Genomic DNA, 70,810 nt, shown 5'->3' with positions numbered 1-70,810 from the left:
GGGATGGCACAGCCAGGCAAGGCTCTGATGATGAGGAGAAGATCTGTGCCCTGAGGAGGAGGGTCTGTGCTAAGGGTGTGCAGACACAGGCTCAGCCACGTGCCAGGCAGGCAGGATGTGGGCAGGAGACCTCAGCCTCCTGTCACCTGCTCGGAGGGAACTTACTGGCACATGTGACACTTGTGCTGGCACTCTTACTCAGTCACTGGAGATCCCTTACAGTATCAGATCAAGGCAGGGCTTCATGGGAAGCTTGACCTGCTCCTGGTTTTGGGTGAACTGAAGCAGCAGCCTGACTGCTGCCCACATAACCCACAGGCTGGCATGGCTGCATGGCAGGGGCCTGGTGCCACTCTCACTGTCAGAGGGAGGTCAGTTTATCCTGGTGTGTCTGTGAACTTGTAATCTCCATTTGGGAGTCAGTGCTTGCTCTGGGAGAGCCAGTAAATGAAGCACAAGGAAGAGAAATGTGATTCTTCTTAATGAACAGTAAATAATTTATGTTGGCAGATGCCAAACAAGAGCATTCTGTGCAGGATTCAGAAGGACATAGCAGTGGGGTTTGCCACGGGGCCTGGGGCATGCCAGAGAGGCAATAGCACATTCAGAGATGGAAACCAAGTGCCAGGTTCCCATCTGTAAGCCAGATGGAAAAGAAGGATACTTGTTTTGTTTCAAAATTGTCATGGACATTTGGAAAAAATGCAGAATTTGGTTTCAAAACAAGGAAAACAGGCATTGATTAAATGCTGGAAAGAGGCAGTTTAGACAAATTTGAGATGCTTATTTTTGTACCCAACATTTTTCTCTGTATTAGGAAAGACAAGCCAGGACATGCCATCAGAAGAGCTGAGTGAAGAAACAGCTTCAGTTCAAGAACTCAACTGAAGAACAGAACTTGATCGTACAGGATTAAGCGCTGGAGACTTAATTTGATTCGTTCAGTTGCATTAAATCCTGTTATTAGTGCTGCTTGAAGGGAAGTGGGACATACCATCTCAGCACCTGTGTTACATGTCTGTGAGGACGTGTTAAACACTGGCAATGGAAAATCCCAGACTGAGTCGTTTTCATGGTCTTAAAAAGGAGATGATGGGGGAAAGTGATGGTGTCCACAGCTGATCTTTGGACCAGGATGATGTAAGAAAGGGACTGTAAGTGTAATAGTGAGCACGTGGAAATGTGAGTCATTGTGGGGATCAAGAGTGATCCCTTTGCTGAGATGAAAGGGCTGCAGGGTTTCCTTTTCCTATTGGCAGGCTCCTGGGGTGTATTACTTTGGTATTCTTTTCTGGAACTTAATCTACTTTTCTTTTACTTCCAGAAAATGATGCTCAGATCAAACATGAATTAGAGGCTCAAGGACAAGCACTGATTTTGCTCTTAGGAGTAGGCATTACAATCCAGTTAGTTACTTTAAGCCAGGCTGCCACCCAGCACTGCTCCCTGGGGACACACTGAGCTGCTCTCCACTCTGGGGCATGGCATGTACCCCAGACACCACTTTGAGGCCCCTGCAAAGAGCAGAGTGAATGCCAGAGGCTCTACTGGGGCTACTGGTCTGTCACCTGTGTCATCCTGCTCGGTCCCTGTCCCAGTGAAGTGAAGCGAAGGCAGAAACCAGAAGCTTTTGGGACTGGCAGAGGCAAGAGACTGGATAGGAATTGCTGTGGTTTGAAGGCATCTGAAGGTTTTTTCTATTCTGTTGTGGCCTTTTCCATCAGTGGAGAGCAGCCCTGCCCAACCCTGGAAGCCCACCCTGTGCACAGGCATGGAGGTGCTTGTGCTTGTCACTTGGGCACCGAGCAGAGCTGGTGTCATTGCTGGACCTGGTTCCCAGGAAACAGGATGGGGCCATCTGTGAATAATTAACACTTCTTGAGTTATTCATCTTCAGCTTTACTCTTGGAAACAAGCTCAAATTTTCCCTGGTTTGCAGCCCCACCCATTTACACAAGGCTCCACAAGTGTTTTCTCCTCTGATGTGAATGGGTTGTACTCAGGATATTAATTAGTGATTTCTGATTGCCAGGGGGGCACTTTGGGGAGTCAGGGCACCTTTTCCAATTTCAGTTTTTCAGAAAGCTCATCCATCTATAGTGTTCCTACCAGCAGCACTTAGCAGAATGGGCTCTTCCGGTAGCTGGGAGCTTGTCAGAAAGGGTTGTAGGGATCTGAGGGGAATAAAGTGATTTAATAACAGTGTTCTTGAGCAGCTCCTGCATTCAGAGGCCTTGCTTGGAATCTTACATGAACTTTGCTCCCCAGTTTGCTTTGCCAGGGACATTACAGAATTACTTATTTTCTGGTTAATGTGTAATTAGCCCAGTAGAGACAGTCTGGAAGTTCCAGCTGTAGGCAGTTCAGCTGTGGCTGAGCTGTAGCTCCTGTATCCATGGTGTCCTTAGTGCTGTCTGTGATGGATGCAGCCTCTGAGGAAGGGGTCAAACAAGCTACATTTCACTTTTCCCTATACACTGCAGCACTAGAGAAACCTTACCATGTTGATATGTTGTTAATCATTGTGCAGTGCCATGGCATGAGCCTCAGTCAGAGTGAGTTGCTGTTTACACATCCCCCAGTTCTGAAAGACTTGACCCTGTACAGTGAATTTTTGCTGTGTGTGCAGTATGTCATGGGAAAAGGGGGAGCAAACACCTTGATAGGAGGCATTTAGCACCAAGGAGGTAATGCAGTTTCATGTGCAAGTTACTATTTAGCTGGGTTTATTTTACAACCAAAGTGCCTTTGGCACGATGGACACATTTTGAAAACACTGATCCTTAACCTTGAGCAACTCAAGTCTGAAGGTCTGGGAGCAGGTGCTGTGCTGGTGGCCACAGACCAAGGTGCTCAGTACCCAGATAATTAACAGTTTTTATGAGCTGCAAATTCTGCTACATTGTTAGTCATCATCTTTCCCTTAGTTGAGAAAGAAAGGTGCAGCAGGATGTGGTGAAAGACTTCTGCAGTGTCCTTTGAATGCCAAGTCTTTTGTAGATGAATTTTGCTTTGTTTTAAATATTGGACTTGATTTCTACCAATCCTCTTTACAGAAATGTGTTTTCTTTCACAGGTGAAGCAGATCCCTGCATCTGTTTTTCACAACTAGCATCCTTGAACGTACCAGAGTCCCACTGACCCACATGCTAACTTCCACCTTCTCAAAACACAGTGCAGATAAGTGCAGGTGTGTGCCCAGATGAGCCCACACTTCACCACCTCTCCCTTCCCAGCAGGGACAGGAAAATACCTTACAGAAAATTCTGCCATAGGGTTATTTTTGTTCTTAATCAGATTTAAGTCTTGGAGGCACATTTTAGTCCACAAGTCTCCTTGTTCCTCTGTGTGTGTGTTCCTCAGGAAGAGGCATGGGCTGTGTTTTTAACCTCAACTTCTTTTTTTGTCATGTAGCTGGTGTTACTTTGCAGGCTGGGCAAAGGGCAGAGGTACTTGACTCCCCTCTGCTGGCAGTGAACTTCTGTCTGAAAATAGGCATTAATTGCATCTCTTTCCTAAATTACAGTCCAAAGCAAACCGCATCAAACCACACCAATTTCCCCCTTGTTTTGGGGTTTGCCTGCCTGTTCTGCAGCAGCAATGAAGTTCATCCACCAATCCACTGTCGGTTTGCTTTTGGCAGGGCTTGTGGTGCCATCAGACACCACCTGGGTGTCTCTGTAAGACAAGAGTTGCTCCTTGTTGACTGCAGGTGAGTGAGGAGCTTGAGCAGCTCTGCTGGCAGGTTTCTGCTCCATCACCAAGCCTTTGCCTGTGCTTGGCCCATCCATTCTCCAAGCAGAGGGTGACTGTTGGTGCGGGCGATGGCCCCGCTCTCTGATAACATGGCTAATTATTAAAATTATGCCCTACTTTAATCTGTGATCTAACTAGCTTACCATTGTGGTAGAATTATCTGATCTGAGAGTGACATGTTTGAAGCCTCTCCCTAAATACTCCTGGCAGGCATGCCTTAGCTAGGAGATTAGTCACCAGGAAAGGAGCAAGCCTTGGCAGAGACATGCTCAGCTGTAACTTCAGTGGACAGAGGCTCATGATGCCATTTTTTTTTTTTTAACTTGTCTGAGGTTATGAGTAGTTTTAGGTGGAAGTTTCCATCCTGGCTCCTGTCCTAAGTCTGCAGCCCCAGCCAGCTGCAGTCATGAGGCTATGAGTGATGGCTGGCAAGTCAGTGATGCAGGTTGTGGGGTGGAACAGACAGAATTTGGTAACACATCAGTGCAAGAAAGGAGATTTCATTCTGTGTATCTTGCATATGTTTTATCAGCCCCAGAAGTTACAGAGATGCAGCAGGTTTTGTGCTGACAGAGGTGGACTGGAAGCTGTCCTTAGCTAGGATGGTTCTTTACCCTTCTCCATTGCACTGGTGGAAGCATCTTGGACCATGGAAAGCCAGGTCCGGGGATCTTGTGGGTACATGATGGGAGGATTGTACTGGAAACACGCCCAGGGCAGCCCCTGAGCTGCACACATGGGCTCCCATCAGGTTTGGCATTGTTGGCTGCTCATTCCCTTCAGAAGCACGGGGGATGTGTCAGCTGCTAGTGTTTTGACCTCATGGAGTTGCTGGGGAGGCAACCACTTTCCCTTCTTTTTCCTGTGCTTTAAGCAGGGTGTTCCAGTAGTGACCTTGACCAAGAAAACAGTGCCAGTGATGGGTAAAAATGTGGATATGGGGAAACAGAATTCCATGGAAATGTGTGTGTCTCCAACCAGCAGCCACTGTGCTGGATGAGGCTCTGTGCAGCACTGGGGGTGTGTCTAAATTCAGGCCTTTCTCTTGCAGTGGAACCTGGTGTGTGAGGACGACTGGAAAGCCCCACTGACCACCTCCCTCTTCTTTGTGGGGGTCCTCATCGGCTCCTTCATCTCGGGGCAGCTCTCAGACAGGTAATGCTGTGGGCAGAGCAGGGCAGACCTGGGGCATTTGTTTTTAACAGACAAAAAGAGTGAAATGTCCAGTACTCTTGAGTTCTGATCAAAATTAGGTAACTGGCCTGGCTTCTTCAAAAATTCCATCCTGGTCTACCTCAGGTGAAGGAGTTCTCTCTCTTGGGCACTTCAGAGCCTAGGGACTGATCTCCACAAGGAACTTGTGTGACTGCTTTGCAGATTGATGCAGTGGGTTTCCATTCATAACCCACTTCCCATTTGTTTTTTTTTCATCCAACCTTCTTAGCAGTTTAAAAGATGCTGGGTTTTGTTGCATATTAACTGATAATCCCTTGTCAGAGCTGCAAGATAGAAACTTGCCCTTTCAATGGAATCTCTGCATTGGAGAGATGGTTTGGTGGAAATAGAGTAAGGACATATTAGAAGAAGGAAAAAAGATAACCTGAAAATGATAGCAATTGTCACAGCATCTCACTGAGTAGATATAAATGTAAAAAAAAAAAATCATTACAGGCATTTGATAATTGTCTCAGCAGTATTGAGGTTTTTGTCTTACAAGTGTTGAATGCAGAATATATGTTCCCTCTGCAAATCTCTGCTCCTCCCTCCATACAGCCCTCAGCCCTGTGTCCCTACTCATATGGTGAGATCACTGACCCTGCTTTGACTGCTGTCTGGGAATGAGGATGACATAAGGTAGCAGAGTTCCTCTGGGTGCTTAGCAGAGGGGTTTCAAAACTCACTGTGAGTCTTAATCCCAAAGCCTCCAGCAGTAAATTCCATGTGATCTGAATTTAATCGCCTGACTCCTGCCCAGTGCAGAAGTCAGTTGGTGTTACTGTTTGAAAGGGAGATGAGATAATCACTAAATCCCGGTGGTGCCATTTGCCCAGTGGGAGCATTTGAGGAAGTGTGTGTGCCCTGGTGGCAGCACAGCCACATGAGCCTGGCTCATGCCTTCCCACATGAGATTCCTTGAATTATTTAGGGGTTTTGTCAGTAAAGGGTTATGATCTGAGTCTGTACCTAAACAATTTCCCCATGACTGCTACAGAAGCCTTTCCCAAGTGAAGGGTTTCTGCAGACAGCAGGCAAGGCAGCCTGTGCAGCATCTGTGCCCACGGGTATGAAAACCTGTATGTGAGCTTGTCCTGCCTCTCCAGGACAACATGCCACAAAATCCTAATGCAGAGAAACAAATGCAAGAAAGGGTGCAGTGTGTCTGGCAACTCAGACTGAAACCAGTTGACAGAGCTATTTAGCACACTCAAAGCATCACGGTGTTGCAAAGTATAGATGCCAGTAGCCTAAAAGCCATCATTTCCTAACTTTCAGAGATGCAGTCTGCATGTGTCTTCCTATTGTACTGTTGCCTAGTCTCCTTTATCTCTGTCTGGTGGCTCTCTGAAGTTTCTGCTTATAGCTTTTCTTCTCTGTTTGTCTTGCGGGTCTTGGAAATTTTAATACTTTATAGTGCATATGAAAATAATAAAATTCTTTAAGATGAACAGAACTTCAGGTTGTGCTAAGATACATCACTTGAGATTGGATGTTTGTTCTCCCTTGTGCCCTCTTACATAACCCCCCACTATAAATACATGCTGTTTCAGTAATAATCTTTTTCTTTCCCAAAGGTTTGGCAGGAAGAATATCCTTTTTTTGACAATGGCTGTGCAGACTGGCTTCAGCTTCTTGCAGATCTTTTCCACCAACTGGGAGATGTTCACAGTGCTCTTTCTCATTGTGGGGATGGGACAGATCTCTAACTATGTGGTGGCCTTCATTTTGGGTATGAATATCTTTGCATTAGATTAAATGTTTGCTTAATGTACTGTTATTTTTCCCCCCCTCTAAACCTGCATTGTTTAATTAGACAGTGGTAAATCTTCACTGGTAAAATTACTACTTTATGCCAGTATGGGTTTTTTTTGCTCCACGATTCTTCAAGCCCATATTTTCTTTAGAGAAAAATAAGAGAGCAGGAAGAGTCTAAATAAACATCCATTTCATTCCTCTTTGCAGAAGACATTCAAGGCAGCATTCAGGGTTTAACAGCAGCAGCAGGTCTGAGATAGAGAAGGCATTTGGGTTGGTCCCTGCCTCCCTCTGCAGAGAGGTCAGTGCATACCTGAGTGCAAAGCCCTGGCGCAATTTCCAGGCATAGTGAGTGTCAGGGGGACCAAAGCAGAGGAGCTGGGTGGGTGCCAGAGCCCCATTAGCCATAAAGTCATTGCTCTCAGTGTTGAGATCAGTGATAAAGTCTGAAGTTTTGGAAGCTAAGGTTTGCTTTCTTTTTCATGGGGAGTGTAGGAAGAAAGACCCAGCAGCTGCATGGCTACAGTTGCTGCCTGGGGACCCTGCAGGGAACAAGGGACCCCATGGGGAAGGGGACCCCACAGAGGGTCCCACTGGACACTGGGGTTTCAAAAAAGGCAATTGCAGGGCAGATTATGGGGATGAGTGATGCAGGTCTCAGGGAGGAAACTGAAATTTGCAAGCACTGTCTTTAAGGGGTGTATAAATATATATTTATGGACATTTTTAAACTCCTGGTGTCAACATTACAATTTGTATATCATAATGTGAGCTAGATTAAAATTGTACATTACTAGTTAATGCTGGTCTTTCCTACCCTATGAGGTTTAATGGGGAAAAAATAGTTCAGAAGAGCATAATATGAAGTCAACGCTATGAAGAGGATACAGCATTGTGTCCCCAAGCAGCCATGAGTCACTGCTGCCTGTGGCACAGGAAGGGTTAAGGTCAGGCTGTCAGCAGGGAGATCCCTTGTTGCCATCACCATTGTAACTGTTCCTGCCATTGCTGTCACCATTGCCATTGCTTCCAGTGTCCTGGTAGTTTAATTCTTGTGTAGAGCTGATGGAGCAGGAGCAAATGCCTGCCATGGGAAGGCTGGGAGGTACAGCACTGGGTAAAGCTGAAAATCTTGTGGAAATACATGGGTTGTGTAGCACAGAGGTGCAGGTTCTGACCAGGCAGGAATTTACCTCCCAGCTCCCTGGGAATGTGGGGCACAGCTGGATGTGGATCGGGATGCTGTCTCAGTGCTCATCAGAAGCAAAGCTGGAAGGAAGGGCCAGGAAGACCCCACTGGGCAAATGGTCCTACTGTTGAGAGAAGGGACTGAGTCTCCCCTGGTATCATTAGGCTTGTTTAGTTGGTTAGCTGTTGTTTGCTGGCCCTTGCCCCATTGTTGTCTCTTCTGCCATCCTCTCCTCTGTAGAGTGGTCACAACAGCAATGGCTTCCAGGGAGCAGAGGCAGATTGCAGGGGCACTTGCCAGCAGTGCTGGCCATCCCCCAGCAGCCTTAAGGCTGGTTCTGAGGGCAGGATTAGTCTAAACTAACTTAGACCTTAGCTTCCTCATTTAAGTGAGTCATCAGCTGACCATCGTGGGTGAGGAGGGAGCTACTTCCACAGGGTGGTCCTTCCTGTCCTACTCCATAGCCAGCATGTCCCCATAAGTACTGTGACTTCTGCCTGTGGCAGGGCAAACCCAGGAGCTTCCAGGAAGCTGCACATGACAGAGGTACTGAATAGGAGAATATACCCATAAAAAGAAAAGTAACTCCCTAAGAAAGCCCATCCTGATTACAGGATGTGCTGGAGGTGCTCCCCTTGTTTGATCCAAGAGCAGGCAGGGCTGACCTGTGCTTGGGAGGGGAGCAGTGACACCAGCACCTGTAAAGGCCCCCTTTACCCTACTGCAGCCCTGGCACCCTCTATCCCCAAGTGCAGTGGGGTTTTTTTCCAAGTTCAGTGCAGGTTTCTCTTGTTATTCAAACTTTCAACATCCAAACCTCTGTTGCCTCTCCATGTGTACCTCAGACCTTGTTTCAGCATCCTTAGGCACCCAGGCTCATGCTGCCCTTTGCACTGTTGCCCACCTTCATGGAAATAGTTCCCCCCTGAGCTGTTGGTGAACTTCTGTAGTCAATGTTAGGGTTTTTTTCAACCACATGCTGTGAAATTTGTCTCTTAGCTTTAGGTCTCAGTTGTTCTCTCTGCTCAAAACTGTTGTGTTCAGGTTCTGTGCCTGTAAAACACTACAGAGATTTGTGAAGGCATGTTGGTATTGTCCAAGAACTGTTACACCATGGTTAGGAGAATGAGGGAAGAGGAACAACAGGACAGATGTCATACTGGTTTTGAATTGACACAAATTATAATGTAACATTTAACAGGCTTAAACCAATATTTCAAGTATCAGACCTCTCCCAAGAAAGTCTCTCTAAACAAGAGCAAGTCAAGAGGAAGATAGTATAATTTATCCCCACACACTCATTTTAGCCCAGCAAATTCTTATTTTCAGTGTTTTTACTGTGACTTTATTCACTTACTCCAGGTTTCTGAAATGAGAATTCATGTAACTATCAAATAAGAGGGTTTTCCTGTCTTGGGTATTTTTTTCCATCTTCTCTGCAATAATAAATATTGCAGTTCTTGCCATGACACACAACCCCAGTACACTCTCCATACTTCGTGACCCTCCTGTCACAGTCACTGAATGTCATTTGGATTTAAATTGAGTCCAGATCAAACTGTGGAGTTATGGCCCTTCTAGTGCTCCTAATGTGAAGCAGAGCTCTGTAGACCAGGGGCTGAGAGCTGAAGGAGAAGTGAGGTGGACCTGAGGGATTCACTGGATTCTATTAAGCAAGGACTGGGTGTTTTATTGTAAAAGAATTTAGGTGCTGTTGAAGGTTTAGAACTGTCTCAGTTTCTATTACTCAATATTAGGTTGCTGCATGGTGCAATGGCTGTAGGATGCTTTCCCTGATTCCTGCCTGGCTACTGGAACAGTAACATTACTAGAGGCATCTTCCCTGGTTCTGTCCTTCAGCCTGTGCTGTGCTGATCCAACATTCCAACCTTTCTTCCATTCCACAAAATAGGTGGGAAATTTGTTTCCACCTCACCTCACTGTAAATTCACATCTTTCCATTCCATGTCAGTCTGCTGTGCTCAGACCTCTGCTCTTCCAAAGTGCCCAGCAGTGACCTGCATCTTAAATCTGGATGGGTTAAGTGGGGGAGCAGGATGTGTCCTAGGTCAGCATGTGGGGAAGGCTCCTGGAAGTCTGCCTGCCATCCCCCATGCCTGTCCTTATCTGTGTCTGCCAATGCATTAATCAAAGCAAACAGAAGTAGCTTCTTTATCAGAAGGTTCCCAATACTCCCAGCAGCTTTTCTGTACAGGCCTGTGCTGCTCTTTTCTAAGATTGTTTAGCTTATTATTTTGTTTGTAAATGCAATAAAGTATTTAGTCATGCTTAAAAACAAAAGAGTTAAAATGCTAATCCAACCTCCCTTGTTTTAAACAGGCACAGAAATTCTTGGCAAATCAGTTCGTATTCTATTCTCTACATTAGGAGTTTGCATATTTTTTGCAATTGGCTACATGTTGCTGCCACTGTTTGCTTACTTCATCAGAGACTGGCGGATGCTGCTGCTGGCGCTCACTGTCCCGGGGCTGTTCTGCATCCCGCTCTGGTGGTGAGTCCATGCCCAGGCCACTTCCCACCCCCCCCTCCTGCCCGATGCTCTTTGTGCTGGGTGCTGGGTTATGGCAGAGGTTCAGGGAGGAGGGGCACTCTGCTATTCACCGTGTGAGAAGGCTTTACCTTATTTTTGCTTGGGTTTTTCTTGAAAATTTTAAGTCAAGTGACTCCCTAGAGAGCCTTGTTGGTGCTGTGTACTTTAAGCTCTGCTCTTTTTAGCTGGACAGAAGCAGTGAAGGAGGGCAGATAGCCCTATTTGGTTGCTGCCCTGGGCATCTGGTCTTTTCTGAAGGGACAGGTGTTTCAAAGTAGGAAAGGAAAAGCAAGGTACCACTCACACTCTTAAAATAAGGATAATTCACAACCGGAAAAGTACTTGCATATTATTCAGGGAACTCCTTTCTTTTTTTGCTGTCTGTTATATCTGTTATATCTGAAAGTGAGCAATTAGTGTCTTTATAACAGTTAAGTGATTTAGACACACTCTTCTATAATCTAAAAGACCTCCTGCATGTCCCAGTCTCGTTAGAAGTATCTGCTAGTGATTTGTTGGTTAGTTGGGGTTTTTTTTAACCTCAGTCTTCAAACCAAACCTTTAAAATGTTTTTTAGTTCTGCCTGTGCTGTCACTGGGTTTTATAGATAGTCTGATTCTGTTTAAGGGTCAGTTTGCTTATTTCACTTGAAGTGTTTCAAATTCCTTCATCACAGCAGCATTTTCTTCTGCACCAAGCAGCTGTTCTCTGGGGAGGCTGGTTTTGGGTGGGAGCCTCTCAGATGTCTGCTATAAAACAGGCACTGTGAGGCACAGGAAATTTGTCCCCAAGGCATGGCTTCAGAGTCCTGCTTTGAAATCTATGGGATGGGAATTCCAGGCCTTTTAAAAACTTACACTTAAAATTGCCAAAAACTTCCTCTGGCAGCACTTTGTCTAGGGCCTATGGTAGATGGTGATCAAGGTGCACTGGCAAAGCTCTGCCAAGGCATGGTGGTGTTAGCTGGCATTTTGGCATGTGGACCCACTGCTTCCACAGGCCATGTGACTTGCACATCCCTCTGCTCTGTACCATTCTTGCTCTTTTACTAATTTCCCTTCCAAATTCTCCAGAAGGTTCACTGCATTATCTCTGCAGTCCCAAGAGCCTCAGCTTTCCCAGTAAGAAGAGCAGTGGAGGCAGCTCATCTTACAGAAAGTCCCACCAGTGATTAATGAACAGATCTAAATCATCTGATGTTTGTAATTATTGACCTGGCTTCAAGTCAGTATTTAGAGTTCATCAGAAAAGGGGTGTCTGACCTGCTTTTTTCTAAGGAGAGGAAAAAGTGCTGCTGGCCAAAGGGAGCAAGATAGGATCTGTTAATACCAAAGGATTTAGTTAAGGAAAGTTAAAGTTTTCTGTCCTTTGTTTGGTGCTAATTCATTCAACATGTGCCTGTAATTGATTAGAAAATGTCATCAACTCTGCAAGGGAACACTGCCCCTGCACTCTGCCTGGGAGAATCTGCCTCAGAGCTGTGGTAACATGGTGAGGTTTGTATATAAGATTCCTATGACACAGAACCTTTAAATACACACTGTACATATTTAAAGCATTTCCACATTGTGTGCAGTTTCCTAAGAGTATTTTTGATTCACGCTGGCTAAGCTACCCCCATCCTTTCTGTCTCTCTGGTGACATCTGGTGGACATCAATTGCTCCTTAAAAAAACACCACTGAGGACAAAGCATCTACTTAAGCATGAGAATAGGTCCCATATATTTGAGTTACATTGCCCACATGCTTCTGTGCTGGCTGTCTCCTGCTGTAAGCAGTCTGTGAGATCTGAATGTAACTTACAGGCACAATAAATGTGTTATTTATAACTTGCTATTTTGGTAAAACATTGAGTCATTTATTCTGAAACTTATTACAGGATTATTCCTGAGTCTCCTCGGTGGCTGATCTCCCAGGGAAGATATAAGGAGGCAGAAGCTATTATCCGAAAGGCTGCAAAAATAAATGGCATTCCAGCCCCAGCTGTGCTTTTCGATACTGCAGAGGTATGTTCCATACATCCATCCATACTTTATTTCACTGGCACTATCCCATTTGGCTGGTTGACTTGTTGGGAAATGCCAGCAAAGAACTGGTTTGTGCCAGCAGCTCTTGGGCTGGCAGTGACTGCGGTAAGTGCTGGGTTAGTGAGATCAAAGTGAGAACCCAGAGGGAGGATTTATTTGTTTGTTTTTCACAATAAAATTCTTTTCCTCAGCAGTGGTTTATTGTGGTTTTCAAACCAAGGGTGACCCAGATTTCTTCATCCTTTGAGCACTGCAAAGAGCCAAGGAAAATGTGTTTGTGCCCATTTCAGTTTCGTGCATTATTAGCGGTTTGCAGTTTAGCAACAGCCCTTTGCAGGGGGCTGTGTGGGGGCCCTCAATAAGCACCCACATGAGCTGGGGCTGTGTGGGGCCTGAGGGACTCTAAGGATTCTACAAACCAGCCAAAGCACCCAAGTGCTACAAGGGGACTTGAAAACTCTGATGTGAGTGAAGACAGTGAAGAATATCAAGCTCTTCTTCAGAATTGTGTTTTTTCTCTATTTCATATCTGTTGGTTAAAAGACTAAAATTTAGTGCAAACCTGGCAGCCCAGCAAACCTGGCAGCACAGCCACAGTGGTTCCTGTGATCATCTCCCCCACTGCTGGCTCTGCTTCATGGAGTTCCTCACAAAGAGGCACATTTTTCTTGTGCAAAGACTCTTCCAGCCTTTCATCAGCAATGACCATGTGTCTGTAGGTCAAATCTTCCTCTACTGCCTTATACTGCCACTTGTATTTTGTCTCTTCTGATTGAGCAGAAGGCAAAGCACTGTGTGCTCCTCTGCAGTGTCTGCTGGACAAAGATGATGTGAGTTACCCCTCTCCTGGGCAGGATCCGTCACTTGACTGTCACACTTGTATTTTGGCTGAAAATCTCTTTCCCAAGTGGAAGTTTTAGTGTAAATTGAAGTGCATGTTCCAATTATGGGAAGCTCATTCTATACCAAGCATGGAAAAGCACTTCCCTTACTTCACAGCCAGGCCTCAGATGTCTTTCAAACTGGGGATTACTTTTTTGGATTGCAGCCTTTTATTATTCCTGGTTGGTTTTTTTTTTTTTTTTTTTTTTTTTAAAACAAGGAGATACTCATCTCTTCATGGAAATTTTGTGTGCCAAAGTGTCTGTCCAAAAAAGCCTACGGATGATGTCTACATGCTGAGTCTTATGTTGGATGTATTTTTCAAATATTAATAGAAAAACGCTCTTTGGAAACCATCTATTCCTAGGAAAGGGTATCTCCTGGATAGTCCTGTAGGGAGAAGCAGGGTGGATTGTTCTGTGGGCCTGGGAGAAGCCTGGCCACAAGTTCTGGCTTTGCCCTAAAAAGGGCAAAGTGTGCAGGCAGAAAGGCACCCTAATGCCACCCAGAAGATTCCTGCTTCAAGCCTCAAACTAAACCCTCCAATCTGCAGTGATGGATGCTCCTATGATGTGCCCTGGCCACCTCATCAGCCTTTCTCATCTCTTCCTCTCCCTGTCAGGGTGCTGGCAGGCAGCAAAACTGGGTGATTTCCTACGTTCATTTCACATCTCTTATGAAGGTTAAAGAGAATGGACAGTGCACAGAATGGACAAAAATGCCTCTGGTACTGAGGTTACTTCTGGAAGTACTGTGGGAGATCCTTAAGGAAACGTTAACTCATCTGTCTGGTCAGCTGATACTCCTTTCTAATTAGTCATCGTGGTGCAATGGAAACTCATCCATGAGTCCAGCTGGGTGCAGAGACAAGCTCCACCTGAGGACTGTGCTCCCTGGTGCAGAAGTGGCCCATGGGCTGACCAGTTATCCCCTGATAGTCATAACTTTGTAACTGCCCAGACTGTGGGTAGCAGAGGTTGTTATTAGGTGTGTGGGAATTTTTTTGGTTTTGTTTTCCTTTTTCCTTCAGATGCAGGATTCGAAGCCTCAGCAGCAGCAGAAGGCTATCCTTCTGGACCTATTTCGAACCCGAAACATTGCAACTATTACTATTATGTCATTACTTTTGTGGTAAGGAAATGTGTATTCCTAAAGTACCCAGGCAATAGAACACTTTCTGATTTGAGGCCACAGGTTTAGATAATAAGTCTGAGCCTCGGAGCCCAGCTCCAGTGGTCATTGGCTGGTACATGGCCCTCAGTGTCCTCACACCCACACTGCATTGATACACACGAATATGGAGACAGTAGCCTTGACTCAGATGTAAAATAGTTAGAAAACTATATGTAACAACCTGAGTATTTTGAAGTATGTTGCCTTTTTTTTTTTTTTTTTTTTTTTTTTAATGCTCCCCATCTTTGTAATCTCTATTTGAATAAAAAATGTTCTTCTTGAAGCAAAGGCAGCAACTCAGTAGCATAACAAGAGCCAGACCCATGGCCAGCATTTTTGTTCTGTTTCTGTACTGTACCCATCTCAGTGAGATCCTAGTCCCTGCCTGGGCAGCCACAAGAATGAGGATCCAATAATGCCACATAGACAAACCAGAACTCTTTTCTATCCATATTCCTTCCAGCAGAAAGGAACTGGCTAGTACATTTGGTAAGGCACTCTTGAGATTTGAAATCTGAACATCCAGCTCTCTCTGAAGATTAAGTAAGATAAAACAGAACTGGTGAGGGTGGGAGATCCTGACACTAGCTGCAAGTAGGAATGTAGTTGTCTTGGGAAGCTTGCAAGTGTTTCATTGTGTCGTTGAGTCCATTGTGGTGAAAAATCTTTGTGAACAACTTCCACAAAGCTTTTAACTTAGTGTAGTGTATGCAGGAAGGACAGAGAAATCTGATGTGTCTTCAAGCTGCTGTGGATATGATCACTGAATGGGATGACAGAATTAGAAAGAGGGGGTTGCCACTGAGACTTTTTTAAGCCACAGTGCCTGTGGTGGTGCTTTGCGATATCCTATTTTTGTAACAACATCTGAGGCAACACTGGAGGCATTCAGAGACTGCTGTTTCTGGAATAATTTGGTTTTATTGTTTTCCTCAGGTTTTTCACATCAGTTGGTTACTTTGGCCTGTCCCTCAGCACTCCAGACTGGCATGGAAATGCCTACGTCAACTGTTTCCTCTCAGCTGTTATTGAAGTCCCAGCTTATGTCATTGCCTGGCTTCTCCTCCGCTCCCTCCCACGGCGCTACTCCTTATCTGGCACCTTCTTTTTAGGGGGAAGTGTTGTCCTTTTCATTCAGCTTGTTCCTGCAGGTACAAAATTAAATAAGTATTCATATACTTAAGTATATGAAACATTCAAAATATGTTACGTTACTGTGTAATAGTTCTGCAAAATTACTGGAAACCAGGATCAAATTTAGAATTTGAGGTCAAGTTTATGCTGGTCCCTTGCAGCCTTAGGTTTGTTTGGTTTTTTTTTTTTGCATTTGTATATGCTGAGTCACACTCAACTCTCATTTATTGTGTCAAATTACTGAGCTTTATATAGTTCAGGGGGAACCAGCTTCTAAAATGAAAGCCAAAAGTGTACTGTGATTTAGCTGCTTGTGCTTCCAGGCTACAAAAACCGACATGCACATTTCACTCTGTGCAAATCTCCACAGGATTTTGTGAAAAGGGGGTGGGTTCAAGCTTATCGTTTATTTCTGTGTAATTCAGAGTTTTGTTGCATTTCAAGAATGCTGTTTTGTTTGAAGACAACCAAAATCGTAAAAATATAAAATAACCTGAGCATCTACGTTATGCTTTGTTTGGAGTAATCTAGGGATGGGATTAATACTTTGTATTAAAAAAACCCTAAAGTGCCAAACTCATGACCTTTTGGAAAAACACAGCAATACAGTCTTTTGGATGTAGAAGTAATACAGGCAATAAGCACAGGGTGTCATTTATTCACCTTGATTTTATTTTTTCTCCTCCAGAACTTTATGTCCTCTCTGTTGGACTGGTGATGCTTGGGAAGTTTGGCATCACAGCTGCGTTTTCAATGCTTTATGTCTACAATGTGGAGCTGTACCCCACACAAGTGCGGAACATGGCAGTCGGAGCCACTTCCACGGCCTCCAGGCTGGGCAGCATCATTGCTCCTTACTTTGTGTACCTGGGTGAGATAGCATTTTTCATGCCTTACACCACAAACTGCCTAGAGAAGATGTCTGAGCTTCTGCAATGCAAGCTCAGCTTTAAGTTTCTTCACTTGTGGTCTCTTCAGTTCCTTCTCTCAGCTTGGGTGTGATTTCACTGTCACACGTGGTAGAAATAAGGTGGAGCTCCCTGGGCTTCACAGAAGGATCAGGCACTTCATTCCTTTACGGACCATTCATCTATCACTGAAGTGGGTTAGAGCTGGTCCAGTACAATGATGATGTTTATAAACTATGCAAGCAAAGTGGCTGAAATGACAATCACATCTCAGTTTTCCCAGGACAGTGTGACAAGAAGTGGTCTGGCCAGTAAGGAAATGTAGCAGTAGGAAATTCATTGCATGGTACTGTCCTTGCGCATCTTGAGATGGGTCTATCAGGAGATAAACTAGGTGGGAATCCAAACATTCCCAGGATTTGTGCCCTCTAAAGTAATACATGGAAGACACACAGGTTAAGTAGCATGAAAGTATGTTTAAGTGAAGGGATTTTTTTTTTTTTTTTAATTTCTAAGCCAGTCACCTCCGCATTCGTTCATTTTGCTTTTTCTTATTGCTCAATATTTCTGTAAGCAGAATTATTGATTTCCTCATAGGCTTTTTTTGACACTAAATGCCATCACATTCTGAGTGCTGTATATGTATTAACTGACAAATATTTTTTGGTTTGGTTTGGTTTTTTTTGTTTAATACATAAAAATGTTCCTCATGCTACAGACAGGAAAAAGTGACAGAGGTTAGGGGACTAAGGGTGAAAGTATCTGTGAATAGCTACTGTTCAGTCTGGGGTGCTCAATCTCCTCTTTCTTTCATTCACACATGATTTATTTCCTTCTGCCATCACTGGACCCATGTCAAGTCTCTCTGCCCCTAATGAGTGTTGCTTCCTGCTGAGATCTTTGATACAACATGAGCATGACTTTGCTGGCTCTGACAAAACATTGCTGGTATACTGCTGAGGGGTTAGTGCTGATTCTCCATGCCAGGAAAGTGGAGAGGAGATGACTACCTGTAACTAATCAATGCTGACTCACCTCTGCATTCCAGCGTAACTGGAACACACTGTACCAAAAATGATGAAAATAACTTGTCTTAGTTTCATACTTGTAGTGTGCAAATGTAAAGTAAAAGGGTCAGCAGGATTGTGACTCTCCTCAAGGTCTTCAGTCTCCATTGCAGCGCTAAGAGAGAAATCTAGACAAAATAATATTTTTACTGATTTTTTGTGGGTTTTTTTCTCCCAGGTATCCCTGGGCTCAGTCTTTAAAAAACCTTGTTTCAGACATCAAAATAGTTTCTTAAACTCTAAGAGGTTTTAGGAGAAACTTGTCAGCTGCTGCTATTTGCTACACCTAAATTAGGACCCTGCAGTTCATCCAGTTCAAAAACACAGAGATCAGATCACAAACTTCAGCTCTGTGAGATATACCCAGCGGTCCTCTCTTTAATCTGAGTTTATTCCATAAATTATAAAGCATATTGCTCTATCCCAGCTATATAATAAACCTGTCAAGTCCAGTTTGGTACTTTCTCTATCTTCAGTACTTTAACTCCTAATCCCTTTTCTGAAAGACCTTTTCATTGCTGTGCTGTTGTGACTTGAGGATCTTGCATCCTGCCTAAACAGTTGTGTGCCATCTTGAGGCTGCTGGCAGAGGCTGCTGCCTTTAGGTCCAAAATAATTTTCTGAGTAGACTGTGTGTTTTTGGAAGTCTGATGTTGTCTCTCTTTGCAGCAAGGAAGGCATTAAAGCATTTCCCCATTAATGAACTGACCTGTTCAGCTGACTTGGTCTGTTCCCTTCTTTTGCATCAGCCCAGCAGGATACAGGATCTCAGGCAGTGATGGGTGCTTCATTGCTTACAAGCAATTTTATTCTCTCATGTTGTATTATTTAACTGAGGATTTGGTTTTTGATGACAGTGTGGTACTGAAGGCTCCAGCAGAGCTATTGCCTTGCAAAGATGTTGATTATCTCAGTTGAAAATATTTTTTAAAACCCAAACAAACAAGCAAAACCCAAACAACCAACTGAACAATCTTCAAAACTCAAACAAACAAACAAAACTACCAAACTTTTAGTTACGATGCAAACGTGGGGTTGGCATGAAATTATGGTAGATGTGGCCATCCAAGAGCACATGTTGAAGCTTTAAAATTGAAAAAGTCCTTCAACTGCTGGCAGGTAATAGATGTAATTCAGCTTTGGAGTCACCTTTGATATTGATGAATCTTTCAGCTAATTATTCCAAAATAATTTGGTATTACATCAGTGTCTGGAATATAAAATTTACATGTGGATTTGTCAGTTGTGGACATTAAGTACTGCTGGAATGTTCTGTGTTCTGCCAGGTGCCTATGACAGATTCCTGCCATATATCCTGATGGGAAGCCTGACTGTGCTGATTGGGATCATTACCCTGTTTCTCCCAGAGAGCTACGGCAATCCACTGCCCGAGAGCTTTGAGCAGATGATGAAAGTGAAATGGTAAGGCAGTTTTCATTCATCCCATGCTTCACAAGAACTCAGAACACAGTCCCTTTTCACAATCAGGAAACATGTTTCTTCAGGCCCTCTGAAAAACTTCAAAGCTTTCAAAGTGCCCTTCAGATTGTTTTCTTTCGGGTTGTTAATTCAACAATGACACCGTACAATTTCTTCAGAATGTCTGAACCTGAGAGCTGGTGTGTGCTGGCAAAGCAAGGCTGACCTTCATAGCACCTTGAGGCTGTTGTTTCAGATCTCCAGACACTTTCCATACCATTATATAATTTAGACTTCTTAACTCTTTATTTAAACTGTTCCTTTAAACTATTTATTTGGTAGGATTATATGCACTATGAGACCCTTCATTTTTCCAGTGTAATTTCTTTAGGTACTATTCTAAATTAAATGCAGGATTTCAACATTCTAGCCTCTTTCTGGGCAGCCAGAGAAAGGCCAGGACAGCTTTTCCTCTGGTTTATATGATTTATTAGTAAGCAATGACAGCTCTCTTGTCCCACCAACATTGGTATTTAGGGTACCCTGAGCAAATATTTCTGCTCAAATCTATGCACATCCACTACAGTGTGAGAAAAATTCATAAAGCAGCAAAAGGAAACTGAATTAACCAAAGAGCAGCTGCATAGCCTGCTCTTACCTCATAACCTCTGTAATCATTCAGCTCAGAGAGAACTGCTACTGGAACAAAATTTGCCCCTGTAAGCAATAGTAGCTTGAAAAAGCTAGAATTCCCTGTATCTGATTCCTGGTCAATATAAGGAGCTGTCATGATGATTTCAAAATGAGAAAAATTTCTAGGTCAGGTTCCTTGAGAAAGAACATGTTGCTCTTTATCACAGTTAAGGACTTCTTACTTATCTCATCTGTGGCTTTTCAGCCTTGCAGTTGACAAACTGTAGATAGAAATCCTAGAGTCAAACCAGATTCCCCTCAGAGGCTTCTTGAATCAACAACCTGAAGTAACTCAATTACAGTTGCTGAATCACATTCGAGTTCCAAGCATTATTTGCTGCACTGCTGCTGCCATCCAGCAAGGCACACTATACAGAACATTTATATTTCATCTAATGTTTGTATTAGCAGTGTAACATTGGAGTGGTGCTTATAGGAGAGGGAAATGTCTGATGACACACTGGAAAATGTTCTCAGTCTTTTACTTGCTTTCAGTTTCAGAAATGGGGAACCAACCACAAGCATTAGGAGTTCGAAGGAGAGTCCTAAAGTTCTGATAACACGTTTTTGAAGAAAGACACACCTCTCAGACAGGCTGAAAGAAGAACAAAATCATCTCAAAGTCCATTTTCTGCCAGAGGAAAATGAACAAAACTCAACAGCTACTGCACCATAGTTTTTATGCCCTGTGCTGCTGTCCCCTAATTACATAATGTACTGACCAGATGCTGTCTACTCCTGTAGGACTATTAGTCTGTAATTCAGTGTCCTGTTTCCTGGGGTTTGTCAGCAGACACAGTCCCCACTGAGAAATGAGGGCCTGTCTGTGCTAAGCACAAGTCAAGGAATAAGCTGGAAGTGAGCCTTAGAAATAATACAGCAATGACTCCAGGCAGTCAGGTACTTGATAAAAGCTGCTGAAAGGGATAAAACATAGCAAGCATAATGCTGGTGTTTTTTCTCACTTTGTGTGTTGACTGGAGGAAGGGAAGCTGGGTGTCTGCCTTTCAAAACCTGAAAGAAAGATCCTGGCCTCCTTTGAAATCTGTGACCAAAGCCCATGGACTAAGTGGAGTCAGAATTCATTTGTAGCAGAGCAGATACAGACTTCCCTGTAAGGACGTGGGTTTTAAGCATAACATCAGAGTGGCTTTAGATGTCTCTTGCTTTTCCCAGAGCCTGGGATCCCCCTGTTCCTGTAGAAGCTGCTGCTTTTTCATAAAGCCTGAGCCCACCCAAAACTCTCGGCTTTGTGAATCTTCAGTGTCTTTGGGGAAGGGGGGAAATCTTGAGCACTGAGTAAGGACTATAATTTGCTAACTTTTGGTGGGTCACACCCACTTTCAAAAGTGAGCTGTAGCAAGTCCGTGATCCTGTCCTATCATGCCATGCAATTATAGCTTTCAGGTTTTTCATGGTGTATGGGCATAAGCAGTTTTTTTAGATCTCTTGGGGTGTTGTTTTTTCTTTTTCCCAAAGTATTTAATTTCTCCTTTGAATATATACCACTTTGTTCTGCACCTTCAGAGGACACTCACTGCAGTTTCAAAAGCTTTCACAAAACCTTTGTAGAATTTACAAACTTAAAGGTGATTTGATACTCAAAAAAATCTGGTTTTCTGTACTGGATATGTTCACCTTCAGCTATTAAAAATTCAAAAGGACTAATTTGGGACCACAGGGGTTTAAAAAAAAAAACAAAAAAAAAAAAACAAGCCCCGAACAGCAACAAAACCAGTGTTTTGTTTTTCAAATCCTACAGATTATGTATGGGGGTTTTTTTGGTATTTTTTTAAGTTCAGAAAAACTAGATTGGGTGAAGACAATTGTAGAGCTCAGAGTTGTGCTACTACTGTTTTATGAACACTACATTGTTTGAAGAGTGTAATTCCTCTTATTTTTGTATTTATTGGCTGTGTGTGCATTTCTTGGTCACCTAAAGTCTATTAGACCTGGGAGACTGATTTTTATCTTCTATAAATAACAATTAGCCCTGATTCACCTTCTATAAGGGCCAACAAAAGCACAGTGTCTCATCTCTAATGTATGAGTTCAGGGTAACTTGTCTTGTGCTGGCTCTTGGCACAAGAATGAGGCTCTCCCTGACGTTCAAGCACAAACATTAAGCTTTATCACAAATGCAAGGAACTTGTGCAATTAACTCAGGCTGCTTTGGGGAGTGGAAATACTATTTTTAATTTCCTGCAGTTATGCTTTTGCCATAAATGTAACATGGCATGAGGGAACCAGTGTTCTGTGACTCCTGATCTTCTCATCCCTTCTCAATCAATTTCTCTAATAACAGCAGTATTTAATCTTGCTTTTACTTTTACAGAGTTAATCCAAAGAAGTACTGTTTAGATGTAACTAAATTTCTCAAGAGAGCCTTTTTATCAGCATAGGATAGATTAAGTTAAATTGAGTTAAATATAGGTGGCCATATTTTTATGAAGATTGTTATTTTGAGTCTTATTTTATGTGATTGTAGGCTTGGGTATTTCTAAAAGGTAAATATTTTTGTACTCTTGAACTTTTTAGTATCTTAAAACCTGTTTTTCCTTTTTTAAATAAGAAAAAGTACAGTGTTTTTTAAAATACCATTTTTAACCAGTCTCATTTTTCTTACTTAAACCATTGATCTCAAGCTAGTGTCCCATTTTAATATTTTTTGCAGCAGATTTAGTAATCTTTCAGAGGAGTGGAAGTACTTCTTAAAAGTATGTGATGGTGTTATAAGGTCTTATGGAGTCTGAGTGTAGTGGTAATGAGGGAAGCCCAGCTGGATTGTTCTCACTGATGCAAGGGTCATCACACTGTGTCTCATCTGTAACTTCTGTTACTGGGGTCTCTGTGCAACCTCAAATCCTCAGCTGAATTACTGGATCTGCTAATGCTTATATGAAGCTGTAGTAATTGTCAGTCATTGCCCTCTGTCTTCATTGTAATAAAAACGTGCACTATTGTTTCAACTTGCTTCCTGTGTGGATTCTGTTTGAAGATGCTGTTTAAACACTTGGTGCCAAGAATTTTAAATAAATAAATAAATAAATAAATAAATTATTTAGTGAGGATCAGGCATGAAAAAAAATCCTGAAGTAAACTCTTTTGCCACTTAAGTTCTTCCACTTGGGAAGATTATGATGGTATGGTATAGTTTTTCTGCCTTTCAGGTACAAATCCCTGGAAGCTGAGCCTGCCCAGGCTCAAGGATGATTTTGTGATTTAACTCTTATTATGTCATTCATTTTCTACCTTTGAGATTTTTCACAGCTGTGTGATTCCAGCCTGGGATAAAAGATCATTTTAAATACAAATGTTAAAAAATGTTATAAAAAGTACATTATGTTTTAAAATCAGTTAGAGGTGGGAAAAAATATCAGCCATAAAAAGCCACTTGAAAATGTGAATTAGCCTTATGAAGAGTAAGACCAAATTTCTATCGTGATACAATTCAGCCTTTGAACTGACATCTATAGGACTCTGTGAACTTCCTACCAGTGCCAGCAGGTACTGAGCTGGGATTTGGGGCCTAAGATTAAAATATTATTTATTAAATTTACTATTTGTCAAGCTTGCAGTACACATTGCCTGAGAAAACAGCGACAGGGTCCGGAAAGCTTTTTTACAGCTTTAGCTGAGCCTGCTGAAGTGACAATGGCAGCTGTGGGAAGGTGCTGCAGAGTGAAATGAGGAACCCTTTAACTCCTGGACTTGCAGCACCTGCCCTGCTTTGAGAACAGAACAATCCACGAGGACTCCTGGCTCACACATGGTACTGGCCCCAACAGGGTTTTATGGAAGAATCCCGGGCAGGTTCACGAGTGTGGCCTGGGAGCTGCAGGCAGGACAATTCCCGTTCGGTGGGAAGGGCTGCCCTGGGAGGTGGCGGAGTCACTGTCCCTGCAGGTGTTTGAGCAAAGACTGGACGGGACACTCGGTGACACGATGTAAGTTAAAAATGCTGCTCGGTCACAAGTTGGACACGCTGATCTGCGAGCTCCTTTCCCAACACCATTGACTACAGTTCATCTCCGCCCTGGTTTTTGAATTCTTCGGGCAGTAAATACGAATCCGACGCCTGTATTAACCACGACTCACCAGGGGCAGGGCACCTGTCCCTCAGAGCGGGGCCGGGCGGGAGCGGGGCAGCGGCCCCAGCCCGGGGGGAGGCCTGCCCGGGGCAGAGCGCTGTGTGGATGGAGGGCCGGGGCGAGGCCTGCCCGGGGCAGAGCGCTGTGTGAGGATCCGGGGCGAGGTTTGCCCGGGGCGAGGCCTGCCCGGGGCAGAGCGCTGTGTGGGGGGCCGGGAGGGGCTGCCGGGGCGGGCGGGCTCCGTGTTCGCCTCCTGCAGCCCGACTGTGTGACACGACACACCCGCCACAGAACCGCCCGCGGCCTGCCCGAGGCGGCCCGGCCCGGCCCGGCCGAGCCCCCGCCGCGCCTCCGGGCGGAGCGCTCCGGGCCCGCCTCCCCTCCGCCGGCAAACCCCACCCCCGGGCCGGCCCGTGGCGCTGCGCCCCGCGGCCCTCAGAGCGGGCCGGCCGCTTCCTGCCCGCGCCACACTGAGCCGTGCCACCGCCGGCCGCAGCTCGACCGCGCCATGCGCGACTACGACGCGGCCACCGCCTTCCTGGGCGAATGGGGCCGCTTCCAGCGCCTCGTCTTCTTCCTGCTCAGCGCCAGCATCATCCCCAACGGCTTCAACGGCCTCTCCATCGTGTTCATGGCCGGCACGCCCGAGCACCGGTGCGCCGTGCCCCGCGGGGCCAACCTGAGCGAGGAGTGGCGCAACGCCAGCATCCCGCTGGAGCTGCGGGGCGGGCGGGAGGAGCCGAGCCGCTGCCGCCGCTACCGCCTGGCCGCGCTCGCCAACTTCTCGGCGCTGGGGCTGCGACCCGGCTCCGACGTGGAGCTGGAGACGCTGGAGCAGGAGCCGTGCCTGGACGGCTGGGAGTACAGCCGCGATGTCTATCACTCCACCATCGTCACCGAGGTGCGAGGCCGCGGGGCGGGAGGGGGGTCTGGGGCAGCCCCGGGGAGAGCCGCGGGGTTATCGCAGTGCCCGGGCAGCTCCCCGTGTTCTGAGGTGTCTGCCCGTGCACTGAGCTCTGTTCAACCTGACATGCCGAGTTTGTTTTAAAGTGTTCTGTTCACTTTCGTTTGCCTAAGCGCGAGGGAGGATATTTTTATAGTGAGGGTGGTGAGGCACTGGAACAGGTTGCCCAGGGAGGATGTGGATCCCCAATGTTCAAGGCCAGGCTGGATAAGGCCTTGAGCAACCTGGTCTAGTGGCGGGTGTCCCTGTCCATAGCCGGGACTAGATGATCTTTAACGTCTATTCCAATCCCTTCACATTCTTTGTTTCTATAATGAGCTTCCAAGTGCAGCCTGTTTCCTTAGGCAGCGGAACTGGTCACACTGTCCCGATGCTTCTTGGTTCATCAGGTATCTGTGCAAGGGGCTGGAGCAGGGTCAGCTGGGTTCAGCTTGCCTGGTGTGACAGAGGTGTTTCCTTGAACTCGACATCAATAGCATTGTTTCCTTTCTTTAAAAAAATAAAGGTGGTGGAACTCATAGAATCACAGAATGGTTTGGGTTGGAAGGGGCCTTAAGGAACATCTAGTTCCAACCCCCTGGCATGGACAGTAACACCTTCCACTGGACCAGGTTGTTCCAAGCCCTGTCCAACCTTGCCTTGAACATTTGCAGGGATGGGGCATTCACAGCTGCTCTGGGCAGCCTGTGCCAATGTGTCAGCACTCTCACAGTTTACAGTCATCCCGAGTTGTGCAAGATGCACGTGTTGGGGAGCCCTGGTTTGACGCTTTATTCAAAGGACCCTGAACTTTGCCGTGTGCCCACAGTGCCTCTGCATTGATCTCTGTGCTCACCTGCTGGGACAGGTCGTTTTTTTCTGTGCAGGTACACAGCTTGAGTCAAGTCTGGGGTGTGGGCAACCAACCAGAGGTGAAGCTGTGCTGGTTGTCAGTCTGGTTTCAGAAGAAAGCTGCCCAGACCCACAGGGGCAGGTTGACTTAAGCAAGGAAATGGATTTTGACAATTTTGAGGAATACTTGGATTTCAATACAAGTATAGGCCTTTTTCAGAAGGCTTACAAAGTTTCTACGGTCCCATTGCCTGAAAATGAATTTTATGGAGCTAGAGCTCCATAGAAATCTGCCATGATTTCTTGCTTTACCATTGGGTTGTGATCAGTGTTTGAGTAGTGATGGGTGTGAGTACTAAATAACCATAAGCTGATCTGGGCTCGGTGGACAAAGGTGACTTGAGGAACATGGAAGAGGAGCCATGGCAGGACAAGGGAGCATTAGAAACGGGAACACTGGAGGTGATGGAAACTCAGTCGAGGGTTTGAATGATTCTGACAAGTGGCACAAGGCATTGCCTCATTCTCTTTCTAAAGAATTGCTGTTTTCCTTGAGAGGAAAGCTTTCAGAATTTCTCGGATCCAGTCCTTGCTGAAATGCACTGTTGTAAAAGGCTGAGTGCTCTCGGGGCAGTGTAAGGCACTTGGCATCTTCTGGGCAGGCGAACACATGGGTGTTGTTCTGAGTGCTGGGCTGTGATGGTTATCCTGGCTTAGATGTGGTGCCTTGTCTTTAGAGCTTCACTCAGCTTTGGCTTGATGTTAATTAAAATGTCTTGAGCTATTGGGGTATCATCCAGGAGTTTTACAGTCTATAAGAAAAGGGAGCTGCTCACATAGGGCTGAGACGCCCGAGCCCTGGCTCGTTGTCTGTGTGACTTGGCAGATGTCCCGTGTCTGTGGGAGGCAATGTTTGTCTGCCCAGGCATCATGCACTGAGGCAGTATTTTTTTTCTCCTGTAATATTAATGCTTCTGCAAGAGTTTTGCAAGAGCTGTGGCCTTTCACACACTTACAGGTTTTCAGTGTTTAACTTGTTTAATTTCTTGGCTTGGTGGCACTGCTTTTATGATTAACTAATCTTGTGTTTATTTGCATATCTCTAACTTGTTGAATAATCATGAGGACCTTTGTCCCAGATTTCCATAGCTGGCACTGGGAGGGGGAAGGGGTATTTTTTTTTTAAGAAAGGTTTTTGCTGAATCTCTCATGACTTTAGAGAAACCTTGTTTATGGTTCTGCTTTTCAGAGGAAACTTAAAACATTCAGTTCTCTCTCATTTGCGGAGAGACTTTATTTTCTCACAGACTAACAACAGAAGGTTGTTATTAGCCAGTCTGCAGTATTTAACCAGCTCCAGTGTAACAAAACCCCTTTCTGTCTTTTACTTTTTGAAATGCTGTAGCTCAGGGCATAAGAAGGGCTTTATTTTGGCTCAAGACGCCAACTGTGTAATTCTGATTCCTCCGTAGGTCTTGTAAAAAATGAATGTAGGAGTAGTAAAAGTTCATACATGGTAGTAAAAGGACTAAACCAGGAGTAATTAAGGGCAAAGATTAACTTCTGCCTGTCATGGCTGTTATGAATAACCGGGAGTAGATTGAGCAGTGGAGTTAAGGGCATGAGTGCACTAGAAATATGATATAATGAGGTGTTAGATGATACATCAGTCAGAACATTATAGTTCACACAAGAGTAATTCTTAAACAGTGAACCACAAACAGATCCTGAATTTTGGATACACTTACTCATCCTCAGCTTCTAAAAAGCTGTTGTATTGTTCATTAATTTGAAATCAGTGCAGGTGGTGTATGTCAGATTTGCATGGTTTGTGTCTGTTTTGCTGTAGGCAAACTTTAGGGGACTGTTGGCTTTTGCAGAGGAAGGATGCACATGGTGGGAATTGCCAGATGTCTGGAGGCTTGGCACAGGGCTGGTGCTCCATCCTGTGTGGGTGTTCAGAGAGGGAAAGTTCTGGGCAAAGACAGGGGCACAGAGGTTTCCATTCTCTACACCCCAGGGATTCAGGTGCCCTGCTGTACTGTCAGAGCACAGTCCCTGGAGAGGAGTGGGTTATGCCAGGGCTGCAGGAACCAAGGGGAGACTGCAGCAGTGACATGTGGAGGGCACAAATGGGCTCTGTGGCACAGCTGGTTATGCAGAGGTTTCCATGTTCACCCTGTTGGAAGGCAGAGGTCTGTATTGTTTCACTTTGCCAAAATGAAAACACAGGCTTCTGCTAGACGTTACAATTTATAGAGCAACAGAATCATAGGATGGTTTGGGTTGGGAGGGACCTTCAAAATTATCTACTTCCAACCCCCCTGGCATGGACAGGGACACCATCCCCTAGATCAGGCTGTTGGAGGAGTGGAGCCAGCAGCTGAATTGTAAATCCACCCTGTGTCATCTAGCTCCCACCTAACTCTTCATTAATGTTAGTCACCTCCATTATTTGTCATCTTTTAAAATGGATGCGTTTTTTATTGTTGTAGGCTAATATCTGGTTGTCTTTGTGGCTGAAGTTCATACTTGTAACTTTGCAGCCCCAGGAGCTGAAAAAGCTGTTCACAGCTTTGCAAAAGCTTAATATTACTAGTCTTGTCAGAAAAGGGAAAAGAAAGTCTGTTTTTCATTTAATAAGTAAATACAAATGGCTGACAGATAGACAAAGGTATTTGTAAAATGCTGGGTTTTTCAAGGTGTGATTTAAAAAGCACATCATCCACTAATGTTCAGAATTGTACAAAATACACGTATTTCTGACATTGCAACAAAAAGTGAGATTAGTATTGTTAAAGAATAATAGGCCTGAAGTTGATATTGTTAAATGGAAACAGTGCTCTTTTAGAGGCACTGTGGACAGTTAGTGACAACGTAAAATTACCTTTATGTTGCCTTTACTTTCAAGTTCAAACTCACCTCAGGTGATGGCAGTGCCCTATTTCCTTTTTCTCCAGCCATCTCAAAAATGTGATGTATGGGGAACAGTTCAGTTTCTGTGCTGGAATTGTAAAATATTTTGCAATTTCCTTCCTGTTCTATGCAAGTTTTGTCTCTGTAAAAATGTATAACTAGACAAGGGAAAATGAAGCAGAATGTGTATTTTGTAGACACAGACTTCTGTTTGCTTTAGATAATAAGTTTCAATGTAACCTCTAGACCTTCTAAGTATTTGAAATACACAAATGTGTTTTTAGAGGAAAGGGTGTTTAATAACACTCACAGCTTTCAAGTAAGCAGAGAATACTTGTATGGATATAAACAAAATCAGGTTCAGAATCAGAGGCCGTCAGCACTTGGTTGTGAGACAGATTTTTTGAAGAACCTGCTTCTACTTGCTGAGAGAAGCAAGTAGAAAGAGGGAATACAGGGTACTGGCCTAGCTTCAAAAAGTCTTGATAACATGTTGATTTTTAAAAAGAAAATATTAGTACATGGAACTAGCCAGTTAATTTTTCAATTATGCATGTATTCACAGCAGGACAGGAAAAGAGTTTAAAAAAATAAAGGAATGGGAAGATAGAGTATCTTGTAGCTGTAAAAATTGTTTTGCCTATAAGGCTTTTCCATGTAGGACAGGAGTATAACCAGGTGAGGTTCTTGAAGTTTTGTATTTGTCACAATCAAGTTTTCTTTAGGGCTCTTGTAATGGCATTAGAGAAGGGTCTTGAGTTTGTTGGAGGGAGGAGATCTGATGGATAGTTTATAGAGTTTTTATTCTTCTCAGTTTTGTCACTGGGCTTGCCTTTCTAGCAAGGGATTTGGAGACATGATTCCAGGCAGCTGGCATGTAAGAGATTAAACAGAATTTGGGAAGTGCTCTCCTAGAGAGGTGTGTAAGTGATGACTGTAAGTGCCTGGGACTGTTTAATACTCGGCCCCAAACCTGTGCTTGAGGAGCAGCTGCTTCAGACCGTCTCCTTTTTGGTCCCCCTGCCTTCCAACCCAAGCTGTCCACATTCCTGGCCATCTCCACAGCCTGTCATCTTTTCCCCATCCCCTCTTCCCTGCTGTCCTCACCAGTGACTGGCATCAACCAAGAATCTGCTTACAGAGATGCATAAGCACACCTCAACTCCTGCACACAAGTGGTCATTGATGCTGAGTGTGAGGCTGCTGGCAGACATCACCTCAACCTGATGAATTGCCTACGAAGTAGAAAAATCATAAAATATCTCTAAGATGGGTAAGAAGACAAGTTTAAACTGCAACAGAGGATGTCCTAAATTTATAACAAAATAGATCAAGAGTGCTCTGTTCTGTTGGGTACCAGTGTTGAGCAGCTCCATGCTTCACAACATCAGTAGCTGCTCTTTGCAAACAGAGCAGAAATGTTTTTCTTCTGTTTGAAGCCCAGATACTTTGCCAAGGCTAACTTATCTTGCTCACTGGGGCAAAGACTGCTGCAGCTAGCAGGCTAGTTTGAAAGATACTGAGAAGTGAAAACAGCACATGATTTTAGAGCACTAGGTCACGGTATGCTGTGTCCAAACAGCACTCCCAGCAGGAGGGTTTAATTAGTAACTACTCCTGGACACTTGCTCTTTGCCATGCTGATCTAGCAGGGATGCCTTGATGACTTCCTCTTGGACAATGTGCAGTTGAGGGGTGGGTATGGTTGCAAAGTGATTCTGGAAGGATGATGCCATCGTCACTGACAAGCAGTGTAATAGACCTTGTAGGTGTGTCATTAATAAGTTGAAGACTTTGAGATTTATTTACTGGGGCAAAGGGTAAGAGACCTTAAAATCCCTTTGTTCTAATTGTTGTGTTTCTGTGGAGTCTGTAAATAACTGGTATTGTACAACCAGGGTAGTTCTACTTTAGAAATTTGATGTTGAAGTTCACTTTGATGCCTGGTTCAAGTGGTCTTCAGCATGACAGCTCCTCATTGTGCTTTAACAGAGAGGCCAGAAAAACAAGCTGGTAATCATTGCCACATTTGAATGGCCAGTATGTTCCCACCTGCCAGTGCAAGAAGGTTTTGGCAGAGCTGTGCTAAACATTTTAATACCATGAACTTTTCCAAGAAAGGTCTCCACCTCGGTAATATGAAGAAAATGTTTGTTATAGGACACAAACATGCCAGTGTCTGGAAATCCAAGTGTTGTGCAAGCCCTGTGCCAAAGAGCAGGGTGTTGGACAGATGAAGGGAGATGGACTCACAGGCACAGGGTGATCAGCTGGAAAGTAATGACTTGTTTAGTAATGACAGACTGATCACCAGGATAGATTTTAGTTCTTGAGGATGTCTGACTGCAGTAGTTGATACAAAAAAAAAAACTTTTTATGAGTAGGCAAGTCTTTATAACTTCAGGATTTGTATTTGTGGTGTTTGTTTCTCTGGTAGGTGTTATCATGTAAAGGTATATAACCACTTAAACCTTTGGCCTGTATAAATTATGCATTTGATAACAATCATTTGCTGTTATTTCCAAGTTGCCAGGTTCATTTTACTGAAGCTTCCTAGCTGGCTTAGCTTCTGTGGTCATGACAGAAAGGCTCAAGCTTTCTTTAATCTATAATGAAGTATAGCTTTTGATGAAAAATATAGATTTAACTGTAAATGTCTATTATAGTTCATCATCTAAATTATGTCGGTAGCTATAGTAAGTTCACTTCCTTACCATGAATGGGGTACATTTGTTCACAGTTCAGAAAGCTGCAGTTCTGGAAGGAGCTTCTGTAATGATGCCTAACCAGTGGTGTTGGTGGGATGTGCTGGAGCACTGCCTGGAGTGCTGGTACCTGAGCTTCAGGTCCTGTGAGGCTGGAAGGGCCTGGGGAGGAAATGTTGAGGGTTATGAAACCTGATAGAAGGAGAGGTTTTTCAGACATAAAACCACAAAGAGATTTATCAATTGAAAAATGAAATGACCTGAAAACAGTTACAAATTGGAAAAAGGTGCATATTGACCTTAAAAATAATAATTATGATGACTGTTTTATAAATATAAGATAATCTAAGGGCTGGCAGCTAAAGTTAGACAATTGATGAGAGTGTAGCCTGTGTGAATGACCATAATTTATCTCTGGAACAGTTCCCAGTTCTAATTCAAAACTGGATGCTATTCCATGAAATAAGTGATCCTCCAGCCTTAAAACATGGACTAGGATGTAGTTGTAGTTGTAGCATGACTGTTAACAGGGCTATGAGATTCCTGGAGTCAAAGGCTTAGTGCTGGGGAGATGGGGCTGGCAGACAGTGAAATACAAACATTGCCCTGTGTGGGACTACAGATGAGATGGATGGGAGAGCTGGAACACAGACCAACTGCTGTGTGTTCATTATGGAGCAGATCAAAGCACTGAAGGGTGTTCCCTTCAATGAAGTGAAAAAATATACTGAATTATTTGTAACTGTGGGACAAGGAGGATTAATTATTCAGGTCAGGGCGAATATTTTCATTCCGGCCTTTTTAATACAGATTAAAACCTAAAATTTTCCATTGCTAAAACATCAGAGGGGGCCTTGAGGGAGCTGTTTGAATAACTAAGCTCAGGAAGGTTTGATATCACATCGCAAACAGCTGTTGGCTCCCAGTTCCTCTCCTGCAGGGCTGCAGCTCCTGCCTTCTGGCAGCAGGTATTGAGAAAGTTCTGGGAAATGGGTTTTATGTCCTCCAGTCAGAACAAAGCTGTGAAGGAGGGGATGAGGGATCCCTGCTGGGTTTTGTCCTTTTGTCTAATATTTACGCACTTTCTCCCCTAGGTAACCATAATAGAACTAAGAGTCTTTTAATGATAGTTATTTATGTAGATGGAAAAATAACACGAGTTCTGTTTCGAAAACATATGACTGAACTGGGTAGGATCTTAAAAACTACTGAAGACTTAATTTAATAAATATTTTTCTTTATTCCTCATTTTTGTTTTAATTTTGGAAGTCTTTGTTTGTTAGGTGTCTATTTCAATTTGTATTTCAAAGATTCCAGTTGAGGTTAGTTAGATTTCCAGTGAAAAATGAGCAGTCTCCTGTCTCTCAACACCATATTAAAATGTAATAAAGAAGCTTTTTCTTTCTGTATTATTGTTTCTTAAGTTCAATTTTTCTTAAATTAGGAATGTGATTTTTTAATGGGAAACATTACTAAATGCAGGGAAATCAAGTTTGGGAGCTATTTACAAGGTCATGCAATGACAAGACAAGGGGGAATGGCTTCATACTGACAGAGGGCAGGGTTATATTGGATATTAGGAAGAAATTCTTCCCTGTGAAGGTGGTGAGGCCCTGGCACAGGCTGTCCAGGGAAGCTGTGGCTGCCCCATCCCTGGGAGTGTTCAAGGCCAGGTTGGATGGGGCTTGGAACAACCTGGGATAGTGGAAGGTGTTCCTGCCCATGGCAGTGGGTTGGAATGAGACAGCTTTTAAGGCCCCTTACTATTCTGTAATTCTGCTCTCACTCCTTCCAAACCCAGCTCAGCAGAGTTTAGGAGGGAGGGGAAATCCTGTTTATTAAAAGACTTTCCAATTCTCTCTCCCTGCAGTGGAATCTCGTATGTGACAACGACTGGAAGGGACCCCTGAGCACCTCCCTGTTCTTTGTGGGTGTCCTGCTGGGATCTTTCATCTCAGGACAGCTCTCAGACAAGTAAAGTATATACACCAGAGCTGCTGTCTCTTTGATGCTCATTTGTAGGCATTTCATGTGTGTCAGCTTTCCTACTAGTGTCTTTCTGCAACTGCTAACATGTCTTTGTTCTGTGGCTGTCTAACCTGAGTGTATACAGAGTGTGTAGAGAAATGTGCTGAGCTAGTACAGAACGTTACAAAGATTGTTAGTAGGTGTTATCTACATCTGTTTGCTCTTGCAATGAAATCATTCTGCAGCAAACTGTTTTTTTATGCCAGAAAACAGGTGTAGGAGATAAGTTTTGTCTGGAAAATCTGATTAATGACGTTCTCTTCTATTTATTTTGGACTATGTTCAGAAGGATCCCTGAGGCTTGGTTTCCTTTTTTTTTTAGGCGAAATTGGGATTTTTCTTTTTATAAACAGCTATAGCTGCTCTTTCTCATCATCAAATACAGTCCAATGATCTGTGTTTGTGGAAGCATAAATGCTGTTCAGCTGTACTCCAGAGAAGCAAGACTTTCTTGATTATCAGTACAAACATTTTTTTAAAAGAAAGACACTGTTAATTTTTGTGATGCCAACAGTTGTTTGTATTTTGTAAAACTCAGTTTTTCTGATTCTCTCCTTGGCTTTTGGCATGCAATGCATTGTGTGCTGTCTTCCTGATTCTCTGAGAACAATATGTGGTCCTCTAATTTGCTGATACTTGCAAAGTTTCTGTTTCATTGAAACATAATCTCTATGCCACAAATCTTGTGGCATCATTTCCATAGTTTCCTGCCTACTGGGTTGGACCAATCTTGAGCTTAGAGACAATGATCTTTAAAATTTAACCAGGTCTCCTGTACTTTTCTCCAAAGCTATGTGCCATGGATTTTTTTAAAAAACTCCCTGGGCAGGCCAGTGTTTGCTGTCTCTGTGATCCTGCCTTGTTCCTCCCCTCACAATGCTGCTCTTTAGCACTGCACAGCCAGCAGGCTTCTACCAGCCTTCATTCCCCCAGGCAGTTCACCCTTGTTTGCAAGGGTGAGGTCCAGCAGTGTCTCCCACTGCTCTCTCAGCTTGTCAGCTCCTCAGCCATCTGTGTTAGGAAGTCATCACCAATGAGCTCCAGAAACCTCCTGGGGTTTGCCCTTCCAGCATGTCCTGGAGTGTGTAAAGCCCTTATGATGGTCAGTCCCTTTGGACAGGAGGAGGTTTCCTGTGTGCTCTGCAGCAGACACCCACCACCCATGTAGGCCTCCCTGGTAATCCCAACCCATGATCTCAGCTGGCTTGTCACATCTCCAGGCAGAGCTCCATGCCCTCCTGCTGCCCTCCCCTCTGAGGGGTGATTCCCCTCTTCCCTCTGGGGGAGTCTCTCACCACCTTTTCCTGATGCTGCTGCTTCAGAAGGTTCAGGTGCTTCCTGCCAAAGAGCTCCTTGTCTGCTACAAGGATCCTGAGTGCCTCCTGTGGTGGCTACCCGGCAGGTGAAGCAGGAGCTGTTCTGGTGCCAGAACCCATGAGTTTCCTACCTTCACACTGCTGGCAGTCTCCTGCAGCTCCATCCCAGGGTAGCACAGACCCTCACCATGGGCAGGTGAGGAGGCCATCGGTGCAGCTCATCCAGTTACTTGTAGCCACTGAAGGACAGCAAGCTCATGGTTAAGAGCTCCTTCTCTCCATGAGGAGAATGCTCCAGCGAGGCTGCCTACAGTGTTCTGCTGCCTGCAATGAGCCTGACACATGAAGGTTGACAAAATATTTGGGGGTTTCAAGTCACAGACTGTTCTTCATGCATTGTGACCCATCTGATACCCACCAGCTGTAGACCAGCAGGTCAGGATGGGCTTTGGAGTTGTGAAACCTGAACTCAGCACATCCTGTCCCTGCTGCCTGGGCCAGGACATCAGCAACCATTCCCACAGCAGCTTGATGGGTTGAGCTTAGTTTAATTTCTTTTCTCTTTAGTTTTTGGGTGTTTTTTAATACTTGATCAGGAAGTCTTCTAGAATCCCTTAATTTGTTCATTTTTAAACCAAAGGGAGTGAAGATTGCAGCATGGGATCACTGACTGCCAGTAGCATCTTCCAAATCTGAGTTTTACCTCTCTTCCAGAAGCCTTTCCTTTTTCTTTTTTTAAGGTGTTGATCTGTGTCATGGACTGTGCTCCTTGGAGGAGGAGAAGCATTGGATACTCTTGCACTTTAAGTAACTTCTTCCTGATGATTTGTTTCACTGCTCATCCTATCAGTAAGAAAGGAATACTGTTCCAGCACATAGTTAAAGACAACTTAACTAGCAGCCCTTGGAATATTAATTTCTCTTGGCCATTGATGTTTTTAATGTGTTTAGAATAGTTGTGCCTGTGTCGCATTTCCTGAACCTCTGCTTTTGGCAGAAGTTTTGCATCTCCTTAAGTATGCATATAAGTAATTTTATTTTTCTGTTTCTGTAGATTTCATTCATGATGTTGTTTAATCATATATTTTTTTCCCCCTTCTCTTTCTTTTTTTAATCTGTCGATGGAAGGTTTGGCAGGAAGAATGTGCTGTTTGCAACTCTGGCAATGCAGACTGGCTTCAGTTTCATACAGGTCTTCTCTACCAGCTGGGAGATGTTTTCAGTGTTGTTTGTGCTGGTTGGCATGGGACAGATATCTAACTACGTGGCGGCATTTGTTCTTGGTATGAAAGTCCTGCTGGTCACTTCACGTGTCCTTTCATCTTGTGCTTTTCCTGCTCCTTTTCAGTACTGACTTAGGGTTGATTTGTTTTGCCAAGCAACACTGTTAAGAGTGTGGCCTCACCATGCATGAATAACTTCTCTTCTCCTTGGAAGCTTCCGGCTGATAGAGGTGCAATTTGAATTATTTCTATGGTTGACTGTCCTAAAAGAGGCAAAACCCCAAAAACTGACTATTTGAAATAAAGTCCATCTTCTAGTTGGAGAGATAATACATGTGAGACATGATTTTTTGGGGATTGGAACTAGATGATCTTTAAGGTTCCTTTCCAACCCAAACCATTCCATGATTCTGTGATTTTTTGGGGATTTCTGATGTTCGTTTCGAGGCCTAAATACCCATTTAATTTAAAAGTTGCAAAAGAACCAAGATAGGTAGAATAATTTTTATGATGCCTTCTTTAAACAGCCTATAGTAAAAATTTAAATGTCATAATGACTTTTGCTTTGTATACTTTCAAGCTAAGACCATACTTAATCATGGGAATGTGAATTACTTAATGAATCTGAGATTTAAAAAAAATAAATTATTAATGTTATTTACAGTGATCTCACTGTCCTAAGTACCAAATGGTGGCAAGAAATTCTTTTTTGAACCTAGGAAGGCCAGTTCAGGGATGAAAGCAGTGCTTAGCTAACCTCACTGCACACAGCCTGCTGCAACTGCTGGCATCTTCTTTGATTTCCATGGAAGCAAGAATGATTGTATTTTTTCCCTCTGTCTCTTGGTTTGCAGGTCAAACATTTCAGAGGGGAGCACTGACCCCTGTTCATGCATTTAACTCCTCTGACAGTAGCTTGGTCTTTGTGAACAACATGAATTCCATATATCTACCCCACAAGACTGAGGGTTTTTTGTTAAATAGTCTTTTAGAAGGTGATACAGGTTGGGAACTTAGTTTAGGCACCTTTGAATTGTTCTTTAAAGGAGCTGGTCACTCTTCATAAGCTGGAGAGGATTCTGGAGATCAAGTTACATTTAACTGTTGAGAATGTCAGGTGATTTCAGCTCCTCAGGTAAAATGCCACATTCTAAAAAGGTAAAATTACAGCAATATGACCTACATACTGAGCTACAAAAATGCTACGTGGCCCAGTTCCCATTCTTTTACACATATAATTATTCCGTTGGTGCAGCATCATGGCATGAAGCAGCTTTGTGGTGCCTCTCCAACTGGACAGCAGAGTGCTATATCCTGCAGTGCTATATCTGCAGTGCAATGCATTTCAAAGCCAATTGCTAGGAGTATTTTTATTAAGTTACTTGGTTGCTATTAAGTTAAAATGCTAATAATCCCTTTTCTGTTTTGAACAGGCACAGAAATCCTCGGGAAATCAGTCCGTCTGCTGTTCTGCACCCTGGGTGTTTGCATCTTTTATGCATTTGGTTACATGTTGCTGCCTCTGTTTGCTTTCTTCATCCGAGACTGGCGGATGCTGCTGCTGGCGCTCACCCTGCCCGGGCTGCTCTTCATCCCACTTTGGTGGTGAGTACAACTACCTTACAAGACTTCAGTCTTTAGAAGGTCCTGTCTGCAGACGTTCAAGATGATGAAGCTAATGAAATTCAGGAATGGGGAGGTGAAGAATGAATGTCGTGTCCTTTACTCTCCGAGTTGTTTAGCTGTCAGTCGGTGATGTTGTACATGATCTGAGTGATGCCCAAAAAACCTACTCTTCATTTTCTGTAGGCTTCTGTAAAATTAAGTCTTGCATATGCAAAGAAAAAAAAAGTCAGTAAAACTTATACTTCTGCACCAACTGAAATCCACAGGCTTTTAAGTATAAGTGTGAACTAAGGGCAGAAGGAAAAACCAGTTGTTCTTGTCATTGGTAGGGTGACACAGATATCACAAACTACAAAACAGTACTTGCACAGCTGTGGCACTTCCATGTTTTCTTCTGTGGTTGTTAAAATACTATCTTTGAGCGGCATGTAAAACCGAAATAGTCCACGTGGTGGTAGTGTTCCTTCACTTACAGTAGCAGTTGTGTTTGTGCTTCAATCTCGGCTCTTACACAATTGAATGACTGGGAAATTCTGCTCTCTGACTTGCCTTTCTGTGATAGAATTTACTGTTACTAATTTTATATGTGTTAGCCTCTAAGAATATGCTTCTTTACCTATAGCATGCTGCTTTTGTGTTCACATTTCTGAATTTCTTAAATTAATCCCGTACTTGGGATGTTTGGATTGCTCTTTTTTCTGAGTCACTGCTAATTCCTTCAACAGTTCTGAAATCCATAAGGGCATATTAGTCTGGTCTTGTTCCTTACACTAGTCTGCTCTTGTAAATCTGATTTCTGTTGTCACTGCACTAATTCCTACGAGATGTAGCATGTTTGGAGATTTTTTTGCCTAGAACAATGTGTTGGTCCCTTCAGCAGTTCTTTGTATGCAAATGGAGGCTTGTTACTCTGAACCCTCTCTGCAGGGTCATTCCGGAGTCTCCACGGTGGTTGATCTCCCAGGGGAGGTTTCAGGAGGCAGAAGACATCATCCGAAAAGCTGCAAAAACCAACGGCATTACAGCTCCAGATGTAATATTTGACCCTAGTGAGGTAAGACTTGTTTAGCAGTCCCATTGTTTGCTGGACTTCATGTAAGCAATTAATTCCATACAGATGAATGGGATTATGCCTGCACTGCATTATGTGCTTCTCAAGTGGGTGAAAGATCATAATTTTTTGCTGAAAAGCACAATACCCTTTCCCTGCACTGAGATTTGCAAAGTCTTTTTGATCCCATTCCCATGGGAGTGCCAACATGCATTCTAATGCAAAAATCTTTTTCATCCAGTTTACAGCTGCCCTTTTTCCTCTTAAACTCTACTTTTGGAGGGTGTATTATGAATTTGAGGTGCCTATTGCTTAGGCCAAATATTTAAATATTTGGCCCTTGCCTGGGCTAAGGAGAATGGGAAGCCATTAAGCTGTAGGTGTTTGCTACTGAGATTGAAACAGCTTCCCTTGTGTTGAGGTCAGCTGAGGTCAGACAAAGCTGTTTGTCCAAACTTATTAATAGATATTAGGGCAAACATCCTGATCTTACTGAACAGAGTAAGAATGCCAAGAAAACATACTTCTTCTGATACCTTTTCCTCTGGATCTTCATTAGAATATCTTTTTCTTCTTCTTTCTCATGCTGTAGCCATAAAAAACTCATCTATTGCCAGCACTGCAGCAGGAGGACAGAAAACAAGCCCTGGCTCCAACATCTGCCTAAGATCACTGTTCCTGGAATCTTCTCTCTTGTTCTTAGAAAGAAACACTGATGTGTTTGTTGTCTCTGAGTAGGGTTAGATAGTGAAGCAGCAGAAGGCAGGGGCAAGAATAGGGATTTTGTCCCGGGAAATGCTGGAGGAGGGGAAATGCTAATGTTGCAGCAGGGTGGGCTAGAGAATGTGGTGCATATTTACAGACATTAGCACATGAGCTTTCAAAAACATACTACCTTTCTGACCATCAAAGAAAAATGAGCTTTGATGAACATGCAGAACTCCTGTCCATATCTTTGCTTTCTAAGGTAAAAGTAATATTGTGCCAAATATTACTGGGCCAAAAGATCTGTGCAAAACTTCATTGCATCAGTGGTGTGTTTATGCTGTTCTTGTGTCTGCTGTCTGAAGAGCTGGAAAGCAGAAGGCTTACAGCCTCTTGAGGGTTTAGGAAGCATGTTTATGCTGCAGAGAGATTCTCAGAAATCTCCTTTGCCTTCCTGCATCTGGAATGTGTGTTTGGGATGGAGGAACCACCTGAGTTTATGGTTGAAAAGTCCCTCAAACGTGTGCAGCTGGAGAGCAGCAACTGCAGAATTTTGACTCCAGAGATTTCAAGCCACTTGACGTCCAGCAGGTGACAAATCACAAACCAGCTGTTAGAGCACAAACAGGGGTTGGTTGGTTAAGAGGGGATAGAAATGTTTGGATGATAGGTTTCATTTCAAGCCATCATTTTGGTTTCCCTGCCCTTCTCTCACAGCTTCTTGTTTGAGCCTGTCGTGGTAAAGATTACATTGTCTATTTATCTGGCTCTTAAAAAGCAAGGACCCTTTTTCTCATCAACTGACTGAATTTTTCGCTTCCTGGTTTTGTTTTATGGTTTGCTTGTTTCTTTTCTTTTTTTTTTTTTTTTTTTTTTTTTTTTTTTTTTTTTTTTTCTTGGCAATGAATAGTGGCAGAACTGGAGAATACTTAGGGAAGATCATGTGGTTTATGAGAAAGGGCTATGAGCTGTGAAGTGACTACAGCTTGTGTGATGTAAGTTTGGCTTCAGGCAGAGTGAAAGCTATCAAAAGGTAAAGGATTGTTTGCCTTTGGTAGAAAATGGGATTTATGAAAGCAAATACACAGAAATCTTTTGTGTGCCAGATTCCTATTTCATTATCCAGATCTTCAGAACCAACTGTCACTTGGAAAGAATTTTCACTGTTACTGCAGAGAAAACTCCAGGTTGCTTTATCAGAGCTGATAGTTTTAATCAATGGGATTTGTCCTCTTAAATCACTTTTTCCATATTTTGAAGACTCTTTCCCTTGGTCCCCCTCTTTAGGAGTCTAAATAAAGTCCTAATTAAAAAAAAAATATTGTTTTACAGTCTTACAAAGCGCAAAACTTGTTCTCATACTTCGTGGATGAATACCCTTGCATTGTTTACATGGAAGTGATTTTATGTTGAGGGTCTGGAGAGTTTAATGGGGAAAGGAGAAGTTTGTTGTCTTTTTGTTTATACTCTTAGAAGATAATCTCAAAAACAGACTAGATAATGATGGGCACTTTTCGGCTCATTAGGCAGTTTGTCTCAGTTTAAATACATTACTCTTAGGTCCAGCTTGAGTAGTCATTTACTAACTCTGCCCTGCTGGAGTTTATTGCAGCAATTCTTGTTAATTGTTGCTGTGTCTGCAATGGACATAGAGGACAGTTTATCACTTACTTTTTCTGGTATTTGAAGACTATTCTGTGTCTTTTAAGATATCCTAGGTCTTCTGGCCCTTAGGCTAAAGAAACGGTCTACTTTTTCTCACCATCCTTGTTACTCTCTTCCAGTCTGGGTGCAGATGATTTGCCTAATTCTCCAGGTGCAGTGCTCAAAACTGGATGTAAGAACCCTTCCAGTAGTGACATATAAATCGTGAATTAATCCTGTTGCTTTATAGTTTGAGTAACAAAAGTTGTTTTGTGACGCCTCAGGCAAAGAAAATTATTACTATAGAATCATAGAATGTACTGAGCTGGAAGGGACCCACACAGATCATCGAGTCCAGCTCCTGGCCCTGCACAGGAGACCCCAAAAGTCACACCAAATGCCTGAGAGCCTTGTTCAGATGCTTCCTGGACTCTGCCAGGCTGGTGCTGTGACCACTTCTCTGGGGAGCTGTTCCAATGCCCAGCCACCCTCTGGGTGAAGAACCTCTTTCTGATACCAAGCATAAACATTCCCTGACTCAGCTTCATGCAGTTTCCTTGAGTCCTGCACTGGTCACAGGAGTTAAGAGTTTCAGTCTAAATATTAAGTGACTTTAAATTAGAGAGGAGCTTCTTCTTTCACAAGTAGTTGGCTCTTATATGTATTTTCTTAGAAGTCGGGCATCTATTTCAACAGATCAAAATACTGAGGTATAAGGTGGTGGTAGGACTTAGTTTCATAATAATTATTTTTGCAGGAAGTTAAAGTTCCCATGTTTTGCTTGTTGTTTGCTCTTTTACAGCTACAAGATGTGAATTCCCAGAAGCAGCAGACATACACCATTTTGGATCTAATGAGAACCCGAAATATCCTAACTATCACAATTATGTCAGTGCTTCTTTGGTAAGCAAGTGTGATTCAGGGGTATGTAACTTTAAACACTAAGGCATTCTGAAGAGATACAGACAAAACCAGCTCAAAAATCAATGCCTAGCTGGCTGAAACACAAAATTCTGCTTACATAGGTTCTTCATTTTGGCAACGGTGTAGAAACACATCTGGGTTGATATTCCTTTCTGAAACAGGCTTATCCTGAACTGAGCCAGAATCCAATGAGCTGGCAATGGCTGTGTGGGAATCCTGCCTGATCCTGGGCCTTGGGGAATGCTCTTCTTAGAGTCTCTAAAAAGTCTTTTTAGAGGAATGAGTCATACCCTACCCCCAGTCAGAGAACTTCTGCCCAGGGATCTCAACATGATGCCTGATTTAGGGGAGAATCATTCCATTTCTTTTGTATTGGCTCCTAAAGGGATAACGCCGCCTTTTAAGTTCTCGTCTGAGATTTCACTATATTTTCCTGCTGTTTTGTCTACTTGTCATCTTCAGCTTGTTTTTCACTAGCTGAAGCCATACTTATTGCTCAGTTTGATTAAATGGTTGTTATTTTCCTTTACTAGAAATCTCAGTAAAGCTATAAACAAAGAGGGTAACTTATAACCTGCCAGAGGCTGTACAAGTGAGGTTTAATTAGTGCATGTACCTAATGACCAAACCAAGAAGGTCCCTCAAGTGCTTGGGAGCCAACTAAGTCTTCATGCTGTTTTTTTGAACAATGTTCCTGTGCCTTAGTGAGGCAGAACCTCAGAGTTCAGTCCACCGACTTGCCAGCACATACAAGATGATGTGGCATCTTAGATCAAAGGACGATTTGGCTTATATTTAAGCCAGATTCTCTGACCCATCACCAAGCACGAGGTCACAAACACACTGAGAAGGGAACTTGTGCAAAAAAAAAGAGCTCAAAAAGAAATTCTTCTTTTTGGAGAGTGTGTTGGTGAGAAGAGAAGTGTTTGTTCCTTGCAGAAATGTCAACGGGGTGTCTATCTAATGTCTTACTGCTCTAGTCCCGTCACTGACTGATGTTTGATTGGAAGTGAGACTGCCCTACTCATCTGCTTGATGTGAGGCAATAGCTCCTGGGCACAGCCAGTTTTGTGTGTGTGGTTGTGGAAATCAAAGGCAAAACCTGTTTGAACAGCATTTCTGGTAGGATGAAGCAGCTGAGAGAAACATTGACATGACAGTATGTAATCCATTCTACTGGATTCAGTAACCCATACTGAAGGGCTTTTTACCACACCAAAAATCAAATTTTATGATAGGCAGGAAGAGTCAAACGAGTACAGTTGACTTGCACAATCACACCTCTTCTTGCAGAAAAGTGTTTGGTTAGGTCGGGCAATTTTTTCACTATTCTAATTTGTATGTCATTGACCTTATATTCTTTAAATTAATTTCCCAATATGTAAAGATATAATATCCTCACAGCACATGGTTTTCCAACCCATGGTATACTGATGCTACATTCTGTATCATGAATTAAAAGTTCTCACAAAAAAAGACTATAAAAGAGGATAGTTGCAGACAGCAATATATCACCTTTACATAGTGCTGAGTGTTTGTTAATTTTGACAAAGTAACAGGCCATTAAACTATTCCCTTTGCAGGATTTGCACCAGGGATGAAGAAGTTTGGCTTCTTGGCACCCTAGGATGTGTAAATACCACTGAAGTTCTCCTACAAAATATATGACTATATTAGGGTTTGCCAGTGTAATGAGCTAAGGCAATCTGCTACCAAAAGGGAGTTCCCGCATTACAGTTTATATATAAAAGTAACTCCAAGGAGCACAGGGTATGAAAAACTGTACAGAACTACTTCTGAGAAGAATGGTTTAGGGCAGGGCACCACAGCAGCAAGGGGTAACTCTCAGCTGTGTCACTTCATACCTTCCCAGGTACATTAAGCAGCTTTATTTTAAGCAACTGGACCATGAAGGCTCTTCAATATTCAGTGAGGGAGAGGAAGAGCTAATCTTTTGTCAGTGGTGCACTTGGTGCTGTGCAGTGATTTTGCTCCAAGTTCTGTTATAAGGTAGATGCTGGTGGAGATAAAGTGCCAAGTGTTCTGTGCCTCATGCTTGCACATGGACATATCCTGATCCACTGCCTATTATTTCCTTATTTACCACGTTATACTTGTTGGTAAAGCTTAACCTTCTCTACCCAGCATCTCCCAAGACAGGACAGAGTTTGTCTCAAAGGCAAGTTGTGTATTTCCCTGGATTACATGGAAGCCAGCTGTCATCTGGCAGGAAATTCAGATGGCAGAGTTCCAGCCACCAAGCTCTGTCCTGATGCACTGCCCAGCCCAGGCACCAGCCATGCCAATGTGATTTGGATGCTGCCCAGCCAGGTTGGAGCATGGCAGAGAAAATCATGGGCTGTTTCGGCCTGCCAGGATGCCACACTCTTCCTCTCTGACTTTGTACAGAAAGCATGGAGCATAATGACCCAGAAACAATGCTCTCCATCCAGAGCTCCCTGGTAAAAATAATAGAAAGCTGCTGTAGGCCTCAGCAACAGTAAAATTCAGTGGCTCAGACTTCCAGGTTAAGGCTATAAACTATAGTAATGGCGACTATTGCATTATTGCAGGGTGAATGATCATCACTTTCATCCCAGGGTAATATATTTTTTCTTTGAAATTAAGAGCAGTCTGAAAGATCAAAAGCATCCACATGGTTTAATTGTTAACTTGCTTTCTGAAGTCAGCACTTCAGCTGCTTCAGAGGTGAATACGTCTGCCAGATGCTGAATTTGCCTTACACAGCCATTTCTGCGCTTGGTGGAAATGTGGAAGAGGTTCCTGGCAACCTGAAAGAAGAACAGAGACTTGTTTGACCCTGCTGTTGTTTCTTTCAGGATGATAATCTCAGTTGGCTATTTTGGACTTTCTCTCGACACACCTAACCTGCATGGAGACGTGTATGTGAACTGCTTCCTCTCAGCAGTGATTGAAGTCCCAGCCTACATCATCTCCTGGCTGCTGCTGCGCTATTTCCCCCGACGGTACTCAATGGCTGCTGCGTTATTCTTGGGAGGCTGTGTTCTTCTCTTCATTCAGCTGGTGCCTTCACGTATGGAATCGTTAGTTCATCTCACATATCTATGATAGGTGACGGGCAGTACCGTGCACGGGGCAGATGTGGAGGAAAAGTGTCCTGAGGGGACTAAATACAGATACTCGTGTCCTATCTTTGCCTCTCTTCCTTGGTTCTCAGTGCTACTGCACAAGTAACTGCCACCACATGTCATCCAGATACAGTTTGAAAGGTGGGTCATTGGCTTTGTGGTCTGTTGGGAGTTGCAGTCCAGTTTTGCCCTTAAACTACATCTCTGCCAGGGTGTCCTGGTAAGGTCCAGGTGCAAAACCAGGACTACACCAAGCAGAATTTACTAAGTGGAAGTTACCAAGGGGCTGCAGAACTTACTTCCCAAACAGCTATTGATGACTTTAGAGCTTGTTTAAAGAGTTACTTTCAATGGAGTCATTGTGGAAGTATTTTTGATAAGTTCGTACTGAATTAGTGTTGATAGTTAAAGTAATGTGTAGCCACTGGAAAGGAAGGCCAAGTAACATTTCTTGGATCTCAATATGTATCTTTAGTCCAGTTAGATTAATAGGGCTATGGAGTCATTACTGATAATGATATTGAATATAAGGGGAGGTGTTGTTGCCTAGGACTCATTTACAAATCAAAGATATGCAAAAGAGAACATGCAAGAACTGCCTTGCTCTTTTTACACAGGTAATATGTGTGCTGTATTCTCAGATTTGGTGGTTCTTTTTCCTCTGTTCTTTGAGTCAATTGGACACCAATATCATTTGTTTTGATTTTTCAATCTTTGTTGTCCCAGTTGAAGTCAATCCAGCTTCCTATAATGAAATTTTTATAGCTTAGAGTGTTAATGAAACTAAGAATGTAGCTAAGAATGTTAATGAAAATCCAGGTTTTTAGGAAACCTAAAATAAAATAATTTATTTCAAATGTTTTACTTTGTTCACTTTATTAAAAAATGATATATGGCATTTTTTGCAATCGCAGAGGTCTGGCCCCTGAAACCTGAGAGGATCTCAGTAGATCTGGCTCTTTTTCTCCTTATTTTTCACTTGGCAGGAAGCCCTGTTCTCAAAGAGAAAATGGAAATGTTGACTCCTAGTAATTTAAAAAAGAAAAAAAAAATTAAAATAATGTTGCTTATGTTAGTGGATATTTATAGGGAAAAAAGAAACCAAATACTGGAGTTAATTAGGCAGGAGTTACACAAACACAAAGGAGTTACAGGATACAGTGAATTGCAAAAGCCTAAGTCTTCACTGTGTTTGGATTTCAGATATCACTGCACTGTCTATTCTGCTGGTGATGTTGGGGAAGTTTGGAATCACATCTGCCTTCTCCATGGTTTATGTTTACACGGCTGAGCTCTACGCAACAGTAGTAAGGAACATGGGAGTTGGAGCAAGTTCCATGGCCTCCAGACTGGGCAGCATCCTCTCACCTTACTTTGTTTACCTTGGTGAGTTAACTGCTCTGCTGGAGAGGTGCTCTGGATTCTCTTACCTCAATAAGAACACTTCTTACAGCTATTTATTCCCATTCCCTGGAGTTCCTAAAAGCACATTTATAACAACATACACTTTGAATGTTAGGCTGTGATGAGGGTTGGTTGGTTTTGTTTTTATTGAAAGCATAAATCCTGCACAGGTAAAGCCCTGTACTTTGGTACAACCATTACCACAGAACCACAGAATGGTTTAGGTTGGAAGGAATCTTAAATACCATCTCATTCCACCTCCCTGCTGTGGGCAGGGACAGCTTCCACTAGACCAGGTTGCCCCATGCCCTGGATTAGAGCTGATGCTTTTTTTTTTTTTTTTTTTTTTTTTTTTTTTTTTTTTTTTTTTTTGTGTGTGTGTGTGTGTTTGTTTTACTAGGTGCCTATGATCGATTCTTGCCTTACATCCTGATGGGGAGCCTCACTGTGCTGTCAGGAATTCTCACACTATTTCTGCCTGAAAGCTATGGTATGCCTCTTCCTGACACCATTGATCAAATGCTGCGAGTGAAAGGGTAAGTGCCGCCTGTTCTTAACACTCCTCTGCTCTGAGGAATGGACTTGTCTAGGTATGGTCAGAGGGAGAGGCTGGTTTTGGCAGCAAAGATATTACTCTGTTGAAAATACAAAAGCTTAACTGAAGTCTTAGTCCCTCTTCCCAAGTGTAAATGTTCATGTGTATGTCTCTCAGCTCCAAATTTATCATTTCACTCGGATAACTTAATAAAAGTACATCTGAGGAATGCATTTTAAAAGAGTGTTTCTCTATCAAGGTGTAGGGACACGTTGTAGGTTCAGAAAGTCTCTTAAGTGCTGGGGAAGAGGTGAACTCTTCCATTTGAGTTCAGCTGATCTAAAAGGCACTGAGAGCATTTGGCCTTTTGCCATGGCTCTGATTGAAGATGACACATGAGCATACATGTGGGGTAAGAAAGGCACCTTTTCAACTGAAATCAACAGGATATTAAAACTAGTCTGTAATGTCAGACAGGACTCAGATTTTTTTTCTAAGTTCTCTTATCTCTCATAACTTTTTAATTTTTTTTTCTTTTTTTTTTTTATTTTTTTTAATTATGTTTTTTCTTTTTAAACTTCCAGATTAGAATACAGACCTCCATCTAGTAGCACAAGGGATTCCAAGGAGGAAGAAGAAAATCCAGAGATTCTTAAAAGCACAGCTTTTTGATGGAACTTCTACGTATTTCCTGGTGGACTTAAAGTTAAATGGACTTTTCTTCTAAAATTTATTCTAGAAAGGGCTAGTGGCAACACTTTGTTTTCTGTAATTTTAACCTTATTTATTAATTTAAACACCGTGTTCCCTACATTCTCTTTTTATATGAACATAAGTACCTTGTAGCCTTCAATGAGATTTTTCAGCCACGGTTGTGTTCATGCAGTAGTACCATGGAGCAGAATCTGATCAATCCTTTGTAACTTTATGTGTATAGTTCAGCTGAAAGATACTTGAAAATGAGTTCAAGGGCTGGCAGGGTGCCTGGATTCTTCAGTGACCTCCTCCAGAGCTCATGCTTACATCAAGAGGTAAAAATTGCCTGAAAAAGTTGCTCATTGGTTTTGGCTCCTTGACTTGTGTTTCTGGACAGAAAACTTATTTATTATAGTGAAGGTTTATGAGAACGTGCCTCTCTGTGATCTTACTCAAATGACTTTGCATGCCTTGAATTTGTTACCAAATTGAGAAAGATGCAAAGAAAGATTTTGAGCATTAATTGTAGCCTGATATATTTTAACTCAGCACAGACTGAAAGGATTGTCTTGCACAAAGTATTTAGCACTGAAATTTTGTTGACAAAATTCACTTGATTCCAATGCTGGATTTCAACTGTACCTTTTTGGTGAAGTTGTTTACATCTGACCTTGGATGTGGCCTTTTTTTAGGCTGGATTTATTCTAAATAATGCAAATGGTTTCACCTGTGTGTAGAGGGAATGGTGTTAGTTTGGGATGTGTGGTGAAAGTTTTATGTGTAAATTGTTTTAATGTTTTCTGTGCAATTTGGATGATGGAAACAATTCTCCTGTCTTCGTTCTGTGTTTTTCCCACTCATATACACGTGCACACAATTAATGTATTTAGTTGTAAATGTTGATGTTAATCATGTCACTGCATTGACCTCATGCTAGAATGTACTGAGAACAAAACTCAGAATATATCTCTGACCACTGGTTCTCAATCTTCAAGTGTCAACTATATGATTGCTGTGAGGGCCAAGTTCCACTGGACTTATGTAATCAGTGAATTGTTTTTAAATTGTTTAAAAAAAAACCCAACAAACCCACAGATCTTGTTGGCAGTCTGCCAAGTAATTGTTCCTTGTGCTATGGAAGTTTGGCATTACCTGTGTTTCTTTAAATACACAATCTATTTGTACACAGTCTCATTTGTGCTATGCTGGTTACAGTGTGACAAATGTGAGTGGTGAAAGGTTTCTCTCTCATGGCACTTGTATTTTGTTCTGTCTTGTTAAAGTAAGGCAACAATAATAAACAGCCTAAACTTTTGTAGCCTAAACTCTCAGGGTCCTTACTCTACTGCAGCAGCTGCCTGGGGAAGTTTCTGCATTTTCCTGTGGTGTTTAAATATACCGGTAGTGTTGGCTGATTCCAGTCTTTCATTAATCAATATCCCAAATTCTGACCTTGGGTAACAGTCTCCAGCAATGGTACTGACATGTACCTTGGGGTGCTTGTCACAGGAAAAAAGTAGAAAATGCTTTACAGACTGTAGTGGTTTGGTTTTGTTAAATTCTTCCTAACAGTGTCTTGAGCTCCACAGTTTGCTTCACTTTTCCTGCATTTTCTCACCTCTATATTTAGGATTTTAATTTATGAATGCAAAAGGGAGCTGACCAATGTTGCCAGGTCAGAGAATGATACCAACAAACATAGTGTTGTTAGTGTTTTCCAAGGAAAGAAATCCAAAGCTTGGGGCAGGTTCAGTGTCACTCCTGTTTAGTAGGTTGACAAGCCCTGAGCAGGCAGGTTTAAAATGCAGTGTGTGATTTGAGGCTACGGCCAAAATTGAGAATCTGGATTTTGCAAGCCTCACTGCACATCACAGAACAGCCTTGACATGAGCAAATACATGTCAGGGGAGTGCATGTAACAGCCAGTCGCCCTTGCCCAGAAACATGACCTGATTTGTTAGGCTTACAGCCTTTTTGAAATATTCATTGCAGAACATGAGTATGTTATAAAATGTGGTACAGATATTTTTCTTTGTAAACTTTAGGTTTAGGAACTGGAACATTGAGAAGCAGCTTTTTTTGTGTGTGTTGTAGAAGAATGATCTGATAACCACAGGAATCTGAAGCAAAACACATTTAGCTGCAACTTCCTTGTTATGAATTTGCCAATGTAAACAGCCCTGTCCCATAAGGCTCTTCCTGTAAACAGCTTCAGAAAATACCCTGAAATGTAAGATACATGCTTGTCTGATACATGATTTACTCTGGGAATTCCAGTCCTAACTGCAGTGACCATTTAACATCTGATTTAGCTGTAATTTCTCACCCACTGTTGTATCAAAGTATGTGCCTTGAAAGAGAGACTTTTATTCTTGAATATTTAAATATTTTTATGTTGACTAAAGTTCTTTGTGAGGTTTTTCTATTGTCATTGTTGGTCTGGGAATTTTTTTTTAAATCCAAATTGGGGAATTTCCTGGTTGTGACTAATGTGACAAAACTCAATGGCAATCACTTTGTGTCAAAAAAAGGTTTTTTCCCTTGCTTATGTTTTTAAAAACATAAAGTCTGAGTCAGAAATGTGGAACGTAACTGATACAGCAGACTGGGTTGTTTTGTACTTACTGTTTTATCCTACTCTTTTCAAGTTGAGCTCTAAGCCAAGTTCTAGTGGGCAGGCAGAATTCAGTTAACAGCCATCTCTAAAAGGAACTGAGGGAATATTTTAATAAAAAAGATACAGATAAAAGGACCTGATACAATCATGGGCAAATCCTAGAGTGGCATCTATGATGGCAACAGATGAGATTTGCAGCATACAGTGTGACTACAGATACACCTGCAGACTAGGGAGAAAGGACAGAATTGACCTTTGGAAGAGGAATTGTGATAAACCTAAGAGCTTGTGCTGTGGAGGAGGAAGATGAAACAGACTTTGCCATTCAGACTGACCTCAGCCTGGGAAATCCTGCGTGGTTTGGGTGCCTATAACCTGTATCACAGCAGCAACACCTGCTATAGTTACCTGGTTAGGGAGGATTCCCTGTTACCAGAGAAGAATCACACTGCTGTATCTTCACCAAGGGAAATAGCATATCTTGGGGACAAGGATCCCTTCCTTTCCAGCTCTCAGGCTGACTCCTGTCATCATCTCAGGTATGTCAGATCATCCTGTGACTTCGGTTTAATTGCTTGCAAGTGGAAATGCCATTAACTCAAAAGGTACCACAACTACTTGTGATATTCGTGCTCCACCGTCAATAATTGTTAGAATCTCTGACTCTCCTGACAGTGAATGTAATGCTCCCATAAGTATCGTTTAGTACTTCATCTTCCACAATGAGGCAACTTTGGCTGACTTCTGACACTATTTTGTGAAGAGGTGTGAACTCCACCTCCCTTTCCAGCGAACATCTGGGGTGGGTGGGGCTGCATTGCCGAGGTGCTGGACTGCAATACCTATTTCAGTATTTATAGAACAGAATCTTAGTCATGGCAGTTATAAATTATTTTCTTAAAACAATCGGCTTAGGACCATAAAGCCTTACTTAGGAAATGCTTTTGGGAGTACTTAAAACCAGTAATGGCCACAGCCTTGTATATAGAAAGATATATAAATTTCTTCTAAGAATGTAAATATTCCTAGCTGTACCTACATTGATTCTTACTCTAGTTTTTTTATAGATAAGTGCTTGTTATTTGTAAAATTGAGAATAAAATATCTGGAATTACCTTTAAAATTATTTTTTTTAAAATCTTCATATTTAGAAATATATCCTAGTGTCTATTGAAAGGCTCTTGGTATGAAGTGTCATTGTTTAACAGGCAGTCTGAGATCTCTTGGACTGTCTGTACCCTGGATCCTTATGCAAGAGGTCTCTGTGTACATCCAAATAACAACAGTCCTGCAGGCACCCATCAGCCCAGAGCCCAGCAAGAGGTGTCAGCAGCACTTGGGCAACCCAGATGTGCTGCCCAGGGTCTGAGCAAAAAGAAACAAGACCTTTCAGGATAACCAGCAGGTCAAGAGACAAGATTCTATCCCTCTGCTCTGCTCTTGTGAGACCCCACCTGTCATGCTGTCCTGCTCTGGGACCCCCAACATCAAAAGGACATGGAGCTGCTGGAGCAAGTCCAGAGGAGGCCCTCTGCTCTGGAGCCAGGCTGGGAGAGCTGAGGCTGTTCAGCCTGGAGAAGAGAAGGCTCCAGGGAGATCTTAGAGCACCTTCCACTGCCTAAAGGGGGTCCAGGGGAGTGGGAGATGGGCTTTGGACAAGGGCGTGGAGTGACAGATAAGGGGAAATGGCTTCAAACTGACAGAGGGCAGGATTGGATTAGATTAGAGATTGAAAAGAAATTCTCGACTGTGGAGGGGCAAGTACCTACTGGAACAGGTTGCCCAGAGAAGCTGTGGCTGGCCCATCTCTGGAAATATTCAAGGCCAGGTTGGATGGGTTTAGAGCAACCTGATCTAGTGGAAGGTGTCCCTGCCCATGGTAGGGGTTGGAATGAGATCAGCTTTAATGTCTCTTCCAACCCAAACCATACTGTGGTTTCATGTAAAACCCCTGGTGCCTCTAGCATCCTATGCACTGTGGGTTTTCTTCTATTTGGGGTCATTCTTCTGAACAGAGCCTGGGAGCAGCGTTCCAGAAATTCTTGTGTAGAAACAAGTGCTTCTGAGAAAAAAAAAAATAAAAAAAATCCCCCAAACCAGAGACTGCACTGTGCAGAGCCAGTAGAGATGGATGTCCACAGCTGCAAAGAGACAGTTTTTCTGTCTCACTTGCACTGTAGATCTTTGATCTCTTAGGCCAGCAAGTCTTACCTCTGTCACTTGACTCTTTGCCTGCCTTCTGATAAACTACAAGTGTACTGGCTCCTAGGTTAGCTTTACTTCGAAGCAATGTAAATAATGAGTGATAAGCAGCAACTGTCCAAGAACATCAGGTAATTGATTAAATTCCTGAAAAAAAATACCTTAAAAGCCTGCAGTCATTGAGTAAGCATTCCTGGTAGTAGCTCCTGGAGTGAGCAACTGTGCTGTGCAGGAGGGGTATTGCAGACCAGCTGAGGATGTTCCTGCAAAGCACTTCTGAGAGTCGAGTCCCAGCTTTTCTCCCTTGGCTCTGTCGGTGTTGGCTTTCTGCTAGAATTGAGATTTCTTGAAGTATCTTAATTGTCACCATCTGGAGGGTTCTTTGTCCCTGGGGTGAACCAACCTAATTTCCTTTTGAGTTATTTATTAATTGTTCTTAGCCATGAGAACTCTTCAGTGCTCCAGTAGCTTTATCCAAGCCACCAGAGTTCATGTAGCTCCTGCTCTCAATTGTAGAGGGGGTATTGGTCAGAGGGAGTTCTCCTGTTATGGGACTGCTGCTTTCCCATGAAGAAAGTCACTCCCACCATCCCAAGTGCCTCCACTTCAAGTCCCAAGAGGTAAATGACCTTATGGGAGCTGGATCTGCCATATCTACAGGGACTCATAGAATCGTTTAGGTGGGAAAACTCCTCTAGAATCATCGAGTCCAATCCTTTCCCCAGAAGTGCCAAGCCTGCCACTAAACCCTGTCCCCAAGTGCCACACCTACATGTCTGTTAAACCCCTCTGGTCCCTTCGGTGAGGAACCGAAGTGCTTCTTCACCTGTCCTACTCCAGGTGTGGGGAGTATCTCGATCGGGCATCTGGGGAAGAGACAAACCCGCTGTGTGAGAGGCGGACTGGGGGAGTCGCTTTGCTCGCAGCCCAGGCGCGCTCCTGGCTCCGGGCCGGTCCCCCTGGGCTCCCCCCGCCCCTGCTCCCCCAGACCTTTCCCCGGGGGCGGCCGGCACCCGGGGCCGCCCCTCCTTCGCCAGGAAAGGGAAAGCGAAAGCGGCGCGGTGCCACACGGAGCGGGGCCGCGGCCGGAGAGGGGCCGGGAGGTGAGCGGGCCGGGAGAGGAGCGGAGCGGGCCGGGCCCCCCCGGGATAGTGCCCAAACCCGGGATAGTGCCCATTCCGGGATAGTGCCCATTCCGGGATAGTGCCCAAACCTGGGATAGTGCCCACACCCGGGATAGTGCCCACACCCGGGATAGTGCCCACACCCGGGATAGTGCCCATTCCGGGATAGTGCCCACACCCGGGATAGTGCCCATTCCGGGATAGTGCCCACACCCGGGATAGTGCCCACACCCGGGATAGTGCCCACACCCCGGGATAGTGCCCAAACCCCGGGATAGTGCCCACACCCGGGATAGTGCCCATTCCGGGATAGTGCCCACACCCGGGATAGTGCCCACACCCGGGATAGTGCCCATTCCGGGATAGTGCCCATTCCGGGATAGTGCCCACACCCGGGATAGTGCCCACACCCGGGATAGTGCCCATTCCGGGATAGTGCCCACACCCGGGATAGTGCCCACACCCGGGATAGTGCCCAGCCCAGGATAGTGTCCACACCCGGGATAGTGCCCATTCCGGGATAGTGCCCACACCCCGGGATAGTGCCCACACCCGGGATAGTGCCCACACCCGGGATAGTGCCCATTCCGGGATAGTGCCCATTCCGGGATAGTGCCCAAACCCGGGATAGTGCCCATTCCGGGATAGTGCCCACACCCGGGATAGTGCCCAAACCCCGGGATAGTGCCCAAACCCGGGATAGTGCCCAAACCCCAGGATAGTGCCCAAACCCGGGATAGTGCCCACACCCGGGATAGTGCCCATTCCGGGATAGTGCCCACACCCGGGATAGTGCCCACACCCGGGATAGTGCCCAGCCCAGGATAGTGTCCACACCCGGGATAGTGCCCATTCCGGGATAGTGCCCATTCCGGGATAGTGCCCATTCCGGGATAGTGCCCACACCCGGGATAGTGCCCACACCCGGGATAGTGCCCATTCCGGGATAGTGCCCATTCCGGGATAGTGCCCACACCCGGGATAGTGCCCATTCCGGGATAGTGCCCACACCCGGGATAGTGCCCATTCCGGGATAGTGCCCACACCCGGGATAGTGCCCAAACCCAGGATAGTGCCCACACCCCGGGATAGTGCCCATTCCGGGATAGTGCCCAAATCCCGGGATAGTGTCCACACCCGGGATAGTGCCCACACCCGGGATAGTGCCCAAACCCAGGGATAGTGCCCAAACCCAGGGATAGTGCCCATTCCGGGATAGTGCCCACACCCCGGGATAGTGCCCACACCCCGGGATAGTGCCCACACCCGGGATAGTGCCCACACCCCGGGATAGTGCCCAAACCCAGGATAGTGCCCACACCCGGGATAGTGCCCACACCCCGGGATAGTGCCCACACCCGGGATAGTGCCCAAACCCAGGATAGTGCCCATTCCGGGATAGTGCCCACACCCCGGGATAGTGCCCACACCCGGGATAGTGCCCAAATCCCGGGATAGTGCCCACACCCGGGATAGTGCCCAAATCCCGGGATAGTGCCCACACCCGGGATAGTGCCCACACCCGGGATAGTGCCCAAACCCAGGATAGTGCCCACACCCCGGGACAGTGCCCACACCCCGGGATAGTGCCCACACCCGGGATGGTGCCCATTCCGGGATAGTGCCCAAACCCCGTGATAGTGCCCAGCCCGGGAAGGTGCCCACCCCGCCGGGGCTGGCAGCAGGGGCGGAGAGAGCGTCCGGGGGTGAGTCCCTTCCCGGCCCCTCGGCACTGCCCTTCTCCTCATCCTCCTCATCCTCCTCCCCGTCGCAGGCAGGTGCGAGCTCGGGTTAATAGTTCCATTGCCTGGGATAATGGTTCTATTTCAAAGTTTAAAAGATCTAAAACCTTTTATTTCTAGATATATTACCTCCACGAACTGTACCAGAATTAATGACACTTGTGGTTATGACAGTGTAACTCTACTGTGGATGCTCTTGCTCTGGAACATTCCTTGAGAAATGAAACCAGGCAGAAACAGAAAGGGTTAGGCAATGCAAGGCCCTGGAGGAAAGCAGTAGGCAGGTCAAGGGTGGGGCATGGGCATATGAGGGAGTGCAAGGCTGGGGAGGGTTAGCAGGGCAGGGCGAGGAAACTCTTGTGGTACCAAGGCAGGTAGCAGGTATATTGGAGGATTGCTGATACAGGGAAGTGGCCAGGACAGACTGCTCTGTCTGGCCTTGATCTCACATTGACCGTCTCTAATCTGCACCTCAAATACTTGGGCTACCTGCTTTTCTTTGGCTGCAAAAGAACTGCCATTCTGGTCCCAGAGGCCAAGGGCAAAATGTGGATTGCCTGTCCAAAATTTAACACATGCAGGCACTGGTCCCAGACAAAAGCTGCCCAGAAAGACAGGTCTGGCTGCATGGGACCTCCCCTGGGTTTCTTCTCACATGCTTCTGAAACACTGGGGATACATGGGAGCCTTGGGAGTCCTATTAGGAGTAGGGCAGAGCAGGGCAAGACCATGAAATGTCACAGAAAAGGGGTCTTGAATTCCAGGTGGAGGAGGGCTGAGGAAGGGAATGCAAAGCAAAGGAGGAGTTCAATGGCAAGGCAAGGGAGAGGTACATTGACATTTTTTCTGTTTCACAGAGTCTGAATTTTCCATGTAGCTCTCACTCAGCGAAATATGCCAGGAGAGATGCACTTGTTGCTGGATTAGTTGTTCTGTGGCCAAGACTTTCAACACAGCACCACAGTTTGGGCGATGAGAAGGGGACATAAAGAACATGGTTTTGTCCTGGGACATTTTTCTGTGTGAGATGTCTCCAGATTTTCAGTCCTTGCAAGGCTGTGATGTGCATGGTGGTACTTTGAGCTGAGAAGGACCGTGAAGAGAACACGTCGAGCTGACAGCACTTTGCACTTCGGGAAGGAAAGCAGACCTTGAATGTGGTGCAAATAAAAGTTTCCACAAGTTTCAGGGGCAAGCTCCAAGCAAGCTTGTTGTCCTGGCACAGTTCTCTGTGCGAGACTTAGCCAAGAAGCTTTCCATTTGCATTCAGACAAGAGAGGCAGAAAGTGGTGGTACATAGCACTGAGTAGGTAAGTGCCTGGCCCGAGCATCTGAGCAGAAGCAGTGCCCTGGAGTGCTTTGCTGCTGGCAGAGTGTTCTGTATGAGAAGTAGATGATGATTTGCCTCTGGGAGAATGAAAGTGCAACAGGGTAAAAAGGCAGAGAATGAAACTGTAGAGCATCAGGCTGGTGTGTGCAGTGTACAGGCTGCCAGAGGAGTGGCACTCGCCTTCCTAATTCACATAGGTAGTTGATAAGCAGTAAGTTCAAGAACAGCTACTCGTGCAGCCACCTATTCTTCTTCCAGCTCTATGTGAAAATCATTGCCCTTACTTTGGGCCCTGAGATGCAGAGAACACGATGGGAGAGGCAGCAGAGAAAGGATATACACAGTGCACTGGTGAGTTTGATGTGGTTTACGTGCAGCAAGGGGAAGGTGTAGCCCAGCAACAGCTTTGTCTTCTAGAGGCTGTTGGATAAGGGCTGCTACTGGATGTTTGCAATGGGGCTGCAAGAGTGAAAAATGTGAATATTTTATATATGTGAGAAGGAAGGTGCATAGTCCCAGTATGCTCTGTGCAATTGAAGTGCTGCTAGGGGAAATAGCTACTTTAGGAACATCTTGTGTCATGAGATGTACTTCTCTGTGAGCTATAGCTGCTTGGACTCAGCAACACTGAAGCCGTGTGAAAGTGATTGTGCTGCAAATATCAGATTTCTCAGGGAAAAGGGAAGGTTAGCAAATGCCTTGTCTCCTGGCAGATCTTTCAGTCTGAACTGCAGGTAGAAACACTTTGCTTTAGCCATGGACTCTGCCACTTAGAGTGACTGTGCTGATGCTATACATATAGTTGAGAAGGGAAATGTAAATCACTAGTGTGTTTCTTCTAGTTTACAGACTGCAAAGGCACTATGAAGGCCAGCACTGGCTTTTTATTGTCAGACTTTTTCTTTGTGAGCAGCTGCTGGACATTTTGAAGGGGTTTGGGATCTGCAAGAGTGAGAGCATAGCATCATAGAGCACATAGAGCTTGAGAGAAAGTGCATATCTCAGGGACGTGGATGTTGTTCAGAGGGTGTGGGTTACATGTTGAACAGCTGATTGCACAGAAAAGGTTCTTAAAAGGAAGGAGCCGTGCTGCAATTGCCTTTTCTCTTGCAGCCGATAAACTGCACAGCCAAAAATGAAACGATTCCTCTTTGTTCCCTTCTACGTGAAGGATCCCATTCTGTCAGTCTCCAAGAGCCAGGATCCACAGCAGAGCTCTTGCACGAACTGCTCCCACACGAAAGGGGCCGGGCCAGGGAAGCACTTGACTTTTTTCCTGGGCACTGTCAGCACTCATCCAAACAACCACACGATGCCGCTGCCCACCCGCGAAAGAGGGAAATGCACCGAGCCCAGCTCGAAACCACCCCGAGTGCAGAGCCAAGCTGTAAACATCCCTGCTCTCAAATCTACTGTGCCAGCACAAAAAGGTTTCACTGATCTTGCCCTCCAACACTGGGGTTGTATGCTTTCCTTCCCATGAAAAAGCATTGCCATTCTCATTCAGGAACTTAGTAAGCAGAAGTTGCATACCGTGTCCAGTATTGAACAAGTCCAACAATTGCTCCTACACAGAAGGGGCCCAGTCTTGCTGGACTACACCTTCCCATGGTACCTTAACATCTGCCCTACCAATGCTGGCACTGTATCTTTTACTCCCCAAGGAAAGGCACTCTGGGTCCCCTGGCCATGCCTCACCTTCAGTACCTTGCCTAGTTTTTCCTGACCTACTCTTGCTTTGCTTGCCTTGCCTACGTCTGCCTTGCCTCGCCCTACCTACTGCTTCCTTCTTTTGTTTGGCCTTGCCTAGCACTCTTTACCTTGCCTTCCATGCAGGCAAGACATGGCAGACCAAGGGTAGGCAATTGTGGGCAAGTCAAGGGAGAGGTAGGCAAGGCCAGAGCAGCGAGGGGAAAACAAATGGGGTGGTAGGAAAGAGCAGGCCCAGGAGTTCTAGGCAAAGCTGGGCACAGGAAGGTAAGCCCAGGGATGGGTAAGCCAGGCAGAAACAGGAAGGGCTAGGCAAGGCAGGGCCCTGGAGGAAAGCAGTAGGCAGGTCAAGGGTGGGGCATGGACATACAAGAAAATGCAGGGGTAGGGAAGGTTAGCAGGGCAAGGCAAGGCAACTGAGATGTGCCTTCAAGAATTGCTGGTATACAAAAACAGCCAGGACAGATTATTCTGTCTGGCCTTGATCCCACATGGGCTGTCTCTAATCTGCAACTAAAACTCTTGGGCTACCTGCTTTCCTATGTATGCAAAACCCCTGTCATTCTGATCCTGGAGCCCAAGGGTGAAATGTGAATTTCATGTGTAAAATTCAAGACATGCAAGGATAAGTGCCAGAACAAAGCTGCCAGGACAGATGGGTGTGCTTGCCTTTGACCTCCTCTGGGCTTCCTCTCACAGGCTCCTGAAACTTTGGAGGACCAGAAGGCCTTGACAGTCCTAGGAGGAGCAGGCAGGGCAAGTTGAAGAAATCCCACAGAAAGAGGGGGTCTGGAATTCCATGTGGGGGATGGGTGAGCAAGTCAATGCAAGGAACTGGATTGGAAGGAAGGGCAAAGGAAAGATATGGATGGGTCAGGAAAGTAAAGGAAAGGAATGGTAAGGAAGTGGAAGGTTAGGTAGTAAAGGCAAGGCAATATAACAGGGGGTAGGCAGCACAATGGGTATCTTAGAGGATAAGTCTGTGCACAGCAAGGCCCAGAGAAAAGCAGTAGAGAAGTCAAGGTGGGGGATGTGTGCATGCAGCTGAGAAAGAAAGTGCATAGCTCCAGTGTGTAGGAGTGTGTATGTGAAGTTTAAAGAATGTAAAGAGAAGAAAGCTCTCATTTGCAGGGTGAACAGACTTTTTTGAGCATAAGTGGCAAGGTCCCAGCAACCTTTTCCTCCTGGCACATCTGTGTGTGTGAGATGTCAGCAGAAACTTCTCAGTTTAGGTTCAGACTGCCAGCAGGACACAGAAAGTGACAGTGCCAACAGCTGAGCAGGAGAGTGTGGAGCATCAGCATGTTCTGACAGCAGCACTCTGCCTGTGCGAGGTGGGGATGGATGTGTGGGACTCCAGCAATACCACACTGCCATCAGCTGAGAAGCAAAGTGCAGAGCTCCAGTGTGTGTGCTCTGCAGGGGAGAGGCTGTGAGGAAAAGGCAAGGGTCAGTGAAAGCTTTCTGTCCTGGCACACTGAGCTGTGTGAAGTGGAGCCGCTGTTTGCTTCCCTGAGGACCCGGTGACACTGGGAGGATGTGCTTTTCCATACAGCTGGGAAGGAAAGTGGGAATCACCTGTGCCTGTGGCAGAGTTTGAAGGCTGCAAGGGGAAGGTGAAGGCCAGGCCTGGCTTTTTTCTGTGGGACTTGCTGCAAGGAAGCAGCTGCTGGATGTTTTAAGCTTTTTTGGGATCTGCCAGAGTGAAAGACTATGCTGGTGCCTAATTAAACTAATGATGGTTGATCATCTAGCTGAATCTATGGCATACACCAGGACTGGGATTTTTGCCCCCTTCACCCCTGTTTTTTTCAGTTTTTCATTGAGCAGCCTTTTTGAGGATACTGTGAAATGCCTTGCCTTGAAAACTAGGAGTGCCTTGGTTCACCCGCTAAGAAACATGGAAAACAACTAAAGTCAATTTCAGAATTGCCCTGAGGAGAGCTGGTGTTTCAGTACCTGAAATTACCATTTTATTATGCAAACCTGTGAAATACAGTAGCAGCTTAATCTTATTTCATTGGAGTAATTGGAAATTTTGCTGTTATTTACTGGAACAGAAAACAAATCAAACACAAGAAGCTTAATGATCCAAGCTCACTCACCATTGTACAAATGGCATTTGATTAATTCCAGATACCATTGTGACATACAGAATGGTTCTGCACAGGAAAATGGAGGGTCATTCTTCACAGCGGCAGAAAACTTTTCTCCCACAGAAACTCTGGGAGTAATCCATCACAGCTCAGTGTGCCACTGCTGGTCCAAGAGCTGCACCACGGGTCTCTGTGTCCATGGCACTCTCAGGGCTCGAGGCCCCAGGTAACTCCCCACCTTACAGACACACAAGGCAAGCCCACCATGAATGCAGTTCTCCAGAGAGCTCACTGAAACCAGGGACTCTCTACAGCTCTGAGTTCACAGCAGGGCAGTCCTGTCCACAGATAGATTTGGTTTTGATGAATTTAATGCATTTTTATAGTCTTTGGCTGTACTAAGATATTGTAACACAGCAAGAATAAATTTGTTTAGACGACGATAAATAACAGAGGGGATACTGTACATTTTGCTGCTATCTTCTGTCAAATAAATGCTAGCCAAGTACTTCATCAAGTCTGACTGTGAAAACAGACTGCCAGAATGGTAGAGAAATTTTGAATCTTTACAAGACACTGTATCAAGTGTCTTGGTCAATTTCTATGAAGATCCTTTCTTTCAGTAGAACTTTTTTGCACCATTAGCCCACATTGCTGAACTGAATCCAGTAAAAAACCAGTGAATATAGGAACTGTTCCCTTTTAATTTGAATGGTGATGAAAATGCAAATCAAATAAAAGCATTTTATAGCAGCAGGAAGATTTTATATGTATCTAGCAAATCACAAAAAGATGCATATTTACAGGGTTTTTTAAAAATTGCACAAATTATAGACAAAAACCATAGTTTAGTAAACTGCAAATATAACTCTCAATCACACAGTATCTTGAGATGTGACATGAGAAAGAACAGGAGGAAATAACAAAAAAAGAAAACCAAAGGAAGTAAAAAATAAAGCACAACCTCTCATGCTTTTCTGCTTACTACAGTATCTTAGAAGTACCTTAGAGTGTCTTAAAAGTCATGTAGGTAGAAAACTGTGCTAAGAACAATTGTGGAAACTGGAAAACTGTGCTATCTGAACATAATAATTTGTTTTGCTTTCATAACTATTAAATCTGCATGCAATGCATAAGGTAAGTGTGTGTTTTGCATATTCAAAAAACAATTAAAAACTATTTTCAAATTGAAGGGACTATTTTATTTGTTTTGAATTACTTGGCTAAATATGGTGTACATTAAAATACTGCAGACATACCTTTCATTGTATAGTTGCCAACAGCAAAGGAGGAAAGCATTTTGTATGCTTAAAAATAAAGTATTTTAGAGTGCTTTTGTTACTAGTTCAAAAGGTTAGAACATGTGTAAAATATGCTAGTTGTGGACTTAAAATTAATGAATTTTAATTAACTTACTTTGCTGTAAGTAGGCTAAATTACATGAGTTTACAAAAAGAAGTATTATATTCCACGTGCCAATTCCCAAGTAGATTTATAACCCTTCAGCACAACATGGAAACAGGATACAGCATAAAAGGTGAAGCAGCATTGTTGACAACAAACGGCTTAACCCGCCTCACACAAATAAGGGAGATAAATTACTGTTTTAAAATAAACGTTGCTATTCAGAGCTTTCCTTGAAAAAATTAAAGGACAATCATGACAGTGAAATTCTGAGCAAGCATGAGCTAAGTATCTTCAGAAAAGGGTAGCTCAGGCATTGCTTGTATTTTATGTAAACAATGCAGCTTGGTCTGTGTTTATCACATCTACTCCATTAAAAATCTTATTCTGTCTTATCCTTTTTAGGGGTATCAACTCAGGCTGTGAACCTGCACAAAAATGATGACTTAAAGAACGATATATTTGAAGAATGGAATAATGGTTAATTTTCTTTCAACTGCTTTGTTTGCCCTTTCTAAATTTTTTTATGTCCTTTCTATTATCACCATGGTAGCACTGCAGTAAGTGTTCAGTTCTAAGCTGTCCATATTGCCAACTCCTTGACTACCTTCAGAAAATTCCCACTGCTTTCATATAGAAATCACAAGCAGTAGAGATGATTAAGACTGCAAAAATCTTCTCATTGAAGTCACTCTCCTTCTAGAGCAGGACCATGTCTTTGACCCACTCCTAACTAGACAACATTCATCAATTTGGGGGAGTCCCAGATTCAGGAGCTAAGCAATGACAGCTATAAATGACAGATGTAAATGACAAAAAGTACTTTGAAATTCTCTTTGGGCTCCAGTGTACAGCAGTCAAGGAGGTTGAGTTCACCTTCTTGGGAGGTTTTAAAATACCCATTAACTTTAGGACCTGAGCTAAGCCATCCTAACCTTTGTTGTGCATGTCTGTGTAGACAGTGTCAGAGTTTCCATCACTGTGGAAGGAATGTCATTTAACCCACGGTATCATCACTGGATGCTAAACTGCAGTTACTGCACAGAATCAGCAGCACATTGTACAGGGTGGGCTTTTACATTTAAACCCTGAGTAATGTTTCAGAGAGAGGTATTTTGTGGAGAGGGGAAACCCCAACTCTTAAATATTTTAAATAATGGTTATATTTAAAAGTACGAAAAAATATCTAAACCCTTTTATTTCTATATGTATTACCAACACAAACTATACCAGAATTAATGACACTTTTGATTATGACAGCAGAACCCTACTGTGGATGCTCTTGGTCTGCAATATTCCTGGAGAAATTAAGTCTTTACTAGAAATAAATAAAAATAGCTGAAACATTGGACTTTATTTGAAAGACTATGTACTAAAGGCCAAACAGTTATGATAGTAATTAGTGAACTAAAGGTTAAATCAATACAGCATAACAAAGGTCAAAGATGACTTGTGCCCTAAAGTTCTCACAGCAGACTGTACAAACCTCTATTTCTGTGAGTTTGTTCTATCACTTTAGATGTATTTTATCCCCACAGCATGAGAATGTTTATGACAAGATTGAATGGCCTCATACAACTTTCCAAAAGTAAAGAAGGAGAAGCCAGAAAAGAGAGGCAAAATTGCTAATTGCAGATGGAAAGATGGAAGCAGGTAAAAGAAAAAAAAAAGGAAAATAATCATTAAACCCCCCACTATTTCTTGTGAAAAGTAAAGGCACGGACATGAAAGAGCAACTGCAAAATCATCACTGGAAAAGTGCAATTTATCCAGCTCAAGTATTTTGTGGTACATTCCTTTGCTGTTTTCTCATGCCAAACAGCTTAACCTTTGCAGGTGTCCCTTTTCTCTTTCTGTACTACAGCCAGGAAGATCCCTGTGTCATTGGTGACAAGCTGCAATTCTCAGAGGTGCCCATCTGTCCTATATCAACTGATTTGCTGTCCCACTTTAATGTGGCAGGACCTCAACCACTTTCAGTTTCAGCACCTCAGGTTGTGCAGCCCTAATATTCTTTGCCCCTTGAATGGTGACACTCCTTGGCAACTGGCACTTGTAAGTAGGTGAGACTGTGCAGGATTTGCACTATTAGATGATACCAAATGAGTCACACCAGCAGATTAACTGGGGCACACAAAGCAGAGAGGGGAATGAGAGCACAAGAAGAGAGTATCTGCTTTTTCCGTTTCTTAAGCAGCAGTGAAACCAGCAACAGTGCTGACACCTTTTAAATCAAAATTAACACAAATCCTCCTGGGGGTAATTCTTGCAAAAGACAAAGAGGCCTTTGTGTTCAAAGGCCTGGAATATTTAGCTTTGAAAAATCAACTAATTTAAAAAGGTAACTTCAGGAGGGAGCCACCATTATTATAGTTAATTGTATAACCTTTAGTGGGGATCCATCCTTGTGATGCACATTTCAGTCTCATTTTTATAAGAAAAGAGGCATTGCTGAGTGGCTTCAGTGAAAAACAACCTAAATGTCCTCTGAATAGAATTAGGATCCAAAAGAGCAAGCATTTCAGGAAAGCCTGAGATATTGCCTGTAATGAGATCCCTTCTAAGAGGTTCACTTAAGGTACCAAATGCTCCATTCAAATACTGGCAGATTAGGCAGAGGAGAAAAGCAATCTTTTTAAATGGTCCTTTGGGAAGATAGAGCTTGCAGGCAATTTGGTACTTTCTGGTATTTTTCCTACATTCCAAGAAAGAGTATTGAATACCGAAATGACCTGTGGAAGACAAAGTCATTGTGAATGTGAAAGTCCAGTGCACAGGCAGTCTCAAAGAGGAACCCATCAAAGCCCTTTAAACACAACACACAAGCTGTGAATTGGCAGTTTATGTCAGTTTTTACCAAATCACAGCAAAATGCAGATCACAAAAAGAGGCCATTAGGCCAATTATAAGCAGTATGAAAGAAGAAAGCATCAACCTAAGAGCATCAACCCTGTTAAGTGGTGTAAGAAATGTCAGTATTCTTATTGAGATAAGCAGCAATTTGCAATGAATCTGTGAATATTACAAACTAGGCAGAAGAAAAAAAGATGACTACTCTGGGATAGTGTTTCCGAACAGAAACTTTCAAAGTACAGAGGTGGTATCATCCTTTAATCCAAAGGAAAGTATTAAAATGAGAGTAAAGGAAACAGAAAATGTGAGAAAGACTCTGAGCAGCATACTTATAGATAGGAATACCACTGATACACTGAGAAAACTGACACCAATGCAGCAACATTGTACGTTTTTACTTGATTAATCTTCACCAATGTGCAGATTCTGACGCTACCAAGACCATTATCAGACCTGGATTCGATTGGCCAAATGCTTGAAGGCAGGAGGCTGCAGCAAGGGATTCCCTCTACCTAACGTGAAATAAAGCCCAACCTCTGCTGAGTTAATTCATCCCAGTTTAATCCCTGCATTGAGAACGTCTCTGCCTTCCTGGACTCACCTGATGCATTAGAAATTGGATTTTTTATGAATTAGGAAAATGGATCTCATATTTCCATAGGCACAAGTGCATGAGTGTGTACATTATCTTAATTATCTGGTCTTCTAGGGCTGTTGGACTTATTTTAAGGAGGTTTGAACCAGGAACCAGTTCTCACACCAGGCTTTGGGTCTTCACTTAACTGTCTGTGGGACTCCATATACATTTGTTATCCTAAAAATAGAGTGTTATACCCTAGTCAGAGATTATCTAGAGATTATTTGGCTGCTGCACTGCAAATTAAATTAAGGATGTTAAAAAGGAATTTAAATAAAACATGTTTTGGAAAATGCAATATTTTGGAGAATACCTATTTTAGTATTTAAGTGTCCTCAAAGATGTTGGCATGTTGTTTATATAGTAAACTGGAAGAAACTCTCTTTTGTAGTGCATAAAATGCACCCCTGGAATTTTCAGTTCTTCTTTTCTGCAGTGTTACAAATACCTTTATAAAAGATATCATAGCTAAATGAGCTAAGAAAAAACACCCTAAGAAAAGAAAAAAATCTCCAAAAAACAAACACCCCCCCAAAAACAAACAAACCCCCCTCCCAAACAAACAAAAAACAAACAAGCAAACAAAAGAAAAAACCCAACCAGAAAACCCTGTGGCTGTGGTATGTTTATTTCATGTTTGTGGTTAATATTTCCCAGGCTGCTTTAAGGTGAGGGTAAGTTCAGTCATCACACTGCCGCTCGCCAGAGTCTGCTGGTGTTTCTAAATTACTCTGATAAAAGATTGTGAAAAATGAACCTGTGGCAAATTGCATCATCCTTGTTATGTGTGTTTCAGATGGGGACAACAATACAGAACTCTTGTGTTCAGGTCACGCCCAGCACCCCCATGGTGGGAGCAATCCAGTGTGTTCTGCTGTGATTTACCCAAACGTCCCTACATTTCCAGCTGTGCTGCTTTCCTCCTTTGCACTGGAAATCTTGCATTAGCTCATGCTTATGGAGACACCAGATTTCTCTTCCGTGGAAGGTGAAAATCTGCTCTGTGTGGAAGCCCCCAGCCAGTGACCACAGGACCCACAGCAGCTCCCAGTGTTCCAGTGGTGTGAGGCCTTGGATGGGAGACTTTGGAGTGTTCAGAGCCTGGTTGGCTCTGAATCAACCTGGTCTAGTGGAAGGTGTCCCTGCCCATGGTGGTCTTTAAGGTCTCTTGTAGCCCAAACCATTCTCTGGTCCTATGAGGCAGCTGACAGGTGAAAATGGGAGTTAAAAATTGGTACTGAGAAAACACTTGCAATAAAACAGCCTCTCCAGACATGTCTTTAAGCCAACTACATCACCACAAGTTAGTATAGGAAGAAGTGGGAAGTCCCTGCTTGGCAGAGTTGTTAGAAATTAAACCAAGCCCAGTCTCTGTGGGTGTAACTGGGTTTGCTGGCTGTGGTGGTGCTGGGGTATATTTATGTGGTTTATTTATATGTAAATATAAGAAAGCTGAAACATAAACCCTCCTGTGTATTTGGCTATCCTAAAATAAACCCACACAACCACATATTTTAGGGGTGGTAATGCAGATGCTACAACCATATCAAGCATGAGTATCCCTGCTGGCAGCCTGCTGGTTTTGCGTGAGAGGGAAAATTCTCTCTCAAATAAGAAGTGCTCATAAATCAGTCCCCATGTGATGCTGTTTCCATCAGCCCCATATCCTGGGTAATCCAGGGTCTGGCCCAAACCTCTCATTTTCCCACCCATTATAAAGCTGGAGTGATTGTGCACGAAAGGAGGTGCCTGGATGTGAAACCAGCTGAGAAATATCCCAGTCACTTCTCTTTTCCCATCAGATATTGCTTCAGTTCCCGTTTCCTAATACTGCCTCTCACCATCTCCAAGCCCTCTCCTCAATTGCTTGTCAAGGATTCCTGAGCCTTGGACAAAGACATACTTGAGCTATTTAAATGAACCTTTGAGGTTCCTATTGCATTTTGTCTTCAAAAGGGTGTTTATTATCCTTTCTACATATTTTTTTCCTCTTCTATGACTACAAGCAATACAAGCTAGAGTAAGACATTTACACCATGCTATCTGCAGGGCTCTGGCCACAGTTCTTAAAGGGCTTCTCCACCTTAAATGATGATCCTATGGAAGTGGTGTGTCTGTGGTACAGGGCTCCTGAATACTCAGCCAGTCCCACAGCAGCTTGATCACGAGCAACTGTCCACAAAACCCCACTGACTTCTGCAGCTATTATTTTCAGAGCTGCAAGAAAAAGGAAATAGGAAGGAAAGCTGCTGTAATGCATTTTTGCATGCTTCAGTGTGGTGAATTTTTTATTCCCATTTGCATTTGAGCGTTGTAACCAGCAGCTGCAGCTCTTCAGCTGAGCTCAGCGCTGGGGTTTTCCACGGTGCAATTGACCCAGGGGCACTTCTCAGTGGCTGCATCCTGCCAGCAGCCAGGGCTTTGCAGTGATGTTATTTAGCAGAGGGGGAAGGGAAAGGAGCCAATAGATCCATTTATCTGGAAGCAGGGCTCCCAGGGGCAGCAGAGCCAGGCTGGGAGCTGGCAGCACATCAGCTCCTCTCTGCAAAGGTACTCTGATATAATTTGAAATTTTTATTGCTTGTTACACAAGGGTAGAAGTGCTTGAGAGATACCAGAAGTGGAGTCCTGACAGTGGAGATGCACTGGTTTGCCGATATCCTGGGCTTGGAGAGAGGATCTCAAACTAATTTACTGGGACACTGGAGGAGAATTAAGGGCAGGTGAACCTAGACCATGTAGTTTTCATAACTCCAGATCGGGTAATCCCTTCTAAGGAAGTTTGTGTCTTGTTTGAACTGCAAGTGGCTTGAAGCTGCTGCAGCCATTCTTGACTTTAATTCTGTTTTATCCTCTGAAGATCAGTAAAACAATGGTTTCCATGCAGTGGGTGCTGTGGGTTGGCATGAGTCAAACTAATTTAGGAGCGGTACTGAGTGGTCTGAAAAGTAGAGGAAAACATTCTGGTGGCGCTGCCTGCCCAGATGTGTCTCTGGCACAGTAAGTGTTGCATTTTCAAAATGAAACTTTTTGTTTTGGTTAGATTTTTTTTTTTTTTCATTCATAGTGGAAGGCAAATTCTACTTTGGTCCTCAACTTTCCTTTTCTTTTTTTGTTTCCTCCATATTTCCAGCTTTCCCTGTCTTTCACTGCACATGTTCTTTTTTCCTGTGTTTATTTTTCCTGGTCCTCTGTCCCAGTGGAGCATGAGGGCAGGGAATGTCTGCCATGTGAATAGGAATATCATGCAAAAAAAAAAAAAAAAAAAAAAAAAAAAGGAACTTCCAAGGCACCAACTTCCTCTTTCTAACTCATCTGTGCTAATTACCCTCCAGTCTCATATTCTTCAGTAGGAAATAAAGAATTGTCTACTGTGGCTTATTCTACCAATAATGCATATTAGAATTGTCTTCACAGAATTTTTTCACATTTTATAGAGGGAAAGGGGCCTGTTGGGCTTTAGTTCTTGCATCTAGATCGTTTGAGAAAATAAATTCCTGAGAAATTGAAAGCACTTGTGATCCCAGCTGTGATACATCAGAGCCCAGAGCAGGCTGGGCAGTCTTAGGGCTCTGCAGAAGTGATGGTTGTGCTCTCCTCACTGTCCTTATGGAGCCAGAACCAGGGCAGCAAGTGGACCTCTACATCTTCCAGCAGTAGTCTCAGCCTGTGAAGGTAATTCCCCCCTTCCTGTTCAGTCAGAGCTTTTGGTCCAATATTTCTTGGTTTAGGGGAGAGGGGTGTTCTTTGTTATTGATGTTTCATCTTTCCTTGGACAATAAGTTTAGAATCCCTGGGGGTTTTTTTGGAGTGTGATAAAGCAGATATTAAGCCAGCACTTTAGTGTACAGACTGCCACAGCTGGTGGGGCAGGCTTTGGTAGAAATGCCATGTACATTCTGTCAGGATTCACCTCTGCTTTTGGGGCTGGTATGGATGAGTTCACTTAGGAGCCTTATGCTGTTGAACTTGTGCAGTAAAGAAACGTGCAATAAGTGGGGGAACAGACACTGATAGCAGTATTCCTGTGTCTGGCAGGAGTGGAAGAACAGGAAGCTTACCATAAACCTTAAGTGAATCGTCATCAAAATCAAACAGGAAAACATCTCCTCTGTAAGTATGGTCTGAAGCTGGCTGCTGATTAAAGAGAGATAATGAACAGGTGGTAAATCAGTGCACTAAGCAGGAGGGGAAAAGCAGAGAGCTTCTGGTGGGCTGCACCACTTACAATGATCTGGTTTCTGTATGAAGAACATGGCAGAATTAGTCTTGTAAGATAATTTGTGTGGGAAGGGACCTTGGGAGGGCTGTAATCCAGCATCCTCCTTGTGGTCAGCTGCTAGGTCAGACCAAGTTGCCCTGAGCTGTTTCCAATCTGGGAACTCTTTCATGAGCTGTCCCACTGTTTGTCTGACCTTGCAGGAGGAACATCCCCTAATATCCTCGTTAACCTGCTATCACAGCTTTTGCCCCTTGTCCTCCTTCTCTTTTGTGTTCCTACCATGTGTCCTGGGCAGAGCCTGGGTCTGCTCTCTCAATAAGCTCCTGGCAGGAGGGTGTTATGAGTCCCCAAAGCCTCTCCTTCTCCAGAAGAACAACTCCTCTCTCAGCCAGGGCCCAGTGCTCTGGTTGTGCTGGTGGCTTCAGGCTTTTGGAACTTATTTCTACGTTTTGTCAGTGTCTTTCTTTTTTTTGGAAGGACACAAAACTGGGCACAGTGCTGTAGGCATGGTCTGCTGTGTTCTAGGTGGAGGGGAGAATCCCTTCCTTCCATCTTTTGGGTGTGCTTCTTTTGGTGTATATCCATGTGGAGGCCTAGAGAGAAAAGGCTCTGTGAACTGGAGACCCAAGCAGGAGCTGTGAATTGGTGGCCCCAGACCACACTGGCTGCTGGCACTTTTGGATATGGATTTGGTGGGATAGTCAATGAAAGCCTAGAGGGATAATAACAAAAATAAATGCTTCTGCAGAGATCAGCCTGCCATGAGCTCATGAGTTACAGCTGAGTCATCTCCCATTAGTGAGATGTGGAGTGGAGGAATGTATAAATCCATGGATAAATGAGGAAAAGGAAGCATGTTCTTCAGGCATGGCCTTACCTGATGCCCACAGATACTTCTGGCAGTGCTGCTGCAGTAGCAGCATGAGGCTGCACACTAGAAACTCTTGGCTGGAAAGTAATTTAGGCTAAATCTACACTGGCTACACAAACATTTCTGCTGCTGCCTCCCCAAGCAAGAGAGCGAGTTTTCAATTACAGAATCACAAGCAGACACACAGGACACACCCTGATTTATGCATTAAATACCAGGAAAGGCTGAAGTTCTGTTTGTCACTTAGCAGACGGTGACGGTTGCTGCAGCATGTGAAATATTTCATGCCTGACACCTCAGTTCAGGAAATGGTGGTTTGCTCAGCAGAGGTGCAAGAGGCTGCAAATTGTTATCAAGTGTAGCATGAGCTTTTCTCATAGTTTTTCTCAATTTTCTGAGTTTATTTTCCAGAGCAGAAAGCTGTGCTGGGCTCTTCATGGTGCACAGTGGGGTACCCCTGC

The 70,810-nt window shown here is 43.9% G+C and overlaps 2 protein-coding genes and 1 long non-coding RNA gene across 4 annotated transcripts in view; all 3 read left to right on the top strand.

The window, feature by feature from the left end:
- SLC22A4 (solute carrier family 22 member 4) overlaps window positions 1-21,487 on the top strand; it is a 22,855-nt gene extending 1,368 nt beyond the window's left edge. Inside the window, exons 2-10 of one of the 2 annotated variants that reach the window (XM_083871862.1) lie at window positions 4,808-4,911; window positions 6,549-6,703; window positions 10,307-10,430; window positions 12,349-12,475; window positions 14,409-14,509; window positions 15,488-15,702; window positions 16,374-16,556; window positions 18,947-19,082; window positions 20,268-21,487. In XM_083871862.1, coding sequence (XP_083727988.1) covers window positions 4,808-4,911; window positions 6,549-6,703; window positions 10,307-10,430; window positions 12,349-12,475; window positions 14,409-14,509; window positions 15,488-15,702; window positions 16,374-16,556; window positions 18,947-19,082; window positions 20,268-20,343 — 1,221 coding nt within the window. In that variant the 3' untranslated portion in view covers window positions 20,344-21,487. Of the gene's footprint in view, window positions 1-4,807; window positions 4,912-6,548; window positions 6,704-10,258; window positions 10,431-12,348; window positions 12,476-14,408; window positions 14,510-15,487; window positions 15,703-16,373; window positions 16,557-18,946; window positions 19,083-20,267 lie in introns of both variants that reach the window. The other variant, XM_083871861.1, reaches the window with a different exon arrangement.
- A 2,875-nt stretch (window positions 21,488-24,362) lies between these two features.
- Window positions 24,363-51,260, top strand: SLC22A5 (solute carrier family 22 member 5). Its single transcript, XM_083871742.1, has 10 exons — window positions 24,363-24,764; window positions 33,150-33,253; window positions 35,752-35,906; window positions 37,280-37,451; window positions 38,400-38,526; window positions 41,675-41,775; window positions 44,637-44,851; window positions 46,110-46,292; window positions 46,711-46,846; window positions 47,430-51,260. Exons 1-10 carry the CDS (start codon window positions 24,372-24,374, stop codon window positions 47,515-47,517), a joined length of 1,674 nt encoding a protein of 557 aa, XP_083727868.1. The 5' UTR covers window positions 24,363-24,371; the 3' UTR covers window positions 47,518-51,260.
- A 2,162-nt stretch (window positions 51,261-53,422) lies between these two features.
- Window positions 53,423-62,661, top strand: LOC310915213. Its single transcript, XR_014591153.1, has 3 exons — window positions 53,423-53,463; window positions 56,084-56,536; window positions 62,172-62,661. It is a non-coding gene; the product is annotated as an uncharacterized lncRNA (long non-coding RNA).
- Window positions 62,662-70,810: the final 8,149 nt, after the last annotated feature.

The sequence above is a fragment of the Zosterops lateralis genome, assembly GCF_965231275.1.
Source record: "Zosterops lateralis genome assembly, chromosome: 14".
Lineage (NCBI taxonomy): Eukaryota > Metazoa > Chordata > Aves > Passeriformes > Zosteropidae > Zosterops > Zosterops lateralis.
Note: the sequence above shows the minus strand (reverse complement) of the source record. Positions and strands in the feature narration are given on the sequence as shown.

Bases quoted from the DNA above. Each gene is read 5' to 3' on its own strand.
- SLC22A5 (XM_083871742.1), top strand. From the start codon at position 24,372: ATGCGCGACTACGACGCGGCCACCGCCTTCCTGGGCGAATGGGGCCGC. The intron at 41,776-44,636 runs GTAAGCAAGTGT...TGTTTCTTTCAG, and splicing joins ATTATGTCAGTGCTTCTTTG to GATGATAATCTCAGTTGGCT. The intron at 46,847-47,429 runs GTAAGTGCCGCC...TTAAACTTCCAG, and splicing joins CAAATGCTGCGAGTGAAAGG to ATTAGAATACAGACCTCCAT.